The sequence below is a fragment of the Eschscholzia californica genome, unplaced genomic scaffold, assembly GCF_041429995.1.
Source record: "Eschscholzia californica isolate CP2 unplaced genomic scaffold, dmEscCali1.0.p SCAF_3, whole genome shotgun sequence".
NCBI lineage: Eukaryota > Viridiplantae > Streptophyta > Magnoliopsida > Ranunculales > Papaveraceae > Eschscholzia > Eschscholzia californica.
In genome coordinates, this window is record NW_028238420.1 from 26,013,001 (window position 1) to 26,073,948 (window position 60,948).

At 35.7% G+C, this 60,948-nt stretch overlaps 5 protein-coding genes across 6 annotated transcripts; 3 read left to right on the plus strand and 2 right to left on the minus strand.

The window, feature by feature from the left end:
* Positions 1 to 2,121: 2,121 nt before the first annotated feature.
* Positions 2,122 to 3,538, plus strand: LOC147549212 (uncharacterized). The gene is made up of 3 exons (XM_086668260.1): positions 2,122 to 2,521; positions 2,746 to 2,876; positions 2,981 to 3,538. The coding sequence occupies exons 1-3, from the start codon at positions 2,122 to 2,124 to the stop codon at positions 3,536 to 3,538; spliced, it is 1,089 nt and encodes a 362-aa protein (XP_086524386.1).
* Positions 3,539 to 29,645: 26,107 nt separating this feature from the next.
* LOC147549213 (enoyl-CoA delta isomerase 2, peroxisomal-like) lies at positions 29,646 to 30,541 on the plus strand. Its single transcript, XM_086672447.1, has one exon. The coding sequence runs from the start codon at positions 29,750 to 29,752 to the stop codon at positions 30,473 to 30,475; it is 726 nt and encodes a 241-aa protein (XP_086528573.1). The 5' UTR covers positions 29,646 to 29,749; the 3' UTR covers positions 30,476 to 30,541.
* A 3,033-nt stretch (positions 30,542 to 33,574) lies between these two features.
* On the minus strand, positions 33,575 to 34,326 carry LOC147549214 (uncharacterized). The gene is made up of 2 exons (XM_086668262.1): positions 33,876 to 34,326; positions 33,575 to 33,822 (listed from the first exon to the last, which is right to left on the minus strand). Exons 1-2 carry the CDS (start codon positions 34,324 to 34,326, stop codon positions 33,575 to 33,577), a joined length of 699 nt encoding a protein of 232 aa, XP_086524388.1.
* Positions 34,327 to 44,955: 10,629 nt separating this feature from the next.
* ASP1 (aspartate aminotransferase 1) lies at positions 44,956 to 48,912 on the plus strand. The gene is made up of 10 exons (XM_086665990.1): positions 44,956 to 45,330; positions 45,434 to 45,519; positions 46,272 to 46,478; positions 46,608 to 46,713; positions 46,813 to 46,917; positions 47,019 to 47,191; positions 47,843 to 48,002; positions 48,195 to 48,290; positions 48,430 to 48,524; positions 48,597 to 48,912. The coding sequence occupies exons 1-10, from the start codon at positions 45,148 to 45,150 to the stop codon at positions 48,667 to 48,669; spliced, it is 1,284 nt and encodes a 427-aa protein (XP_086522116.1). The 5' UTR covers positions 44,956 to 45,147; the 3' UTR covers positions 48,670 to 48,912.
* Positions 48,913 to 49,263: 351 nt separating this feature from the next.
* LOC147549216 (pentatricopeptide repeat-containing protein At5g16860-like) lies at positions 49,264 to 52,411 on the minus strand. Of its 2 annotated transcripts, none has more exons than XM_086665989.1 (2): positions 49,788 to 52,411; positions 49,264 to 49,666 (listed from the first exon to the last, which is right to left on the minus strand). In XM_086665989.1, exon 1 carries the CDS (start codon positions 52,082 to 52,084, stop codon positions 49,922 to 49,924), a length of 2,163 nt encoding a protein of 720 aa, XP_086522115.1. In that variant the 5' UTR covers positions 52,085 to 52,411; the 3' UTR covers positions 49,264 to 49,666; positions 49,788 to 49,921. The 2 variants fall into 2 exon arrangements, with proteins under 2 accessions (XP_086522115.1, XP_086522114.1); XM_086665988.1 differs by having other exon boundaries at positions 49,264 to 49,674.
* Positions 52,412 to 60,948: the final 8,537 nt, after the last annotated feature.

The following is a 60,948-nucleotide window of genomic DNA, read 5'->3' on the forward strand; positions in this document are numbered from 1 at the left end:
AAGAAATTTCAAATTCGTCAAAAAGTCGTCGGCATCGAAACTCTTCCCAACCTGAGAAGGACCTTACAAAATAGTCAAGGTAGTATGACCGAGAACATTCATGTTAGAAAATACATCGGGCTAAATCCTCACACACCCCTGGAACACGGAGCACCTCAAGTCAGCCTTTTCGGAAAAAGGACGAAGCCACCTCCGATATTCCGTAGAATTCCCCAAATTAAAAAGGGGGGAAGTGGGGGTTCATATGCATGATACCACCGGAAGAAAAATCTTTGAAATTTGAATGAATTCTAAGAAGTTATTTTTAAGGCGAAATCCTAGTCTAAACTAGTTGTGCTCAAGCCGACGAAAACAACCCTGGTAACCCAAGCCACGACTAGAGGCCCTAGGAGAAGTCCTAGTCTAAACTACTCGTACTCAAGCCGACGAAAACAATCATGACACCCCAAGCCACGACCAGGGGTCGGGGGAGAAGTCCTAGTCTAAACTAGTTGTGCTCAAGCCCAAGGGCAGAACTATTAGGAGGCTGAATCGGGCAACTGCCCGGTGGCAATTTTGTAATATTCGAACAAAAGAGGGCTAATTTAGTATTTTCGACTGATGGTCTAATTTTTAGGGGTTGGAGTTTTAGAGAGTTACGGGATTTGATGAACTATTAGAAAAACTGTCGGATAGAGAAGAAGAAACTCCACCAAATCTTCATTGTTAATGCTATAAATTTCAGGACCAATCTTTGCTATTCATCTGCAATTGAAGGTTAGTATTTGGGTTGAAAATTCTTACCCATCCAAACAGTATTTTGAAGGTTTTCATGAATTTTGTTTTATGTTTAGTGTTTGGTCAAGTTCAAATTCAATAAATTTGGGGTTTCAACTTCAACTTCAAAATCAAATACTAGTAAGTTACCACTCCATTCTATCATTCTATATATTTTTTAAGGCTTGATTTATGAATATAGTTTGCTGATTTTATGTTCAAATTTGAAGAGTTCTTAGGAATTTCAATTTCAATTCAGAATCAAATTACTAACTAATCTGCAAGTTATTTGTATATAATTTTGAATGTGGTTTATGTGTTATACTTTTTTGTATAAAGAATTGAGTTTAGACATTCAAACTCGTACAATAATTTGGTCAATTTACTTCTGCACATGAAGTGTTTGATAGTATGCCTAATAGGCATCAATCAAACATAGCCAATTTTGTTTATTTGATTGTTTATAGTTTTGTCTATGTTTGTAATATTTAGAGTTTTTTTATGAACTTGTAATATTTAGACTTCATTAATTGTTTTTGATATGTCATATGTAAGTAGATATGTCTTCGATTGTTATTTATACATATATCTTGATTTATTTTTTGTTTATATGTTGATATGTGAGTAGATATGTCTTAGATTGTTATATATGCATATATCTTGATTTATTTTATGTTTATATGTTGATATGCAAGTAGATATGTCATAGATTGTTATATATACATATATCTTGATTTATTTTATGTTTATATACACGTGTTTATTTAATAGTTTGATCCAATTTAACTGTAAATTTCTAATATTTTAGCATTCTAATAAGATGTTATAAGTTTCTCAAGTAACTAAGCGAAGGAAGACTGTAGATTCGTATTTCAAACCTCAAGAACACAAGAAGACGCCGCATCTAAAGCTGACATTTCATTACCTGGTGAGCAACCTCTTAGCTTTCCATTATTTGATAATCAAAGGGTCGAAGGAAGGGGAACTAGTACACAACCAGTTGAACCTTTAGGAAATGTTGAAGCTTCTTCTTTTCAACGTGATCCAGGATTTTGTCTTCAAGTATGACAACATCCGGTTAATAAACAAGACGGGGTTCGAAGGGCATATCTTAATGTCGGACCGTACCAACCTGTCCTTCAAGAGTATCCACAAACTGAATGTGGGAAACAACTCCGCAGATTCCAAGCTTCGTAGTTTATTCGGTTTCTTTGGCTCGAGTATTCTCCTGCAAAAGATGCTACATTTTGTCTTCCATGCTTCAGTTTTGAATCAACTCCACCAAAGTGTTTAGTATTTACGGTTGAAGGGTTTAGGAAATGGAAACGAGTTAATGACGGAAAGAAATGTGCATTTCTAACACATATGGGGGAACATGATTTTGTGCACATGAAGACTGTAAGAGCTTGCAAAGATTTAGGAGACACATCTCGTCACATCGACAAATTAAAATATTGCATTCAGAAAGAAATATTGTCCATTCTTGCTAACAAAGTGAGGAAAAAGATTCGTAAAGAAGTTGAAAATTCAAAATATTGCATTCTTGTTGATGAAGCACAAGATGAGTCATTTAAAGAGCAAATGACCACTGTTTTGCAATTTGTTGATGATGACGGTGGTATCAAAGAGCGATTTTTTGATGTGTTGAATGTTAAAAACACTACTGCGTTGATCTTAAACAAGTTATATCTGATGTCCTTGCTCATAACAATCTTCACATTGACAACATGCGAGGCCAAGGGTATGATGGCTAGCAATATGCGAGGTGCATTTAATGGACTGCAAGCGTTATTTCTTAAATATTGTCCAACAACATGTGCACTGTTTTGCGTACAGACTACAACTAGCATTAATTGGAGCTTCTAAAGAAGTAGCTGATATTTGGCGATTTTATTTTAAGTTAAATGCAATTGTTAATTTTTTTTGTGCCTCCTCTACGTCAAGATGTGTTACAATCTTCTCGTTTAGATGAAATATAAAAAATGTTAGCTATCGGTGAACTCGAGACAGGTAAAGGAGCCAACCGAATGAGTAACTTGCATCATCCCGGAGCTACCTGTTGGAGTTCTCATTTTGGTTCTGTTAGGAGTTTGATTATTATGTTTGGTGCAACATGTGCAGTTATTAGAGAATTTATAGAAACCACAACAAATATTGTTTACTTGGGGAATCTCAGGGTCTTTATCTTGAAATGACATCATTTTAATTCGTCTTTATATTACAGTTGATGAGTAAAGTTATGGAAGTCACAGATATGCTTTGTCAAGCTCTCCAACTAAAGTTTCAAGATATTATCAATGCAATGAACTTAGTTATAAATACAAAAACACTTCTTCAGAAGTTGAGAGAAGATGGTTGGGATGATTTCATTAAACATGTTGAATCATTTTGTAACAAGCACGACATTGTAATTCCAGATATGAACTTTCGTTATCTCGTAGGCATACTTCGTTCTTCTCAACAACCTGACTTTATTACTGTGTTGCATCATTATTGCGTGGACTTATTTAATGCCGCAATAGATTTTCAGTTAGTAGAGTTGAGCACAAGGTTTAACGAGAGCACGATGGAACTTCTTATTCTTAGTTCGGCTTTGGACCCGAGAGGCGCTTATAAGTCGTTTAAGGTCGATGATATTTGCAGACTTGCTGAAAAGTATTATCCACAAGATTTCAACAGTCAAGAGATAATTATTTTGAGGTGTCAGTTGTTACATTATGAGCTTGATGTTACCAAAACATCTTCAATTTCAGAATATGTCAAATATTTTGGAGTTGAGTAAAAAGTTGGTTGAAACAAGAAAGTAAGAGGATTATTATCTAATTCATAGATTGATTTGTCTAGTATTAACTTTACTAGTTTCTACAGCAACTACTGAACGAGCATTTTCTGCCATGAAACTCGTCAAGAAAAAACTTCGCACCAAAATGGAAAATGATTTTCTGAGAGATTGTATGATTATTCATATTGAGAGAGAGCTTGCTGAAAAGATTGATTCTGATTCGATAATTGATGACTTTTGTTTTCTGAAAGATCGTAGGGCACAACTCGAGTAACATATAGGTTATATTCTTCAAATGATCGTGAGGAACAAATGATTCTTATGATTGTCCGTAGTAATTTTTATATATTTCAGCTTTTTCATATCTTTGAGTAATTCTTATATCTTTTGTTCAAATAGTGACTCTTTTTATTGTTTGTCGATATTCAAGTCGACTTTGTTGAATACATAATGAATTTGGTTTACATAAAGACAATAGTGAGTGCAAATGTTAGTTCGATTTTGCTTATTCTTATACGATGATCTCAATTTAGTCAGTTATCTTCCTTTCCAATTTTACTTTTTCAAATCTAGCTTTAATTGATTCATATCTTACGAAATATATTATTATGACAGGTACTGAATTGGACAAAAACCATAATTTAGTACATGAGGATATAAGACAAAGGAGAAAACTATTGTGCATCTCACCAGGTATTAATTTCTTTTTATTTTCTGAAAGAATTGAAAATTTAAGCAGAAAACTATTAACAATGCCTTCAAATTTTCATTTTGCAAGTAGTTGATGCATATTTAGTTGAAGCTAAATACATAATAATTTTTTTACGCAAAAAATCTGCTTACTTCAATTCAGAGGTCAGCCCCCCCCCCCCCCCCCCCCCGGGATTAAAATCCTGGTTCCGCCCTTGCTCAAGCCAACAAACAAGGAAGTCCTAGTCCAAACTAGTCGTGCTCAAGCCGACGAAACCAACCCTGATAGCGAGAGCTACGACTAGGGGTCAAGGGAAAGGCCTAGTCAAAACTAAACAAATCATCCCTGATAGCGAAACCTACGACCAGGGGTCAAGGGGAAGCTATAGTTAAAACTAACTTTACTCAAGCAAACAAATCAGCCTAAATAGCGAAAGCTGTGTCTAGGGGTCAAGGGGAAGCCCTAGATAAAGTTCGTACGAAACATCAAAGGAACACAATTGTACAGGATTAACTTGGGTTCTATTTTGTAGGTTGAATTAGTAAGTTAGGTCATGCATAATTAGAATAGGGCTAACCTTGAATCTTATATGCAGGAGGAGACATTCGAAGAAAAGTGTAGTAAGTTACGAAAATCGCATTAGTAAACCTAGGATTATCTAACAAATAACTCGTTCTTTCGATTAGTGTTTTCATATAATTGCATTAAAAAAAAAGTAGAAACAAACATTCACTTAAGGTCGTGACCGTTACGACGATAACTACATATTAGAAGAAGATTAGAAGAAGAAGAAGAAGGAGACTGAGAAGAAAGAGAAACCACGTCAGGAGGAACTAACTCTACAAAAGCTCCCACGACCACGACTACGAGCCGACCATTCTCGCGACGAACCAAATACCCCATCACCTCAAAAATCATTGGCCAACCATCGCTCGAAACCCCTCTTTGAGAAAAGTTTGACGGACAGAAGGAATCAGTAGAAAGGACCATTTTCAAATTCTCAAACACGGTTAAACCCATCTAGCGAAGAACCCTAACAAAAACCTTCGCCTTCGAACTCAATACTAAAATGGCGAATGAAGAGGTCATCGATAATGTGAGTCAAATAAGAACCTACTCTAAGGTTATTGATGGGCCTAAAAGGTTACCCTAAATAGGTCACAACCGCAAGTATACGGGCGTCAAGTGATATTTCCGGTAAGACCGGTTCGTTCCTCAGAGACTAAGTGAAACCTATTCTAAGACTTAGAAGTAACACGAGTTTTGTTTGGAAATTGGTTTGGGTGATACAAATAAAGTACTCAAAGAAAATAACGAAAACAAATAATCACACTAAAAGGATCAATGGGAGAGAAATCTAGGATTTTAGAATCCATCTTAACATATATCAAGGATAATCTAATCATGCATATCTTTTTATCACTCAAGTTTTGGTAACCGAATGTACCAAACCCCGGAAAGTATTCTAGTTAAAGCCGAATAAGACTAAATTCTAAGCTCTAAGTTTTGAAATACCAAAGTCGCAACTATTAACTATCAATCTATAAGCATGACTCATTAAAGGACTTAACCTAAACATGAACCATCAAATCAAAAGCATAGCTAATGCAGAAATCTTCCTACACCAAGTCTAAGAATTCAATATTATAACGATTAAAGCATTTAAGATATTAAGCCATGAAAAAATTATCAAAATCATATGTCAAAACTTCATCGAAATTCCTAGATTGGGAGATTAGTTACTCATGATGGAAGAGATAAAACTAATAAGTATGAATAATAAGAGGGAAAAGAAAGAACTAAAATTTTCTTGAAAAATGTTTTTCCTCTGGCCTCCAAACAGTCCCCTAGGGAAAATAATTTTTCTGCAACGTGAGAAAATTATTTTCCAGCAATGGTTTCAACCAAACGCGGTCTTCTTCTTCCTCAGAAAATTTCTCTTTTTTTCTCTCTATTGTTTCTCTCTTCTTATTTCTTTTTTAATCCAGAAACACCAAATAAATAGAAGATAAAATAATGTAAGATGGAGAATTGATTGAAAATCCTGTTTCTCACTACAATAATTTCTCTCTGTTTTTCAAAAAATCACAAAATCAAATTCCTAACAACTCTCTCTCTCTCTCTATCATTCTATTAGAGCATAAGGTCGAGATCCGAAGATATCAAAATCAAAGGCCCAAGATATAGAGGATATTATTTGTATTTATCCTAGATAGATTCATAGGATACTAAGATACCCAAGTGTTCTATAAATAGAAGTGACCTCTATGTATTTTATTATTGAGTTGCATTGAGTCTGAGTCTGTAACCAATCAATCCCACGATTGTGGAGATAATATAAAGCAGCCATTAATGGCTTTCTCCGTGGACGTAGGTCGTGATCATCCGACCGAACCACGTAAACTATTGTGTCATTTATTTTAGTTTATATCTTTTATTCTAACATGAAATCTTCACATGGTATCAAGAGCAGGTTAATCAATCCTGATCAAACTTCCGCATATTCTCTATTTTAGATCGATTAAATTATCTTAAATAGGTTCACCAATCCTATTTTATCAAAACAAAATTATCTTCCGCGATTCAATATCTTTATTAATTAGTTAATAAAGATGTAGAGAGAAATTCTGTTGAAATACTCCTGGTTGGGGGCGTTTTTCTCTCTATCTCTACTTTCTTCCTCTAACTAGAACAACTCTTTCTCTTTCAATTTATTCCTTCTCCCTAGGGACAGAAACTCTAGAGGGTCTGCTCGTTGTTTTTCCGACGAGAGCTACGTTACCAATCGCTTCCTACTGTCGATTTGGATAAATCGATTAAATTCTCTCTCTGTGTTCATGGAGCAAATGAAATAAGGGTAAGAAGTAATTCATCATTATCTCTAAGTTTTACATCAACCAATCTTTTTTTCGGCGCATTTTCCGGTTTTTTTTTTCCGTCACCAATCGACTTCTACCATGGATTTGGACATCATCTACTAACCACCAAATTTTTCCCTTTTCGATCTGGTGAAGAATCAATTTTCTTCTTCTCGGTTTTTAAGTCGACGAACAACTTTCTCTCTCTTGAAACCCTAATTTCGCTTCAATAGTTTCCGATTCATCTCAGCTTCAATAATCAAAATTGCTATGATTCTAGGTCCTGATCCAACTCACTTTAAAACCCTAGTTTCTCATCTAATGGATCCTCATTCAGTATTTAATTATACTAATAAAGAGACTCCATCCCCAATTCATCCCGTCCTGACTAAAGGTAACCCGATTTCTCGTCAACAGGTTATCTTAGTTATTGCCTGGATCATCAAACGTGTTAACTATCATGTTTGTCTTTAGCCTCTGATCTTTCCAACACTTTATCCTAATTAATATGGCTCTTTATATTTATGGATGATCTCCATATTAATATGGCTCTTTATATTTGTGAATGTTCTTAAATTTGTTTGAGTTGCAACGACCCTTTAAGGTTATTTGTTGGTGTTTTTAGTTTCCGCTTTTTTCAACAATTTTTATATTGTTGTGTCAAAATTCCAACTATTTTTTAGTTGTGATTACATTATATCAAATCGCTTTGTCGATTTGTTCAAATATTCCAAGATAATTTTCGCTCGAATTTTCCGGCGTGATTTTCGTACCAATCGATGCTTCCTTCGATTTGGACCAACGACCAATGATTCCTTTTACATTTGGTGAAGAATAGAGTGTGTTCTTATCAGTTTTTATACCATCGTCCGATTTCTGAACTCGCCGGAACCACTGGTTTCATGGCCAGTAACAATCATCCGGTCGGTAAATCAATTTTTTATTTTGCCAAATTCTTTGGATTTTCCAAATTATCTCATGGTAATCTTCATCTCGAGATTGACGAGTTTCTCGAATATCATCTCTAGCATATCAGTTCACAAGTTCTTTGCATTCATTATTTGTGAATGTTCTTCAATTTATTTCCACATTCAATTTGTGAATGTTCTGCAAGTTCTTTGCATTCATCTCTAGCAGCTTACTGGCCTCTACCTTAACTTCTCCAGCAACGAGAACCTCCACTGCCGAAGACTATCAAATATAGACCCTGTCTATGATAGGGGGAGTTTATGCTCTTCATTGTTGGAACCACCATACTATTTGATAGTGTTTATTGAATTTGCCAACATAGGAGTCATTTTCAGAACCATCACTATATTTTTCAATCCCAGTCATCTTCGGGTTCTATAATTTCACATGGTGCACTATTTTCAAATCAAAGGGAACATTTGTGTTTGATTTAAATATCTATATCTTCTTCTCAGTGGACTTCTTACAAACACCTTACTCTCATTCAAAGATCTCTTCTCTTTCTCTGTCATTCATCTTCTTCTTCGTTTCCAGAGATGGGTAAGGAGCATTCTCTAGGCGAAAGGGTTGTCAAAAAAAAAAAAAGACCTTGTTATCTTAGGCATACGTAGGAATATGGATCTTCTTGAATTTTACTTGTGATCGCTTACAACAATTACATACTTGATTAGATGTATAATTGGACATTCCCAATTTCTCTAACAATGATCCATATGTTTTTTTTTTCAGCCCTAGCTTTCGATTTGTTTAGGAATCAATCTTCTTCTTCTCAGTTCTTAAACCGGCAACCAAATCTCACTCTCTATCTAAAATGTTATATCGGCTGGGCCATTCCATCTTTTCGCAAACAATTCTGGACGAATCCTAGAGTGACCAGAACTCCACGTCTCACCGGAACCCTAGTTTAATAATCATGAGATACAACTCACTGTTAACCAAGTCAACTTAGTTGACCCGTGACTCCGTCAAAGGTTTTAACTTGACCACTATTAGACTTGGGGTGCCTTTAGAAATTAGTTTGGCCCGTCTATAACCCGGTTTATTAAGCCCACTTTAGTCGTCTAAAAGTGCTCTTTTAATTTTCCAGTCAATTAGGTTTGACCCTGCGGTTTTCTTTAATCCGTGACTCGACCCGCTCGATTTTTCTAGACCTAATTACTGTTCGACCTAATCTTCTCTGGCGCCACTTTCTCGCCGATCACCCTTCTTGGTTGTTCAACTCTCTGGATGGTTGATACATTCAGACGGCGATAACCTCTATGGTGTGTATATCTACCACTACCATCAGACGACTATTGAAATCGTTCTAGAGCTTTCTCTCTCTAGACATACCACCATTGATGAACCTTAACATTTGTTTAAATCGGTTGGATTTTAATCTATTATAGCAACCCAATATCGATTAGGTATGGGTTTTTTCAATTATCTTCTGATTTGGGAAACCCGATTTTGAGAAATTTCTCAATTTGGGTAAACCCTAATTTAGAATTTTCAATTTTCCCCAAATTCTTTTGTGACAACGACATTATTAAGTCAGTGACAGTTTGCACACTGTCACTGTTTTCCATCTAAAGGAAAGTGACACTATTTGTTGTTGTCACTAATGTTACAGTGTTTTTTTTGCGACGAATTGCTTATTTCTACATTGTTTTTTTTTTGCCACAGTTTTGTGTGTAATTTATTTGCCGCAGTTCATCTGTCGGAAATTTATTTTGTGACAGACTTCTAATGTCACCTACATCCAACTTTTTCTAGTTGTGCCACAATTTTTCTGTCACTTTCTCTTCTTTTTTGTGACACTATGTCTTCATCATCCTCTTATGGATCGTCAAGATAAATCCATTATGTCTACCGATTCCTCTTTTCCATCATTCACTACATGGTCTCGTTTCCTCCTTAGTTTGAAGCTAAATTTGAAGTTGTCCTCCCTCTCACCAAATGTTATTCAAGCTCAAAAAAGAAAGAAAAGAAGAAAATAATGTTATCCGAGCTTACGAAAGAAAAATAAATACTATATCAAGTTTATGTGCTATTACAAGTTCAAGTTGAAGAAAAAGAATTCAACACCATAATTGTTCGACATTAAACAGGAAACAAAAATCAAGTTCAAGTTTTGAATCCAATCGTATGCGAGCTACAATCATCTTTTCCAAGTTCAATCTTCAAGTTGGATACTTCACATGTTCCGCAGTCCAACTTGGGGGGGAGTATTAGAGCATAAGGTCGAGATCCGAAGATATCAAAATCAAAGGCCCAAGATATAGAGGATATTATTTGTATTTATCCCAGATAGATTCATAGGATACTAAGATACCCAAGTGTTCTATAAATAGAAGTGACCTCTATGTATTTTATTATTGAGTTGCATTGAGTCTGAGTCTATAACCAATCAATCCCACGATTGTGGAGATAATATAAAGCAGCCATTAATGGCTTTCTCCGTGGACGTAGGTCGTGATCATCCGACCGAACCACGTAAACTATTATGTCATTTATTTTAGTTTATATCTTTTATTCTAACATGAAATCTTCACACATTCTCGTTAAACAACAAAGTGAAGATAAACTCTCTGGAAAATAAAAATAAAAACAGAGAAGCCTTTGTTCCAGCAGTTTGATATTCTTCTCCTTCTCTCTAAAACTCAAACATTGAAGCCCAGATAAGGAGAAAAAATGAACTTCTGTTGCTCTCTGTTTTACTGCCCAAAAGATGAGATGAGCTTTGCTTCTCTGGCCTTTATGTCTTATATAGCCGAAGAACCACCCTCGATTCTTCTCTGTTTTTGAAATGGTAAGCAAATCCCTCTGTAATATCTTCAATATGATTCTCTCCATCTTATCTCTTTCGAAATCTCTGTTTCAGAGAAAATCCAAATCACAGCTCTTCTTTTCTTTTAGAAAATATATCCAGCTATCTCTTCTAAGAACTATAATGAAGATAAATCTCCAAATCTCCTTCAATCATGTCGCTTTACTGTTAATGAGAAGAACCCATATATCCTCTCGGTCCCATCTCTCTATGTTATTAATCAATCGAATCACACCTACTTTCCTTCTCTTGTAGAGATCAAATCCAACCAACATCTTTGTCTCTCTCTACAATATATTTTTATTTCAATCCGAAGAGAAATCTCTAAATATCTCACTCAACTCAGTTGACCCTCTCTTTCAATCTCAATCTCAATCTTTGTTCTATTTCTTAAAGAGAAGAATCTCTTTAGAATACCTTACTGTAATCTCTCATTCGAATCAACCTCTTCTTCTATGTTTAGAGATATCTTCATGATACTCTCTCTCTAGAAAATTATTCCTTCAATTACTCTTTCTAACTTCAGCCGAGAGAGAGGAAATCTCTGAATTATCTCCTTCATGATTCTAGCAATCTAATCCTTCTTGTTTCCTGGTTTGATGATCTCACGCCACTTCCCTCTTTAAAATATATTCTCTCTCTAAAATAAACCATCTCTATTTTAATATGTTTCCTTCTCTGTTTCCTTTTCAAAAAAAAATATCTCTTTCCTTCTCTTGGAATAACTAACAAGGATGGAATGATAAGGATGGAAATAATTAATAAGGGTCACTAAATATTAAAAGAAAGAGGGATTGAGCCATTGGTCCAAAAAGGGGGCCAAAATGAAAATTTCACCCAAAGTTGCCTAAAAATGAAAGGGAGGTCCAATGTGTCAGTTTTGGGGGTCAAAATTACTTAAAGGGCCCTTAGAAAATAAAGTATTTACCGTTCATGCCATCGAAAATTACAAAATTGCCATCGAAAATTCTCGGGAAACGATTTTTTTTCTGAAAATTATTTTATTTACTGGAAATTTGAAATTTTCGGGAAATTACAAAATTTGAAAATTTGGGCGGGAAATTATTTTATTAACTGGAAATTTTCGGGAAATTATTTTATTTACTGGAAATTTTTTTCTGTACTAGACATTTTTGCTGGGCGGGAATTTGAAATTTCGTAAAAAAATTTGAAAATTTGGGCGGGAATTTGAAATTTCGTTTGAAAATTTCAAAACTTCGAAAAAAAAATTTGTGACCGGGAAATTATTTTATTTACTGGAAATTTTTTTCTGTACTAGACACTTTTGCTGGGCGGGAATTTAAAATTTTCAAAAAAATTTCAAAATTTGCCCGGAAATTTAAAATTTTCAAAAAATTTTGAAATTTTGGGCGGGAATTTGAAATTTCGTTTGAAAATTTCAAAACTTCGAAAAAAAAAATTTGAGACCGGGAAATTATTTTATTTACTGGAAATTTTTTTCTGTACTAGACACTTTTGCTGGGCGGGAATTTAAAATTTTCAAAAAAATTTCAAAATTTGCCCGGGAATTTAAAATTTTCAAAAAAATTTGATATTTTGGCCGGGAATTTGAAATTTCGTTTAAAAATTTGAAAATTTCGAAAAAAAGATTTCGTTTGAAAATTGGAATTTTTTGTGTAAGGGAAATTATTTTATTTACCGGGAAGAGATGGTTTGCTGGGCGGGAATTTGAAATTTCGTTTTCAAATTTTCAAAAAATTTTGAAACTTTGAATTTTTCGTATACTGGTAAATTATTTTATTTACCAGACATTTTTTTTTTTCAGGAAAACGTCAGCATGTCCCGTCCAAGGGCAAGAGGGGAATAAAAAAAAAATCTGACATTTGGACCTGCAACTAATTTTTGGGCAAGAGTGGATATTTTTTGGGTTTACCCCCCACTTTTTGGACCCCTGGCTCAAAAATCCTAAAAAAGGGGTGATAAGGATGGATGGGAACTTCCTGTTTTGATTCTTTGGCTATGAAGAGAATTATAAGGTGTAACATGGGACATTATAAGAGATTACCACGGGACCCCACTGAATCAGCGCCACGTGTCCTATAGCAAAAGGTCAATTAATTTCTTTTTTACCTAAACTTTGACTTGCTCTAGTATTCTTGTCTGGATTCCGATTTCACTTTCGTTTTCACCTACGGACTCGTCATGGACTCTAGTTTTCATTCGAGCACTAAAATTTCCAGAATACCCTAACCTCCAAATGACCAAAATGCCCTCAAGTGTCTCTCTCCAATCTTTATCCATTTTCGCGCTCAATTCCGTAGAAGACATCTGGACACAAGAAACACACAATTCATCAGTGTAACAGCTCGAATTAGACTAACTAGCCTGAGTTAAGAGATCCAGATGAGACATTTTCATGGCTCATCAATTATCTCTGGGGAGAATCCCCCGAATCGATAAAGTGGTCATAAGGAAAACGATGAAGTCACGCTCCCACTCGAGCCATATTTATAGGGGTATGGCAGTAGGAACGAATAAACGTCACCAAAAGGCTTTAATGAAAGCAAAGAACGAGAGAAACAAACCACCCAGTTCTATGCGGGGGAAAACAAAGAGACATAAAATAACTAAAGAAAGTGCCAGAAAGTAATAATCAAATTTCTTATTCATCCCCGAAAAAAATCTATTACGGAAGAAATTACAAATAAGGACATCGGATCTAAGGGTTTTGATCAGGTATGCTACAAAGGAAAGTTACAAAAGGTTAAACAGCAGATCAACAGTTCTCGAAAGCCACCAAGCAGAAGAAAAGGAAGAACAAAACAAGGAGGATAAAATAGAGAAACGTGAACGACTAGAAGACTGCCTACATGATCCGGCCTTGAGAAGACATTTCACAAGCCGAACCCCTTGAAGTAATCCAATGGGGAGAAGAGACATTTGTCGGTAAAGACATCCTTCAATTGGTAACCGATCCCCAATCGGCATCTGGATCACCCCTATCTTGTGGAAGAGACCCGAATTGGCAACCCAGGTCACCATCCCCATTGTCGGAAACTCTACCTTTGCCAATCACTTTTGCCGGAAAAAGTAAGAAAGTAACCTCGGTAACGCACCAAGTCATAATGATTGGCGTCAAATCGCGGTTGAAGACTGACCAAGTCAGATAAGAGAATTAATGATACCCGACAAGACTCATTCGTCCCTCCAATTAGAAGACGCCACGTACCCCAAGCACGAAACAGAGGTACCTTGGGCAGTTACCCAAAAGATCAACGCCGAAAGCGCGTGATCAGAGGATCAAATCTATGACGTCATAGAATCAAACATGAAAGCGGAATTTAATCTATGACGTCATAAAATCAAGAATAGTCACTTAAGTTGTGTGATAACATGGTGGCAGAAACGCATGTAGCGTGTAATGTGCAATGATTGTTTGACACCGGACAATTGTTGGCCCCCTTATTTATATTTCTAGTTATATACTAGCCATGAATTAATGTTAAGGGTTACACTGGGTTCGTGGCCACCTGTTTGGTAACGACTATTCAAGCTTACCCACAATGGGGTCAGAAAGATGAGATTGTGGTATTCTGACCCTTGCAGTGGTTAGGAGATTGACCAATGCCATGTTTGTTTATTTATTCTGCTATGCCACTGGTGTGTGTGGTTTGAATTCTGTTACGACTTGTGGTTGATACTTTCAATGTGTTCACCGAAATGAAATAGGGTGCACCCGAATTTTCTCAACAAGAAATTTCTTAATCCCCGAAAGTGGAAACCCGTAAAAAGTTTGGCATTAAACTGGGTTTACCCTACCTTGAGACACAAACGCATTCTTCTCCTTCGGTGGATGTTACCTGTTATGAGGGTTCTGCTCTTGTAGCTTCGGGAGACATCTAGATTATTTAGTATTATTATATGTTCATGCATATGTTTGGGTATTATTCCAATGGTTAATGAATCACCTTGCGAGGTAGCCTCAAATCTTTAGGGGTGCCCCTCAAGACAAGATAGTTGTATCACCGTGAGTATATGGTTCTAGTACACGACGATACTCGTTGTCAGGGTAATTCATAACATATTCTTAGCGTGACATTGTTTGGGTGGAATTTATAATGGTTACCAATGTATGGACAATCAATTTTTTTATATGGACAACTATTTTCGGTCCCAACTTAAGTCAACTATGCTTAATTTTGGTGACTTTGGGTTTATAAGGGGACAACTCTATAAGGCCTTCAATATTAAAACACTACAACTAAATGACTAGAATTTGAACTTATAGTCTCTTGGGAATTCGAAATTCTGATTTTTCAGCAATTAGCACAGAAGAACCAAATCCTCTCTTCAAGGTTTTCCTCCATTACAACTGAACCTTCTCTGTTTAATATATCGAATTTTCTCATTTCTCCTCCCATTTTCGTAACCTAAACAATGAAAATTCCACCAAAAGCTAATTTTTTTTTTCTTCTATAATCAGTTTACCATGAACAAAAATTACTTTGATTTTGCTTTTCTCTTCGTCTTAAAATTTTCAACAATATCCATAATCACAGCTCAATTGTCTCTTCCATGTATTCATTTTTGTATTGATGGCGCCTCGCCCAAATCTAATCATCTTCTATCAGATACTATGCTATCACAATTAGAATTATCCACTACAACTACATCAAATTCTCCATCACAACCTAAAGATAATTATAATATTAATCAGTCAACTATTAATGGATCCACACCACCTTCTCAGATCCCTCTTTCATGGCCACCCTCCGGAAACTTAACCCTAGATTGGATCAATGACCTAATTTTAGCTTTTAAATGGTTCTAGAATTGTTATTAGGAACTCAATTTCATTTCAAATATTGTGGACGTCTGTACTATTTTTCCTCCACGAATGAAAATGAAAAATCCAATTTCATGACTTTTGATTAAGTGATTCAGAGAAAGACGAAATAGAGTTCTAGAGAGAGAGAGTGTGTGTGATTGTGGCTAGGATTATGGTGTAATTGTGAGTAGGGAAACATGAATTTATACTAGTCGAGAAATAGGTATTTCCTCTTCATCGTTGCATTTTTTTCTCTCTCTCTCTAAACCCTAAAAGAAAATAAGAAATGAGTATTTCATCTACATCATAACCCCCTTCTGTTTCTCAATGGTCCTCAGATTAATTAATTAGTGTTAATACTCAAGTCCTTATTGAGTTGTCCCCTTATTAAATCGAAGGCAATTAAGTCAAACATAGATGACTTGTACCGGACCCAAAAATAGTTGACCACATAAGAAAATTGGTTGCCCACGTATTTGCCACCATCATTATTTGATGTGTATTGAGATCACAAGTTCGTTTGATGGATGATGATGACAAAGGGAGAGTATGAAAGCTCTTATCGGGTATGACGTGGATCCATGCGTACATTGCAGTAGTCAACTATCCGATAAGGCGCTGCCTGCCTACATATTAACAATGGCCCACCGGTTCTTCCTAACCGAATAGTAAGGTAACCCCAACTGAAGGGGGATTCAATCATGATGTTGATTAGCTAGAAGAATTATCATGTTGTATTGTCTTGCTTGGTGTGCATATTGGTATCTCTGTATATATGTAATACTTATAACTATTGATATATTAAACTGTTGATGTAGTGTGGTGCGGTTAGAATGTCTAGGTATCTTACTGAGCTAACTTTTGAGTTATCTCACTCCTTCATTTATTTTTGTTCAGGTACTATAGACTTTGATCAATTTAGTTTTGCTCGTGCGCAACTTGTGATGTAAGATCATTCTACTTTTTGATATTTTGAAATTATGTAAATAATCATAAAACAGACAGTATGTATGTATCACTCTGGTATATAAACTCATGTGATATCTTTTGAGTTTTGATTTTGCTGTGTCTTAATATGAAAATTATGGATATATGTATGTATGTTTGACAGATTTTTCAGGTTTGGTAATTTCAATTTACAGAGGAGACTCTGCCGAAATTTAGTCGCGTCTGTGATTGCTACATTTATATATATTATACACCTTGTCACTTTTATTCCGTATTCAGTATATGGGATTTCTTATTAATTTTTCGCTGCATCATTTATTTGTTTGAAAACAAATATAAGTGTGTTGATTTTGGTTCATTTTAGAAACTTCATTTGAGTGAAACTTAGATATAGATTTTTTTATAAGTTGTCTGACAAACCGTGACTCGAAACACGGAAACATGAAGCGGCATAGTTATGAATGGTCTTTTTAGCCATCATAAGTCCCCAACTAATGAAAATAATGCAACTCCTCCGTCTTTTTCTCTTATGTGGCGGTTTCTTAAGGAGATCCTTGTTGTAAGTATTTATTTATCACGCTTTTTTATGACATGCCCATTATAAATATACTATATGCGACGGCTTTGCAATGGTCGTAACAAACAGTCGTTCTCACTTAGATTTCTCTTTTTTTTTTTGTAATTTGAAGAATTGAGATGTTTTCTTTTAGAGTCTACAATAGCGAAAGAAGTTAAGAAGAAGGGATATTTGCTGTTTGGACCCCCTTTCATATAACCCACTTGCTGTTTGGACTCCTTTTTTCCAGAAGTTGCATTTTGGACTCACTTTTGACAGAATCATGAGGGTATATTCCGTCTAAGAAGTTAGACTTTCGATAATTCCAAAATTAACCTTGTATAATTGATATTGCACTTAGGCCCCCTAGTTTATTTAACTAGACAACCCGATGTTTGCCACGTGTACATAAAATCGACGGTCCAAAATCATTACAAACAAACCCGTCGGGCCAACCCTTCTCTGTTTAATAAGTTGCTCGTCTCTATGAAAGGGAAAGGGTAAAATCTCTGGAACCATCGTGTTCTTCACCATTTTCACGAGGTATACGGATTGGTGAAGAAATCAAGGCTGAAGATGGTAGATCAATGAAGCATCATCAGGTAATTTTCTTTCTAATGCACTCTCTCTCTCTCTAAATTTCGCTTTTCTTCTTTGCCCTAAGAAATCAGTGAAAAATCTTTTTCTCTCTTTCTATATGTAAATTTTGTTTTTTTCTCAAATCAAGTTTTAAATGTTTGTATATCTTAATGTTTGTTAATAGGTGAAGAATCTCTCTCTATCTAATTTTTTTGATATGTTTATTGAAGTGGGTAAGATACAAAGGGGATTTTAATTTCTATAATATAATATAGTACTAACTAGTAAAGATTTCAATTCCTAAGATACCTAGCAAATTATTGATCATTTCGATTAGGTTAGATTTTTGTTTGATCATGAAGATGAGTGAGAAAGTTTATCTGTGATAACTTGAAGGTTTATGATGATTATCAGCCAACATGAAAAGGACCCATATCACCAGCTCTAATAGAATGAGAAATTTCATTTGCTACTATGAGACATGAACTAATCCATCCACATAAACCCATCCATACTATTTTTGCTATCAAAATTGTTCTTCCCCAATTCAATATTGGTATATCTTCTTTTGTAATAATGTAATTTAATCGATCATCAAAACGCTAGAAACACTCTGTAGACTCCAAATTCTACAAGTTGAAAGGGGAATACTGATTGGATTATGGGGGAAGAACAATTTGATTCATTTGTAAGTACTTTATTTTATTCGTTTGACTTGATTTGTTTCTATCGAAGTATGAAAAATTAGGATTCTTTTACTCATCTTTATAATTACTAACTTGATTAATATCATTGTCTGTAAGAGTATTTATAACTTGATTTTGTTCATTTTACAAGGGTAATTGTTTAATATATGATCAATTTGGTCATGAATCATTCCATAGCCCATGGATGTACTCGAGATGCATTAACGGCAATTGCAATGGAATAAGAAAATTGGGGATGTCGGCTAGACCTCATTCATTTGGAAGGAAGTTCTTTTCGTGTCAATGAAGAACAAATAGAAAGTAGAAGTCAATGTTGAAGATATATGCGAGGAAGTCGTTAAAAAATTGAAATTGCGCTCTCAATTTTCTTAGTAATGCCCGTTGTGAACCTTAGTTATGTAAGGATTAATTGTTGATGTTAGTTATGTATGTGTAGACGTTAAGTGTGGATGTTATATGTAAAATTAAAAGTTATGTAATAGATATATTTCTTCTGGCATATCTTCTTTTTATCTTTCATTGTTTTGTTTAGTTTTTTGGTGAGTGGAACTTGATTGCATGCTGCTGTTTTCAGTGAGATGCTTCATTGGTCTTTGCAGTAGAGTCAATGACCTGAAGTTGAAAACATGTCACTAGCGTCGGTTTTCAGTGAGATGCTTCATTGGTCTTTGCAGTACAGAGACCAACAACGGCTTCGAGTTTGGCCAGGCCATTAAGAAGGGTACATTAGGTTCACATAACACCAAAAGTAACAATGCTGCTGTAAACTAATTCATTATGTTCATGAAATTCATGTTCCATGCTGCTGTTAATTCATGAAACTCACAGTGGAACTTGATTCATGTTCCATGCTGCTGTAAACTAATTCATTATATTCATATTCATACTGCTGTTGTTAACACCAAAAGTAACAACAGTAAACTAATTTGTTAGGTTCATATTCACTTGCCAGCTTATCCCGGTATCCCAATAGTAACAAAAGTAAAAAAAGTAACAAAAGTAAACTAATTCATTAGGTTCATTCATGTTCCATTGGGATAACAGTAAACTAATAAAAGTTCATGAATGGATGAAATAACACCAAAAACACCAAAAAAGTATTGGTTCCTGTAACACTAAAAATAATTGAGATCCTCCTGTAACACCAAAAGTATTTGGTTCCTGTAACACCAAAAACACCAAAAGTAACACCAAACACTCTTTTCAATAAAAATACTATCCTCAATCAATTGTTCACGGTGACATTGATTGTTACGTTACTATTACGTTGATTTTTTCCAACTTCTCCTCAAATCGTTTGCGATATGTTGATGTCGCCATTCTTTGACTTTCCTCTTGGCTTACCGGTTGAAGAACCACCTGATTTCTTTCGTTTCTTGGTAGCATTAGCAGCACCTAGAGTAGCATTAGCTGTAATCCTTTCAGTGGCATTAGCAGTCCCTATGTTAGTAGCAGTTGTTGCACTAGTCTCGGTTGTGCTCACATCACCAATACTTGAAGAATTCTTCCATTTCTTTGTTGATTTCTTGTGACAACCAGCAGCAGCATCGTACTTCTGAGGGCATGTCCTCGCATTGTGGTTACAATCTTTGCATATTGAACACCTTCTCATCTTTCTTCGCACGGGGGGTTCAGTATGAGCTCGATGCCTGTTTCTTTTAGGCCTTCCCGGACCTCTCTTTAATGGTGGTGAAGTGACAATTTCAGGAGCCTGCAATAAGAAAGTACAAATATTTAGAAATATGAAACAAGTAATTCCGGGATAAGCTGGCAAGTTAAAGGAGGGTAATTCGGCGTCTCTACCTAGAAAAATATTTAGAAATACGAAACAAGTAATAATTCATCAAACAAATTAAAAAATAACTTACTGCATACTTAACATACTCACATGAACTTTGAATAGACATGTGGTGGTGTACTAGTCTCCATAGTTGGTAGTTGTATAGAACCTTGAGTATACACCATATTTGTAAGTCCCTCTTTTAGTGTCGACATTTTCCTTCGTAGAATAAGAAAGATGATACAATATATATTCTTTTTTTTTTTTTTTTGAAATTGATACAATATATATTCAGTATGAAAAAATCTAATTACCAAGATTATGTAAAACTAGTTTTAAATCCAATAGTGAAAATAACTCAACTTGTAAACCAACCATCATAGGAAGTCGAAATTCAAACTAGAACATGAAAAGACTATCAAGTTATAGTTAAAACCCACTTAGAACTCAAATTTAAGTTAAATTAGGACATGAAAAAGAAACCAAAAATCAAATATCACAGCTAATAACTGAACAAACAATCAAAATCAAGTTCAAATTAAACCTAATAAAAAACCAACCTAGATCTTCTTCCACTCTAGTATAAGAAAGATGAAATCAATATATTATTCTATCATGACATTCTATACAACAAAATAAAACCCCCAAAACCCCCAATTGAAGGTTTCTCCCAATTTTAAGAACCCTAATATTAGAACATACCTAATTCTAAAAAAAAAATTCCAATTTCAGAAAACCTAAATATTTGAACCTAAAATTGTATGAAGATCATAACTTGTAGAAAGGTAAAGCAAAAAAATCTTACAGTTTAGTAGAACTTGTTATACATATATCCCAATCGATTACTGCAAAAAATAACTCAAAATCTGAAGCCCAAATCGATGTCGACAAGAAACACCCTCAAATTTTAGAATGGAAAAGATGAAGGTAGATGGCGAAGATGAAGAACATTGGTAACCACTTACCCGACTGGTTTCCTTCTCCCACTCGTTTTTGTTAACAGCTACAAAGAGAGAATCGAAGAAGATGGAGGAAACTCGGTTTTGGACTCCCTTCACTCCAAATCGATTTTTAGTGTAGATTGGAATCGGGTTCAATCACCTAGGGTTAGACTCGCGGGTCATAATTTAGGGTTAGTTAACATTAAGGTTAAAAATTGGGATGGGTTAGGTTAGTTTGAGGGTAAAATCGTATTTTTCACTTACTTAGGGTAAAATAATATTTTCATTTCAAGATTTTTATTGTGCTGTTATATTTAACTATTTTTTTGAAAAAGGGAGTCCAAAATGCAACTCTGGAAAAAGGGAGTCCAAACAGCAAGTGGATTATATGAAAGGGGGTCCAAACAACAAATCTCCCTAAGAAGAATAAAAAGTCACAGCTAGTTATTAAACGTTTATAGATCCCGATGAGAAAACCTAAATCATATAGGAAACATAACGTCACCTCGATTAAGTTGGTACACAAATATGATTTGTTCTTTGCCTCCACAAGTTCTTTTTTTTTTCATCCTAAATCAATCATAAAAAAGAACAAAGAAGGGCAAAATAATGATAAAGGTGTATAAGGAAAAGAAGGTATTTGGTAAGGCAAGTTGGGTTTTGTTATTGGGGACCTACTGTGGTGGGGAGGGGGGGGACTATGCATATTAGAAAGATAAAACTTTTAGTTTGTTATTTAAAGACTTTAAAAGGATTTTAAATTTGAAACTCAGGATTATTTAAAGAATTGAAAGTGAAATAGGTAAAGACGCGATTTTTTAGGAGAGAGAAGTAACCAGCTGACGTCAGCAAAGGCGATTCTTCACTCTCCTTTTCTCGCGAACCCTAAACCACCTTTTTCCTTAAGCCAGTGTTGATTTATCCTCCATCAATCTACTACCTCTCATATTCTAACGAACTGAAGAGATAAAATCCCCCACAAATCAATAAGCAACCATCATATGTAAAGATCGAGGTTATTTCTTCTGAAGGTACCAAAAACATCATCTAGAGTTTTCATCTCTTTTTTTCCAGTAACTCTAAGAGCAAATCAGCAAAGACCAACCTCAACAACTAGAGAAGATGCTAAGCATGAAAAGATCTAAAGTCGCAGTGAAGAATCCTTAAATCACCTTGCGATCCTCTTTGGATCTACTTATTTCAGCCAGAGGGACGTCTATCTAATCTTAATTCTTTTACTTTTTCATTTTCTCAATAATCTCTATCTTATTCCGTCTAGTCTATACGATCCATAAAAATATTGTTCTTAGATATGGTTAATTGAACATCTTTAGCCAACAGAGACCACACACCACATCTCGCTACCAATTTTAAGTCTTTCTATTACAATCTTTTAACACCTTTATCTCGACTCATAAATACCCATTAAATAAGTCTTGCATGTCTATTTTATTTCATCTCTTGGTTATTAGCATTACATCGTTAGAGGATGATGAGCTTAGAGATCATCAAATGGTTGTTTTTTTCATCCCTCTCATGTTAAACGATGACCTAACCCTAGGTTCACACATCTCGTCAATCTCAACTGAACACAACTTCAACCTTGGATCTCATTCTACCATCTTCCATTACTGCACCAAAAAATCTTTTAACTCCTGGAATCAAATTATTTTTATTTGGATCCATCGATTAACCTTGCGGCTCATGAGTTCATATCGATTATCCTATAAGAGATTTAATATAAGTATTAACTTAGCTTTCGACCCCGGAAGACACTACAATTCGAATAACAATGTTCACCTATGTCGCCCACCTTTTGTTGTGCATTCCCCAGCCCAATCTTTGTCAATTACTTTTGTGTTTGATTTTCGAATAGATTTGACTCTTTATCCAAGTTCTTTAACATTTTCACTTCCACCCCTTTTCGCAAGTCATTTGCGAGCATTTGTCGGATTAGCTGGGTATTTATACTCGGGCTGTGATGGTGATCCCATTTACCAGGTGTCTGATTAGATTCTACTTTGTGCGAACTCAAGCGGATATGGTCTTTGTACATGGAGAATACTGACGGGATAACTCGGAATCTTCATTTAGTTCCACCTCACAGACATCCTCGTTTCGTTCTAGAACGCTGGGGTGTCTGTTTAATCCATCTTCAATGTTACAGGAAGATAGTTACTAGTTTCATCTTTCAATCAACCGGAAGGACTCTCAAGACCAAATTTCAGATCATCCTCTTGAAGATCTGTCAGGCTTATAAGCTACAGAATGAAGGAAGCTACACTAATCGAAGTTATATTGTGTAATTCCTCAATTCTGTAATTTTGTTGCTTTACTTTGTTTACTGTTATTTTGTTTTTATAATTTGGATATTGTAATCGACTCTTAAGTTTAATGTATTTGCTTTCAACAAAAAAAAAAGTGAAATAGGTCAAATTAATTAGAAATGGGAAAAGAAACTTGCCTTCATTTGAGTTCCACTTTTTCCCTCCGACTTCTTCCCTTCCACTCCCTCCGCTTCACCAACCAGCTCATTCCTGGAGGCGATTTCTACTGAGCATTTTCTTCAATGAAGAAGACATCAAAGAAAGTCTTATGAGTTTTTTTTTTCCTTCTAATTTCTAGAGTTTTAACAACATTTGACTTTATATCTATGTACTTTGGCTTTGAATTTTATTTAGGTAATTTATGCAAAATATGTGAAATTTGTTAAAGAAATAACACTAGTATGTAGTTCCGTGAAGAAAACATACGATTTGCTCATTTTCTAGCATGTTTTCCTTAACTGCGCGAAAATTTACTGGTGAAAATAACATAAAATATAAAGTTCCCTAGACAAAACATATTGTTTTCACTTTCTATTATAATATTTCCCTTGTTTGGGGGGGGGGGGGGAATTTGTTTAAGAAAATCACACAAATATGTCGTATCCTAGAGGAAACACATTGTTTTCGTTTTATCACCATATTTCGCTTCACTTGGGGAAATTTGTTGAAGAAAATTTCTAACAAATTTGAAGACAAATAAATTAAGCGAACCAAAATTTAGAAAATAAAACTTTTATTGCAATTCATATAATGTTTAAAATCCAAGGCCATAACATTTATAAAATAAAGCATCTTTGTTTTTCTTGAGAATTCCTTAAAAAAAAAACTATGTTTAAGTATCACTCGAACGAAGTTTCTAAAATAAATCACAAGACTTTCTTTGATGTCTTTTTCATTGAAGAAAATGCACATGGCGTCAATTAGAATATTATTGTTTTTCTTGGGAATTCCTTGTGAAAGAAAGAGGAAGGTCGAAATGTCGAAGTCGGAGAACAAATCAATTCATCAGAAGAATATGTGCATCGGTTATATAAGGCTTACTCGGCGAGATATTGTTTTCCTTTTCCTGGGAGAGCTCTGAAGATAGCTCTAGACAATGACGAGCGTAAAAAATCTACATTGTGGGGGTACTTTTTAAATAACAAAAAAATAAATAAATATTGGAACTATTGATGGATTGCGAGAGTAATACACAATTAAACAATGTTAATCCTCTATAAATATATTAAGAAACTTGTTTATCTTGAAAAGAATCAACACCATTGATGTTCGTTAAAAAAGTTAATGAAAGACAGAGTTTGGAAGGGAATAACATGATTTTCTGAAAATATGTGAGTCAAAAAAGACTAACAAAAGGGGGGAGAAGTCAAAAATAAAGATGAGGGTTAAAAATTAGGTTTATAAGAAATTAAGAGGCAAAAACCAAACTACAATCCAAAAATATAAAAAAAAATACTATGATGCCAAGGGGAGTGGAGACCCAAACTCCCTGGATGGACATACAAGTGTGGAACCAACACAATACAGAGTGAATCCTGATTATATCTTGCACTTCCATCTATATAGTTTAACCAGACTTGCCCGATAATCTTCTTCAGACTTGGGTCTGTGGGGGCACGTGGCTCTGCAAGTCCCAAAGTATGCCCGCCCCTGTTTCTAGATAATGATATTGGCACACCCGCAATTCTCTCACTTAATAAACTCAAATTGTTACATGTAAAGTGTCAAATGAGATTTTCTTTCTTAGATGCCATTATTGATATCTCAATTCAAAAGACATCTACATATTAACATTCTAAAACCTTAAAAATTACTTGGTTGTCATTTCGTAGATGGGTGGTTTTGTCTTTAATCTTGAGCGGTCAGATCCTCAATAAATATTTAGTTTCTTCTTGAGACATCTTAAAATTAAATGATGACACATCGTTTTAGAATTTTTCAATTCGTCTTGCATTGAAGATGCTCCTAAATAACAAATTATCTATCTAGGAAATGACACCTAATTCATTTTTAAGTTTTAGAGTGTCGCATTAGAGATGTCTTTTGAATTAAATATTTGAACAGTGACATCTAAAAAATAAAATCTTATATTAGACTTTACACATATGACATTTTGAATTCTTTTTGTTTTACATCAGAGATGTTTTCTTTTTGTTGAAACCATTTGAGATGCTCTTACTCGACGACCATTCATTTGTTCTTCATCTTTCTTTCTTTAAGTGTGTTAAACAGTTGACTTAGTGATGATCAATTGACTAAATCAATTATGATTAATACCAGCACTACAAAAATCAATTCTCAAACAATTGGAAAGAGGGGAGCGGCAAAAAACATTTGTTAAAAATGTCGTTAGCCCCCGGTGCTGGAGATTGACCAAGGTCGATCTCTTTTGATCACAAACATTTGTCGGCAGCCGCTAACAACACTTTTAGCTTGTGGTATTAGTCGCTCCCAGAGTGAAAAATCCGGCCTCGTTTGGGGTTGCTTAAAATAAGCTAAAAGTTAGCTTTTAGCTTGTTTTAAGCGCTTATTAGAAATAGTGTGCGTTTGGTTATAAAAAAGCTACTGCTTTTTTTAAGCTCAAAAAGCTCATTATCACCAAAAAGCAGAAGCCAGATTTTCCTGGCTTCTGCTTATAGCTTTCTCGGGAAGCCAATTTAATTTGACGCACTGTTTTTCGGGAGGAAAGATAATAGAGTTTCTATCTCCTTCTCTTCTAAACCAAGAGGGTGTTTGATTTTTTAGCACTTCTAAGTGCTACCACTTACTAAGTGATAATCACTTAGTAAGTGATATCACTTGTAAGTGATATGGCGTTTGTTTTCTATCACTTCTAAGTGCTTGATTTTTATTTTTATATTAATTCTAAATGTCATAAAATTGATAAATTGTCTATTTTGACCTTAAAGTATTTACATATTAGCATTTCATACTAATTCATTATGCTCACGAGTTTGGATACGAGAATTACGATTTATGAGTGCTTTATGTCGAAAATATTAACCTCAAGTAATTAAAAATTATGAAGGAGAAAGAACTTAGGTTACATCATGGAGTTTGGGTGGTTCCGTGATTAATGAAGGAAGAGATGTGAAAAAAATTTAAGAGAAAAACTTAGGTGAAGGATGAGTGAAGAAGGAAAAGGGTCATTGATAAAGTAATAACAAGATTTTTTTTTACTTATCAATTGTTTAAGATTTTCTTTTTAGTTATAATTACATTGGTAATTATTATATTCGGTAGGGATAGAAATGTCTTTTTTAGCACTTAGAAAGTAAGTGCAAAAAAATAAGCTCCAAGTTGGAGCTTACTTTTTTGCACTTACTTTGACCCCACTTACAAGTGATATTCACTTATTAAGTGAAAAAACAAACGACCTAAAATTGCCGACCCGCACTTATTAAGTGAAAGTCACTTAATAAGTGCAAAAATCAAACACCCTCCAAGTCTAGGGTTTAGAGAGAAGGGTATAATCAAAATTAAAACTTCTCGAATCTATCTTCACTTTCAATGTAATTACAGATCCATCCATCTTATGCACACAAAAAAATATCTCTGTTTCTAATTTAATATATTAGTTTCGTTACTTTTTGGTTTGAACATTAGGTCTGTTAATCCATTTTGTGATTCATTGCCCTCCATTTAGAAGATTCTGTTTAGATATATATTGTCTTTGTAATTCATTAGTGTGTATATGCTGTGATAAGTTTTTGTTCAAGAACTAGAGAAGTTTCTCTCTAAGACCTAGGGCACTTTCTCTCTCTAAACCGCAAGTTCAACAACTTTGAAGTTTAGTTTGTTTTGGAGAAAAACCAAATTGATCCTTTTACAGCTCACTATGCTCAAGACCCAACTTTTTTTTTTTAATGAGAACAAGACCCAACTTGGTGCCAAAAAACCTAGTGATCTTTGCACTTCACCACTTCTTTCTAAACCCACTCGGCAGTATCCCTCTGTACCCTATTAAACAAAACAAAAAATGAGGGAATGGTCCAAATTTTGCCACATCAATACGCGTTCAGCCCAAACTCGGACCGAAATGCGTTTTAGGTCCAAATGTCAGGGACAGCTAAGAGTTTTCTGTTTTTTTGTTTTTTTATTCCTCTTTTACCCCTCCGTGTTTTTGACGTTAAACACTCATTTCATCTCTCTAAATCCCGCAAAATCTCACTTGAATATCTCTAAACTCTCTTAACTGACTCTTTCTCTCTCTAGATTATCGCAAAACAACATCTTTCTCTCTAAATATATCTAAATCCCGATAAATACTCTGTTTTTTCTTTGTTTCTCTCTCTAAAACCTTCTCAAAAACGCTGATTCTTTCTTATTTCGTTCAAATTTTGAAAATTTTGGATTAAGTTTTGGCGAAAATTAAAACTCCCGCCCAGATTTTTGAAAGATTCCATCTAAAGTAATTAAGCCCCCCGCCCAGATTTTGGAAAGATTTTTGAAATCTGGAATATTTATTTTCTTTCTCTCTCTAAATTTTTTAGAGAAACAGAAGAAGAAGTTATGTAAATTTTCTATCTATATATAAATATTTCGAAATCGATTATATTCTTGCCATCATCTCTATCTTTTTGAGAAAAGGAAAGTAGTAAGATTGGAGAGAGAAAACATGTTTAAACAGAAATAAAAAGAATAAAAATAGGAAATATGGGAAGAGAAAAATCTGGACAGAAAATATAAAAAAGGAATAAAATTTAGAGAGAAAGAAAATAGGAAAAATCTAGAGAGAAATCCCCAGTAAATTAAACCGTTTCCGGTAAACCAGAAAATTTCCCAACACTAAAGCGTCTAGTACACAAGAAATCCCCAGTAAATTAAACAGTTTCCGGTAAACCAGAAAATTTCCCAACACTAAAGCGTCTAGTACACAAGAAATCTCCAGTAAATTAAACAGTTTCCGGTAAACCAGAAAATTTCCCAACACTAAAGTGTCTAGTACACAAGAAATCCCCAGTAAATTAAACAGTTTCTGGTAAACCAGAAAATTTCCCAACACTAAAGTGTCTAGTACACAAGAAATCCCAAGTAAATTAAACAGTTTCTGATAAACCAGAAAATTTCCCAACACAAAAGTGTCTAGTATACAAGAAATCCTCAGTAAATTAAACAATTTCCGTAAACAAGAACCAATCTGAAAAAAAAATTTGAGAGAAATTAGTTAGAAATAAATTCGAAATTAGTTAGAAATTGGTTAAAATTTGAGAGAAATTAGGAATTGGTTAAATTAATAAATCTGGAAAGTTAGAGAGAAAAATTCGAAATTTGAACCAATCTTGAAAAATTCGAAATTTGAGATAAGAAACAAATCTAGAAAAAAAAAAAAAAAAGAATTTTGAACCAATCTGGAAATATTTGTTTAGATTGAAGAGAAAATTTTGAAAAGAAAGGAATTTGTTGAGATTGGAGAGATGATAGGAATTAGAGAGAGAGAAAAAATCTAAATTAGTTAGAAATTGGTTAAATTAGGAGAGAATTTAGGATTTGGTTAAATAAATAAAGAGAAATAAATCTGGAAAGAGAATTAGAGAGAGAAAGTACAACAGTAGAGAGAGGAAGTAAAATTCGGAGTGGAGAATCCCATGTTTTTCAGAGTGGCAATTCCGTAATTTTCTGGATGGCATTCTTCGTAAATTCGATAAAGAAAACGGATCCTTCCGTAATTTTCCATCCCCTCTGACGCGTTGGACTGGGAACGCATTTTTGTGTACGAATGGATTGGGCCCTCTTTTTCGGCCCAATTTTGGACGTCCCGCCCATTCCCTCTAAACAAAAATCAATTCATGGCTTGATTTGGTTTCTAAACGAAAATTAATTAAAATTTTTGTAGCTTATTTTTGCCAAACGTCACATCGTAATAATTGAAGATAAAAAAGCGCTTTTATTATGCCGAACCAAACAATCTAATTAGTTTATTATAAAGTACTTTTGTTTAAGCACGGAAAAAGAAGTTACCTTAATAAGCTATATGCGTATCCAAATGAGGCTACCCACTAAGACAGGTTGCTTATCCAACCTCGTCTGTCTCTCAACTATTTTTTGTTGAAAATCTATTGTCTTTAAACTATTTTTTTGTTCTTTCAACAAAAAAAAAAAACTATTTTTTTGTTGAAAATCTCTTGTCTCTCAACTAGAAACTAGAAAGAAATCAGTTTGTGGATCACTATATCAACCCCAAAGAGATAAAAGAGGAGGGTGTGCATAATTCCAATACGGAGGAGTATTATTTTCTTTCTTCTCGTCCCTCAACCATGTGCACGCTAGAGAAACGCGGTAACATTTTCTTCCTAACCCTAACCGGCGACGATGAACAACACCGTCTCAGTCCAACTCTCATCTCTACAATCAGAACCGCTCTCGGCCAAATCCACGCAGAAGCTAAACCTGGATCAGCTCTAATCACAACCGCCGACGGAAAATTCTTCTCTAATGGATTCGATCTCTCTTACGCTCAAGCCGCCGGACCAACCAATTTCTATGATCGTTTACTTGAGATGGTAGAAGCTTTCAGGCCGGTGGTTTCCGATCTAATTTCACTTCCTCTTCCAACAATCGCCGCCGTAACCGGCCACGCCGCCGCTGCTGGTTTCATGCTTGCTTTGAGCCACGATTACGTGTTGATGAGGAAAGATAAAGGAGTTTTGTATATGAGTGAGATCGATCTTGGAATGAATTTTCCTGATTATTTCATGGCGTTGATGAAATCGAAGATCTCGTCGCCATTAGCGAGGAGAGATGTTGTTCTTCAGGGTTTGAAGATTAAAGCGGATAAAGCGGTGGAATTGGGGATTATTGATTCAGCGTATGATAGCATGGAAGAGACTATGGAAGCTGGTTTGCGCTTGGGGGAGAAATTAGGAGGTAGGAAATGGAAAGGAGAAATTTATGCTGATATTAGGAAGAATTGTTTTCCTGAGATTTCTCAACTCCTTGGTTTAGTTGAGAATTACAAATCCGTTGTACCTGCTCGACTTTGAAATTTATACTGTATAAGAATACAAATTATTGGGTTTTGGAAATAGAATATCTAATCTTTTTTACAAGTGCTAACTACTACTATTTTTTTTGTTCATGCATCATTGTTGGCCACTCTTTAAAAAATGTAACTTTTTTTTCTTCCTTGTATCCACTATCATCACATATCGTTCATTCTCTCGCCTTTTACCTCTTATTTGTCCAAGACTCATCCTCTTTCTTTGGAGCTTCCAGGCAAGCTTCAAATGAAGCTTTAGCGAGAGAGATAGGGACATAAAGAATTCGGAGAGACCGAGAGAGAAATAAGATAAATGAGAAGCTTGAGAGATAGGGAAAGATAAGGACATAGAGAGTTTTTGAGAGCAAGATGAGATGCTAGATGGAGGAGAGGACGCAGAAGAAAAATTAATTATTTTGAGGGGTGACAGGAATGGTAGTTTGCCGGCCATGCGTGCCCGTAGGGCATGAGGAAACAACTCTTTGTCACCCAAGTATTTGTATTATGCAAGATTTCTTTGTTTTTCTTAAGAGGCAATAAACGAAAATATTTAAGTTCTCATGCTTGTGGACCTTTAAGCCTATGTTTGGCGTACGAGAAAGGATATGAGTATTATGAATAACAATCTTGTAATATGATTTCTCGTAACGACAATACCTTACTCTATATTGTTTGGCCAAGAATAGATTTGTAATTCCCGCCACATGCTTAAGTTGTTTCAGGGGCCTGGGAGAGGGGGTACAACCGGTGTCGTCGCACCGGGCCCCTCTCCAAACGAGGCCCCCATTTTGCTAAGGGTGGTCAACTCAATATAAGGCTCATGTTCTGTTTTTTAGCATGGGCCCATGCTTTTACGTTATAGATATTATAAGGGTTAATTACATTTTGGCCCCCTAAAGATGACTAGTTCGCCAAAATTCCCCCTAAAGATGACAAACTTCCGATATGACCCCCTTTTGAATGTTCCGTTAGTCAACTTTAACAGTTGACTAATTACTTCCTTTTTTACCCCTCTTTTAAAAAAATCTTACCCAATTTATCTTTTCTTTCAATACCGTCGGAGAAAGGTCGCCGGCTACAACCGACTAACACTTTGCCCGCGACAATCACCAGATATGAAAAAACAAAAGATTTTCCTTTTCGCTCTCTCTTTTCAAAAATTTTCAGGGATCCTTCTCCTCTATTCCTCTCATCCTCAGATCTCATCCTATAAACAACCCAACTTCATACACTATAAGATCAAAGACATGGACTTGTTTCTTAAAAATAGAGAGAGACGGACTTGTTTCTTAAAAATTTCAAACGTGGTCTTGCCTACAAATAATAAAAAGAAAAACATAAGAAAACCACAAATAAAGGCTGGAATCATAACTCTATAACAAAAATGCATGGAAGCAAAGTAATTCACTGCTATAATATATAGGCAGAACCATAACATAACTCTAGTACATAACAACATATACGGAGAATAAACCCCTCTTCATCTACATTGAGTAAACCCATTGCTACAATATATAGGTATACTAGCCTGACAAGTAAATTCTAATGTGCAGAATTTAAGCTTGCCCAAACTCATTTTCAGTTCTATGATATAACCTATATTGCTGAGGTGCGGCTAGCTCAAGGAACATGGTTGGTGGAATTAGCATGGCTGGTGGTAGAGAAGCAACATTCAAGATAGCAAATATTAAAGCTCAAGGAACAGTTTTAGGAACAGTTTATACCATTGTTACTCAATTTTACCTTGATTTGGTTCCTCCTGCAATTGATTTGGTTATTATGAAGGTTAAAAACTATGAAATTATGATCAGTTATCAATATGATATCTCATAGTGATTGTTGTCTCCCTGAATATTTTTGCCCCTTTTCATCCTTGCATATTCTTCTAATGTTCTATTGCACAAATATTCATGATATGTACTTCCTAACCTTAATCATGAAAACTAACCCAATTCAAGAAAACTCATAGACAGAATGATTTCAAATTTGATATTCTATGTTTGACAAATTCATGATATCTATGTTCGATAAATTCATGATAGTGATAAATTAGCTAGTATTAGAACTTGAAAGCATTCTCATAACCAACAAGTTGGGTTTATGTAAGATAGTCATTGAAGGTATTGAAATTAAGGTAAATTTACTTTCTTGTAGAAGTTCATCCCATACTAGATCCTCAGCAATAAACATATTCCTACTAGAGCTCCAACGGAAGTCGCTAAGTTTCAGAAGTTCTTCCACCCCTTTTTTTGACTTCTTCATTGTTTTTATTCGATTTTGAATGTTAGCTTTGCTGATTTTTTGTTGACACAAGGGTTGAACAACATTTGAAATAGCAACAAAAACAGGTCCTTTCCAACCGGCATTACCACCTTTACTTTTGTTGCCAAGAAGAGTTTGTTCTCTTAAAAGTGTCAAGCATCGCTCTGTCCATTGGAACAATCCATGTCACATTCTCCTTTTTTTGCGAATCAGCTTCATTCATCTCTAATAGTTTAACAAAATAAGCATGTAAATAAAACAAGTACACAAATTCATAATTCATATCATTCTAAAAATCAAATACATATCATTCTAAAAATCAAATACATATCACTATAAAAATCAAATACATGTCAACGTTGATACTCATTCCACATCCTAAGCGCAAGAACATCTCTAACTCTTGTCCAATTTGGATTTGGCTCGAGTCCTACTACATCATCCCTTTGATCAGTTACTTCATCATGTTCTTCCTCGACGGCATCTTCTTATTCATCACCATTATCATCTGGATCTATATCTCTTATTATATTATGCATAACACAACAAGATAGAATTATTTTTATTTGTGAATCCACGGAATAAAATGGAGATGCTCGTAAATATGCGAATCTTTTCTTCAGGACTCCAAACACTCGTTCTATCACATTACGTAAAGATGAGTCTAGATAGTTGAAAAGCTCCCTTGGGTTCGCTGGTTTACGTCCTTTATAATCAGACAAATGATATCTAGTCCCACGATAAGGCGTCAGGAAGCCCGGTGCAAGTGGAAAACCGGCATCACCAAGGTAGTACTTGTCTATCAAACAAAAAGTGTGCATTAGTACATTGTACAATGATGTCAACCATCAACAAAGTTTAGAGGTGGCATAGCTATACCAGAAGGAACTATTAGCTTGTCTTCACATGTTGTGACTGCAGATCTCAGCAACCTATTATCATGCACATACCCTTCCCATCCAGCTAGAACATATGTTATCTTCATATCAAATGAGCAAGCTAATAGAATATTATGTCTAATATCTCCTTTGCGGTTATGGTATCGTGGTTGGTCTTCTATAGGTACAGTTGCAGGTGTGTATGTACCATCTATTCACCAACACAATCCTTAAAATATGTTAATGGCCAACCACGTCTATTACCCATTTGTGGGGAAAAAGTTTCACATTCCGGCTTCACCACCTCAGGACCAAGTCTTAAGACAAATCGCAACTCATTATGAAAATGTCGATGAACTGTTTTAGAGGACCTAATCAAATCGAACCCGTTATGCCTCACACGCGAGTCGTGACCAATAGTGAGGAGGAATATAGCTACTTGTTCTTTCACACTAACCCACCTACCAGGTCTTAGCCCTTTGCCTACTAACATATTACACAACTTATTAAATGTGTTCATATTCATCCGAAGCATTGCGTGACAAGTTGAATCACTTTCTGAGTATAGTCGCTCAAGAATATGGTGCCTCTCAAATTCACGACTCCTAGGTGGTTCTCTATCTACATACAACTCCGCCAAACATCTGTGATAGGAAATCCAGGCAACAAGAATAGATAACCATGCAACAATCTCAAAGTCATGCGAGAAAGGCATCTTCCTACATTTCAAAACATACAAATTATTGGTTTAAAAGTGTTTCATGGGCTGCATAAGACAGACAGATTTTATTCCACATAGTTATACAACTAGACCAATCTCGTTCGAAGCTAAGTAGGCAACAAGCGTAGCTTAATTCCACATAGTTTTACAACCAGATCAATCTTGTTCGAGCTATAAGTAGGCACCAAGCATAGCTTGATTCCAACCACTAGTTGTGGCTTGTGGGTGCAGCCCTCTTATTGGATATGAATCATGAACTCCCAATTTAGATGGTCTAAAACAAGTCAGTAGCAGTAGGAAGTAAGCAAAAAAAAAAAGTTCAACTACTTGCAGATTCTTCTTTAGCACAAATTTCAGTCTTTATGCCAAATGCAACATAGAATTTATTAGAGCATATAATAGTTACAACTAAGAGCATCTTTTTCTGTTTTTCATTTACTATTTGAATTCATACTTCAAAGTATTTTAGAATACAAGAACAAGATACTCTCAACATGCAAAATCCATCAACGCTATCATCTTGGTATATGAGAAACTATCAGACTCTGAGTGGGAATATGATTTACAAGAACATGATACTAACAACAACCACATGAAAGAATAATCAACAAGGATTTCGATCTTCATATAAGTCGTCCCCAAGATTGTAGAGAAATTCGACAGAAATGGCAGTTAAGTTATGTGAATTGAAGACAACTTTCAAGAGGTTTAAGCCACATTTCCTTATGATATAGGGCTGCATAAGACAGGTGGTTCTGCAGAAGGCTTAGAAGCATGTCAAATCTTTAATATCCGACAACGTCGCAATCAACTTAAGATTTGACCCCTAGGGTTTTAGGTTTCCTACTTGAACACAAGACTATTTCTCTTTTAAGAGTGACTTGTGATGGGCCTATAAGGTTACCCTAAATAGGTCTACACCCGCAAGTGCACGGGTGTCAAGTTGTAATAATTTCCGGTAAGACCGGTTCGTTCCTCAGAGACTAAGTGAAACCTATTCTAAAACTTGAAAGTAACTCGGTTTTGAAATTGATTTTGGTTTTGGTTTTGAAAATAAATAAATAAATAAAATATTAAAACGATTAAAAAGGTGAAACTCAAATGGGGAAAAGTCAAATGGGAGAGAGTCTAGGTTTTCTGAATTCATCCATATAATCAGTTCTAACGATAATTTAATTTGGTCTAATTCGATTGTTCTTTGTATAACTCAGATTTTCAGTCCATGGATGGTCTAAAAACCCGGAAGATATTATCGTTAAAATAATAAAAACTGTAATAAATTAATCATTAGAATAATTATTGAAACTTCCTCTAAAACCCTAGATAGAGAATTAATTACTCATGGACATTAAATAAAAGAAATTGGAAAATAAAGTAAAGAGAGGAAGAAGAAAACTAAACTTTTTCTCGCTGGAAATTGTTTCCTGTTGCAGCCAAACGTGCCTTAAGGGAAGATGATTTTCTCATCTTCTCGGAAATATTTTCCCTGTGGGAAAAGTATTTTCCAATCTCTTTTCTCGTCTTCTTCACTGTTTTCTCTCTCTCTCTCTCTACTGTTTTTCACTTCTGATTTCTTTTTCAATCCGAAACACTAACTAAATGGAAGAGAAATTGATATGAGATGATGAAACTTTGAATAACAATCACTATTTATCTCTTGATTTTTCAGTTTTACACTTTCTCTCACTACAAATACATATCTCTCTCTCTCTTTGAATCTCTCTCTATACTGTTTTTCTATCTCTCACAAAAAGAATAACAAAGAAAAGAGAACAAAAGAAGAAGATGAAGATGATAATGGTTTCTCTGTTTCTCTTTGTTCGGTTATATTCCAAGCTCACTCCCTCTCTAATATTTCTGTTTTCTTGAGCTTTTTGACCCCAAAGATGAGATGATTTCTCTGTATTCCCAAAATCTTCTTTTATATCCCCAGAGAACCAAACTCTTCCTTTTCGGTTTCTATCTCCTTTCTATATAATGAAATCATCTCTGTCAAAGAAATAAAGGAAGAAAATCTTCTCTCTCTACTGTATATATCTTCAACCGAATCTTCATTTCATCTCTTTCCTTTTTCTCTTTTTCTCCTATCTCCTATTCATGGCAAGATATCCCTCTCTCCAGCTCGTATCTTTCTTTCCCTTCTCAGTCGGTTGGAAAGATCGAGTCTTGGTGGAATCGGTCTCGGTTTTAAAAAGAAGAAACAGCTCTCGGTTATAACAGGAAGAAGAAGATGATGATGACGTCAGCTGACGTCATCAAACTCGGTTTAAAGCTCGGTGTACCTCTGATGAAACCGAAAGTAGCCCACTTTGTGTCTTGTCCCTCTGATTACTTTGCTCGATGCGCACCACGTGTCCTTCTTGACTCTTGGTCCACCAAATTTGACCCGAACTTTGACTAGCTCTATCTTACTCATCCGGACTCCGATTTGACTTCCGTTTTCGCCTACGGGTTCGTCTTGGACTCTACTTTCCATCCGAGCACTAATACTGATCATGAAATCAGAATCACAAAATTACCAAAAATACCCTCAGTCTGCATTTCTCCGACTTTTATCCGTTTTGCACACATAACTCTGAAAAAGGTACCTGAGTAAGGAAACACAAGCAAAACATCAGAGTAACAGCTCGAATTAGACTAACTAGTCTAAATTAAGATATTCAGATGAGGCATTTTCATGACTCATCAAACATCCCCAAACTTAGATTTTGCTAGTCCTCGAGCAAAAATAGAAAAATAAAACTAAACCCACCTTCACCACTTTCGTAGGGAATCACGGTTGCACTTAGCACGTGCAACAAGCCGTTAAACCTCTAGGTTACCCAAGAGGACGAGTTTTGTCTCGTGAGGGTTTGCAGTGAATATACCCACAAAATTCAAAGATCAAAAATGCAAAAGGGTCTAAATATGATGTGGACCAAAAATGTTCATCCGGTAGATTTTCGAAAGTTAATAAAAATGAAATCTAAGTCGACCAAACCATACAAATGCTAAAAATCCCTTCACTAGTAATCAAGACTCGAAGTGCACGTGACCAGCCAATATGAGTATCATTTCGGTTCCAAACAGACAAGACCTCGATTACCTTCTCAATACATTTCGCCTCGACTGCTGCCTCGCGGTCATACACTCAAAAATTAAAGTCACTCAAGAATGGTTCACTCTATGTGTTAGTATGAATATGAAGGAAAACTCAACACATGAAAAAGACGGACTAAAATTTTGTGGACGACTGATCTCAAAGAAAGGAAACAACCACTAATACGGAATGGGGAAACTAACCAACTCTTCTCATCTAATCAACTATCTAACAATGCTCCCTAGAGGTTAATAGACTATAATGATGATGTAACTAGAACCCTTGAGAACTCGACGTCTTCAAATCTTCAAAAACTACTTCAAGGGATAAACACTTAAACAAAACCACATAAACACATTTTTTCTTTTTTTCTATTTCTTTTCTCTTTTTTTTTTTTTTTTTTTTTTTTTTTTTTTTTTTTTTTTTTTTTTTTTTACCTCTGGTAATACAACTCAAAATACACATCTTACTTTCTCAACAATTTCCTTGGGTATAATTTTCTCCTCTTTGCTTCATGTCTTATTCTCAGGGTTCTAAATGATGGACGATATCTATTTTCCTCTAGTTGACATTGCTTTCAAGTTTCTCAGACTACAAGAGAAGGGTTTACTTCCTGATGACATCCCTAGTGGTTGTAAAATTTGAACTCAAGAGATCAACTGAGCTCTAATGAATATTGCGAGGTTGAGTAGCTCTTCATTCTACTCGGAATTAGCTCAGAAGAGATCACTCAAAGCAACCAGAAAGGCTCAGAATCTCACACAGGTTAAGTCTCCACTAATGATTAATCAGGTTCTCTCAGAAAAATCCACTCTTCACCTATCTAACACTCACATGGCTAGTGCACAGACAACTTCAAGACTCGAAATTCATGGAAAAACCTTTAGCAAACAGATAGTCTGACGAACTAGACTCTATAACTATTAACAAAAAACAACTAGACTCACATTTTCAATCCAAAAATTAAAAATTTTGAAAAATTTTAAACCCTTTTGAATTTTTGAAATAAGGACTAAAAATTCAATCCCCTATCCCCAAACTTAAACCGAACATTGTCCTCAATGTTCTGAAGACTATGCAGAAATAATAGGATGTAAGGAAAGATGTTACCAGATTCGGAAGTCCTATGCATGGGTTGCCTCCCAGAAAGCGCTAAGTTTAACGTCTTCAGCCAGACGAAACAGATGATTCGAAAAAAATAAAAAGAATTAACCTACTGGATTACAAATATGTGATTAACTGTAAACCAATATTCGATACATCTGTGGGTCCACCCAAAACACAAAGTTTTCAGTGAACGATAGTCTCACATCTTTGTGAATTGCAGAGAGTGCATGTGAGACTATCAAAGAAGAGGGGCAATCCCCAAACTTAGTGGATGCACAGTCCACTAAGTAACTATAAATACTGGGACCAACGTCTAGAAAGTCATCAAAAGGATCGACATAACAATGAAGGGCCAATATATCCGTCGAAGGCAGAAAGTCATCTGCAAGTTTAGTAGATAGAATATCCACTATTTCCATAGACGTTCTCGAGGAGACATCTGAAGTGTCCCAAAAGGGATCAACAACCGAGTCTGAGACCATGTGAAAAGTCAAACTAGAATCTAAGGGTAAGGCAATATGCTCGGGGACCACGTCAAGGTCTATGGTTTCCTTAGGTAAACAGTCTGACAAACTATCCAACATGTCTCTAGCGTCATCAATGTCCTCAAAGACATCTGCAGCCTCGCAGTTATTCCTAATATCATGCCTTCTTATCTTTTCACCTAAGACTGACTCCTTACAAATCTCAAATGTCGGAAAGTTCAGAAGTGTGTCATCCCCAAACTTGCTCATTGAGCCATCATCCTGGATATCAACGTCTAATGCAGTCCTATCATGGTGAGATGACATAGGTGGAGGAAGCAAGACAACATCAGACCTTTCAGGCTCTAGGATATTATCAGTAAATTCGTCGACATTTAACTTAGTACTAGGGTTAGACGTATTACCCTCGTCATCGTACCTAGTACCCTCTTGAGTTTGGGGTGGTGAAACCCCTTCCTCATCGACGAATGACTGTGACTCAAGCATCTCTATCTTTTGAGTTAAGGACTCAATCCTCTGCTTCGTTTGGGTCGCAAATCGTGACATAATATCTTCAAGAGTCTCCTCATAATAAGGCTCACTAGTGTAATTAACTGAAGACTCTTGATAATAACTTCCTCCGTACATATTAGGATCATACCTGTCTCTAAAGTCATTAGTCTCAGAATAGTGTGGACAATAAGGTCTCTCATATATATTTGGCGTCGGACCATATCCATCGCTAATCGGACCATCTCTACACATTTGTTGATAATCTCCTAATGTCATATGAGATTGATCAGGCTCATATGGTCTACTCCACTCACTAATAGACTCGTTTCTAGACGTTCGTTGATAATCCCCAAATGTCATACCCGGTCGGTTAGGCCCGTCTCTACACATCTGTTGGTACTCTCCTAGGGTCATACCAGTCCGGTTAGGCTCAACTAGCCTATTCCCCTCGTTAAGTTGCTGACAATCTCTTAGAGTCGTACCACGTTGGTTAAGCAACTGTTGGTATTCTCTTAAGGTTATATCAAGGTCATCATCATCAACAGGGTACGTCCAACCATTAGAAAAATGCGCCATGATGATCAGGCACGATCACAAGATGGGAATTGACACTTGCAAAAACTACACTCGATTCCTTTTTATTGGTCCATTTTTTTTTTTTTTTTTTTTTTTTTTTTAAACACGAAAACCGAGGAAGCACTACTAAGATCTTATAAAAAGTACCCACTAACAGGGGATTCGTGGGTGATTAGAAAAATTACCTCCCGTTCAAGACGGGCGACGACCTTTGTAGACGACCCGGGCCACTCTTCCCTCAAGTGTTCGAACCCGAGGCTTCCTTGGATTTTCGGTTACAATTTTTAAAAGCCCTCCAATTTAGGGTCAAAACAAAAGAAAGTACTAAAAAGTCTAAGTCTCTCCTCACCAAAATAAATAAAAAAAATAAAAACAGTAAATTTCTTCTTTTGAGGTCCTCCTCCTTGTTGCGCCTTCTCTTCAGCTCCTTAGTGTTCTGCACACCAAAAACAGAGAAGCAAGTCAAAGTATCCAAAATTCAAAACTTACCAAAAATAAAAACTTTCCAAAATTAGAATAAATTTAAAACATAGTCCCCGGCAGCGGCGCCAAAAACTTGATGGGCCTATAAGGTTACCCTAAATAGGTCTACACCCGCAAGTGCACGGGTGTCAAGTTGTAATAATTTCCGGTAAGACCGGTTCGTTCCTCAGAGACTAAGTGAAACCTATTCTAAAACTTGAAAGTAACTCGGTTTTGAAATTGATTTTGGTTTTGGTTTTGAAAATAAATAAATAAATAAAATATTAAAACGATTAAAAAGGTGAAACTCAAATGGGGAAAAGTCAAATGGGAGAGAGTCTAGGTTTTCTGAATTCATCCATATAATCAGTTCTAACGATAATTTAATTTGGTCTAATTCGATTGTTCTTTGTATAACTCAGATTTTCAGTCCATGGATGGTCTAAAAACCCGGAAGATATTATCGTTAAAATAATAAAAACTGTAATAAATTAATCATTAGAATAATTATTGAAACTTCCTCTAAAACCCTAGATAGAGAATTAATTACTCATGGACATTAAATAAAAGAAATTGGAAAATAAAGTAAAGAGAGGAAGAAGAAAACTAAACTTTTTCTCGCTGGAAATTGTTTCCTGTTGCAGCCAAACGTGCCTTAAGGGAAGATGATTTTCTCATCTTCTCGGAAATATTTTCCCTGTGGGAAAAGTATTTTCCAATCTCTTTTCTCGTCTTCTTCACTGTTTTCTCTCTCTCTCTCTCTACTGTTTTTCACTTCTGATTTCTTTTTCAATCCGAAACACTAACTAAATGGAAGAGAAATTGATATGAGATGATGAAACTTTGAATAACAATCACTATTTATCTCTTGATTTTTCAGTTTTACACTTTCTCTCACTACAAATACATATCTCTCTCTCTCTTTGAATCTCTCTCTATACTGTTTTTCTATCTCTCACAAAAAGAATAACAAAGAAAAGAGAACAAAAGAAGAAGATGAAGATGATAATGGTTTCTCTGTTTCTCTTTGTTCGGTTATATTCCAAGCTCACTCCCTCTCTAATATTTCTGTTTTCTTGAGCTTTTTGACCCCAAAGATGAGATGATTTCTCTGTATTCCCAAAATCTTCTTTTATATCCCCAGAGAACCAAACTCTTCCTTTTCGGTTTCTATCTCCTTTCTATATAATGAAATCATCTCTGTCAAAGAAATAAAGGAAGAAAATCTTCTCTCTCTACTGTATATATCTTCAACCGAATCTTCATTTCATCTCTTTCCTTTTTCTCTTTTTCTCCTATCTCCTATTCATGGCAAGATATCCCTCTCTCCAGCTCGTATCTTTCTTTCCCTTCTCAGTCGGTTGGAAAGATCGAGTCTTGGTGGAATCGGTCTCGGTTTTAAAAAGAAGAAACAGCTCTCGGTTATAACAGGAAGAAGAAGATGATGATGACGTCAGCTGACGTCATCAAACTCGGTTTAAAGCTCGGTGTACCTCTGATGAAACCGAAAGTAGCCCACTTTGTGTCTTGTCCCTCTGATTACTTTGCTCGATGCGCACCACGTGTCCTTCTTGACTCTTGGTCCACCAAATTTGACCCGAACTTTGACTAGCTCTATCTTACTCATCCGGACTCCGATTTGACTTCCGTTTTCGCCTACGGGTTCGTCTTGGACTCTACTTTCCATCCGAGCACTAATACTGATCATGAAATCAGAATCACAAAATTACCAAAAATACCCTCAGTCTGCATTTCTCCGACTTTTATCCGTTTTGCACACATAACTCTGAAAAAGGTACCTGAGTAAGGAAACACAAGCAAAACATCAGAGTAACAGCTCGAATTAGACTAACTAGTCTAAATTAAGATATTCAGATGAGGCATTTTCATGACTCATCAACTTGAGGGGTCTAAAAATGCATCAAGAGCATGATATATTCAAGTTTACATCCTTTGACGACCATTAATGGTGGAAGAGAGCTTGTAGAGTAATAGCTGATTAAGGTTTCTGGGTTTGTATTTTTGCCCAACTAGATCGTAATTACACATAACTCTTATCAATTACACATAATGCAAAAGAACAAAAGAAATCATGCAAACAATCCTAATATAGAGCACAATGTTCATTAGGCAACTATTATATGCCTAGGTAGTGGTTCATTAACACAAACTGATAGAGTAAACAATAAAGATTTTGAAAACCTGAGTAGTAAATCAATACTAGGTATACTAAATTGGTCAATTATCATATATACCCAAGTTGATCAGAACAAAAATCGAAGAACCCTAGAATTTAAAATACCAGTTCGACTGAAAACTAGATATCAACCATTAAATGTTGTAAAGATATAATCAAACCCTAGAGAGAGAGATACGAGTTAGAATTCATGAAAATACCTCACCCGAGCTTTGATCTTCAAGCTTCACAAAGAAATCTGAAAGTCGCAAAAGGTTAGAGTGAGAAAGTTAGGGTTCTGAATTTACGAGTGATATGAGTTAAAGAGAGCTTGAGTCGAGTTAGAGAGGGAAAGAGAAAGAAAGAGAGAGTGGGAGAGAGAGGGAGACAATACCTAAGCCAAACTTCGTCTTCAAGCTTTTCTCTGAGAATCGCAAAAAGTTGGAGAAGAAGACGACTGGAATTGATTTTCAGATTATGGGAGGATTTGGGTTGATTTGAGGATTGGATTTGGGGCGTAAAAATCTAAAATCCTAGTAAATCTTAGGGGGTAGGGTGGACTTCTTGGCCAATACAAATTATGGAATTAGAAATCCTTGGGATTCAAGAGTCCTAGGATTCTTGGTAGCCAAACAGACCAAGGATTCATGATTCCTACCAAATCCCACTTTTGATAGGAATCCCACTTAGGAATCCTGCAACCAAACACACCATTAACATTTTTTTTAAGTAATCGATTCTAGTCTATTGGTCCTGTAAAAGAAATATCTAAATTTTCAAAAACAATAAATGATAATAAGTTGAGAAAGTATAAATAACCAAATATATAAATAGTATTTTTTATTTAATATAAATTATTTATTTTGTATACTACATTACGGGTTACAAAAAAAGTGGTGTTGCTTCATGCATGAAACAACTCATTTTAGGGCGTCTTAAAAGAACTATATGAGGTATGGAGCATGGCGCATCTAGCTCAAGTCTGCCGCATAAATCGCCCACATGTCTGTGAAATATCTCAAGGAATCAATGGAAGTGCAATCGGTTGCAATTTAAAGTAGTCGAAGTGTCCGTCCCACTTGCCCACTTCCCCACTTCCCATGCTTTAGTTTCACGCGCCCCTTTTCTCTTACTTCTTTTGCTCTTCCATGTTGTACCACCACCACAATGGATGCCTGAAATTGCCCTAACTAGCCTCAATTTTATATCTTCATTGGGAAGTTCTATTGGGTCTTCCTTTCCCCAAATCTCATGGGATTTCACGAGGAAGAAGGATGGCTATAACAAAAAGGCAGCTTAAGCAATACAAATCTAAGTGAGAAGTTACATAGATGAAAAACTAGAATAAGTAACCTGAAAATGACAAAGTCAAAGCATGAAGCATCGTATAAAAGATCTCAACGTCTTATTAGAAACCGGTTCTCAACGTCTTATTAGAAACCGGTTCTCATAAGCCTACCATTTTTTTTATGATTCAGTGTTTAAAATGTTTTTAAAGTGGTTAAATCTTTAAAAATTATTTATCATCGGGTTTAGGTTGATTTCGAGTCGTTATAGAGTGATTTGTAAGTAGTAATCGATCTCATCAGATCTGAAAAATTCGAGTAGTAACAGACTCAAGCCAACACGACGCCTAATCGTGGCTCTCAGACGAGAAAGTTCTAGACATTGCTTAAGGTCTCGAATTAGACAGTCCGGGAACCAAATCTAAGTCTCGGAATGCTCAATTTGAGACCTTTCGGACTGGTTTGAGTCTGAGAGTATGGTTACCATCTTAGGTTGTCTAGTCTAAAAAGATGTGCCAATACACTCTTGGGGAGGGCCAAAAGAAGAAAAGGACACCTATGGTGGCACCTTATTGATGAATCTTCTTTTATCGAGTATTTTAAAGGCGCTTCTTGTGAGTGTTATAGGCGCTTTTTGTGAGTGTTATAGGCGCTTCCATGAAAAACACATTTGAGAGGGAGTTTGTGAAGGAAAGGGGCGCCTACAACACTTACGCGAGGCTCCTATAAAACTTCCACACACTTGGTGGTGTCCGTCCAATGGACCAGTAAAAAGGTCTACTCCATAGACATCTAGAAGGAAATCGAAAATCCCAAACTAATTAATAAAGACTAACGGATGACGCCGTCACACTTCCCAAGTCCAACTGAACAAAGATATTTACTACAGTAACCTTATCACCACTTAATATTTACTTAACTGCCACCGTAAAAACAAAAAGCATCAATTTTTCCGTAAATAAAGACATTTACTTAAATAAATATCACTAAAACCAAAATCTTGTTACTTATTAATTAATCTATACACTTTGGGATTATCAATTCCTTTTCTGGCTTTCTCAGTTTCTCTTTATTTACTCACTTCTCAAAACAGAGACCAGATAGAGAAGAAGAAGAAGAAGAGTTTAGAGAGAGAAAGTAGAGAGAGAAAAAATGGCGTTGAGAAAATCAGTTTTCGTAGGACTTGTAGAAGGAAGAAATAGGGGATTATTAATCGGAGCTCGATCCATGTCTTCATGGTGGAGTCATATAGAACCTGCTCCTAAAGATCCAATTCTTGGTGTTACTGAAGCTTTTTTAGCCGATCAAAGTCCAGATAAAGTTAATGTTGGAGTTGTAAGTTTTGATTTCTATAATCAAACCATTCAAACTCTTCTTTTTTACTGTTAGATTAGATCTGCTTAAATCTTGTGCTGATTCTTTTTTTTTTTGTTTATAGGGAGCTTATCGTGATGATAATGGGAAACCAGTGGTTCTTGAATGTGTTAGGGAAGCTGAGAAAATTATTGCTGGAAATAAGAACATGTAATATTTGAATCTGAATCAGATTAAATCTTCATTTTTTTTTATTTATTTTATGATTATTTTCCATTTCACTGTTTTATTCTTGGTTTTTAGCATTTTGGGATTTTTGAAGACAAAATTCTCAAAGTTGTTGAAATTGAACAAGTTGTTGGTATATGGGTAGTTGTACATAGCTAAACAAGGTCAAGCTGTGTTGAATCAGTTAAACCCTAGGGGAAAAGGATTCTCATACTCCTGTTGTATGGATGAATAATTTCACAAAGTGACGGATAAACTTCCATTTAGATTGATATTCGGGATTTGCTCATAATCTTGATGGATTTGTCCTGAGGGTTTTCCCAAGTAAAATCTTCAACTCTAGTAACTGATTGCATTGGTTTCAAATTTCTTGGTTAAAGGCAGAAATTATGATTTGCCATGTTCCTTCATGCAGATGTTAGGAAACCCATTTTAGTGAAGATAAATATGAACCCAGATTACCCACAAATCAGAAGCTCATCATCATGATAGAGGGGGCATGGGAGAATTTTATAGTTTTCTAGAATTGGGTGGTTATTATATAAGTGGATGGGTAGATGGTTTATGCAATTCTTAAAATTGATCTAAATATACGCTTGTTGGCAGACGTTAGCTAAGTTTTGTCGGTTCCTTTTGTAGTTTCTTTGTAAGATTTCTTGTGTACACCCAACTAAACTGCGCAATGAGTTTTGAATTTGTATCTTACTCTAAGATTCTATATCTATCTATAATAGGGAATACCTTCCCATGGGAGGAAGCATGCACATGGTGGAGGAAACACTGAAGCTAGCATATGGAGAGAATTCTGATTTGATCAAAGATAAAAGGATTGCTGCTATTCAAGCACTTTCAGGGACAGGTGCTTGCCGAGTTTTTGCTGACTTCCAGAAGCGTTTTAAGCCAGATTCCCATATTTACATACCTGTCCCAACATGGTCTAAGTGAGTAGCTTACTTTTTGGGGTGCGAGCATTAATGTAGAATTGTGCTTATTATTTGATGATAACCATATTGTGATACAACAATCTACTACTGTATTTCTACAAAACTGATCTGAGCTTTATTCGACAGCCATCATAACATATGGAGAGATGCCCAGGTACCGCAGAGGACTTTCCACTACTACCATCCCGAAACGAAGGGATTGGACTTCGCAGCACTGATGGATGACATTAAGGTATACTGAACTTGTTGCGTTTATCATCAATTTATTCGGACTCCAAATTTCCAATTTAAACTAATTGATGTCTGCTCTTATATATCGATGTTGTTGCAGAATGCTCCAAATGGATCATTCTTTTTGCTTCATGCTTGTGCCCATAACCCAACCGGAGTAGATCCAACAGAGGAGCAGTGGAAAGAGATATCATATCAGCTTAAGGTATACTATTTCCTGGGACATGCCTTTCGTCTCTCTCATCTATTTCCACGTTAAAAGCCAACCATGTTTATTTCTTTTAAACCTTATGGTGTTGATTCCAGGTGAAAGGCCATTTCCCCTTCTTCGACATGGCATATCAAGGTTTTGCAAGTGGCGATCCTGAGAAGGATGCTAAGGCAATAAGGATTTTCCTCGAGGATGGTCACTTGATTGGATGTGCCCAATCATATGCCAAAAATATGGGGCTATATGGACAGAGAGTAGGATGTCTGAGGTATTTTTGATAATTTATCTACGTTACTACGGCTTCGAGACCATTCAAATGAATTCCTTGACTTAAAACTAAGGATCAGTTGGCACAGAAGCTTCCTATATGCCCGACTTAGTATGAACCAAAACTTGTGTAAGTCAGTAGAAATTCAGGACACGTAGGTCCAACCGAACTTTCTACTCCCTTAAAAGCAATAACAACAACATCAAAATTCTCAAGTACTTTCAATAAGTTACCTACGTCTTCTAGACCTTCGAAATGAATTCCTTGACTTCTTGTAGCTAAGGATCAGTTTGGCACCGGTGCATCTTGGCAATACTTTCTGTAACTTCAAAGAATCAATTTTAGGCTGATGTTTTAGAATGAAGTGAAACATATTCTGGAATTTCAAAGAGTGATAACTATGTAACAAAATCAACCGAGATAAACTCTTGTACTAGCTCCATGACATATAAATCTATTTTTGTTTCTAGTATTGTTCTAACTGGACGTTCCACTGGCTTTAAGTTGTATGGCATGCTGATAAATTTCCTAGTTTTCTCTTTCTCGAGTTCGGTGTCTAATCAAATAAAAGAATTTTAGGTGCCCTTTACTGACTCTTTCTTAGGACAAACCTTTTTTCTTATCATGCTTTATTTACTTTTTCCTTGACAGTTTGGTATGTGATGACGAGAAACAAGCAGTAGCTGTGAAGAGTCAATTGCAGCAGATAGCCAGACCCATGTACAGCAACCCACCTGTTCATGGTGCTCTTGTTGTTTCTACAATCCTCAGCGATTCAGATTTAAAGAACTTGTGGCTGAAGGAAGTCAAGGTAACTAATTTTTTTATTTAAACGTATTACATTTAATTTGACTGTTCATTTTATCCCTCACTATTGATTAAGGTTAATTTAGATTATGGGGTGTCTTTGTTTCGTGGAAACACTGTATCACTGAGGAAATCCTTTTTATGAATCAATCAACTTCCAAAACCAACCAGTTCACTCAGATGTTCATCATTTCAGGGTATGGCTGAACGAATCATAGGAATGCGAACTGCACTGAGGGAAAACCTAGAAAAGTTGGGCTCCCCACTTAACTGGGAGCATATAACTAATCAGGTATATTAGTTAGTACTTTGTAACTCAACATAAATTTCTGGTTAACTTATATAGACATTAATGATCTTGAGAAGGATATCAAAATATTTTAGGCATTGATCTCGTCAAAACTTGAGATGATTTATGGTTTTATGAACAGATTGGGATGTTTTGCTATAGTGGGATGACACCTGAACAAGTAGACCGTTTGACGAAAGAATACCATATCTACATGACTCGCAATGGCCGGATTAGGTATCATTCTATCTCACAGTTTCTCTTTACCTGTATTTTCATTGACTGACGGGTATTGATTTCCTTTCGCAGTATGGCTGGTGTTACAACAGGCAATGTTGGATACTTGGCTAACGCCATCCATGAAGTTACAAAATCTGCTTAGAGAAGCTCAAACTAAATTATTAGCATCAAAATTAACTCTGAGTGAGGTATTTATATGTAGATGCTACAGAGAAACTGAATTATGATATAATAGTCATCTTAGTCAGTAGAGGGGATGTTTCAATAATAACTTGAATTTCATCCAAAATCTCTTCATTATTGAAGAGGGGTCTGGGGGAGTTGTTTGGTTTAATAATAATACTGAATGAGAAGTTTAAATCATCCCATTTTGCTGTGGGTGAAATATTTTTGTCTCAATTTGGATTGAAGAAAGTAATTGTTTGTTTTATGAGCGCCGAAAATATAATGGAATCTTATTGACAGAATTAAGTAGTGGCTTTCTCAATATCATTTGCTTAAGATATAGAATGCTTGCTAATTTCCTAAACATGTTTAATGTAAGTAAGTTTCTCAAGTATATAGAAATAAATCGAAAATTTATAAGCTCGAAAATTTGGCAGAACTCCATTTAGAATTTAGACTTTACATCTCATTCTCTTATTATAACACTCTGCCATAATTTCATTGCTTGCATCAGAAGGAAATTTGGCTTCATAGTACTCATATAACAGGAGATTGGGTGGAGAAGAGTACAAAAAGAACATCCACTTTTGATTCATATAACTATGAGTACATCATAAAACAAAACAACTCATAAAATAATCGTTACAACATGTAGAGATAACAACAGCGGAGATCGCCCCAAGTGTCCATGAAACTTTGCATACAAAATGTAGTCATATAGAATTACATGGTTGGAGCCTTGGAGGTTTCGAACCTCTAGTTTTGGTTATGATGTGCATTTTAGGGATAAGCAACCGCCACCTTGAGGACAGAAAACCAGTTCTTTACAGACAGAGACGAGCGAGTTGCACAAAAAGAACGATCCAGAATTAATATGAAAAAATAGTAGTACTCTGTACTCCATACCATAATGTTTTGGAGCTTCACATCCTGTTTCTAGATCATCCAGGCACTGCGTGAATACAGACTACTCCCTGAAAATCTGAAGTATCCCAATCAGTAATCATACAGAAAATGGATAGCTAGCGAATTTGTAAATGGATAGCAAAGAAGACAGAGAAAAGAGAGAATATGGGCTATTTGAGGATTCTATACCTCCAAAAGTTAGATGACAAGTGTATCCTGACGAATCCGATTCCCCAATCAGCCCATCTCTATCAAATGCTCCTTTTAGAGCTTCTTTCACCTTCATGTTCACTTCTCTCATTGGCAACAAAGGAATGGAACCTTTATTCACCTTCTACCCAGCTGCATCCAGCTCCTTTTCTCACTCCTCTCTCCTTCATCTTCTCCCTCATCACTTCCACCTCTCCCCACCTCCCGAAATCCGCCAATATATTCGATAGCAGTACATAGTAACCCGCATTCTCAGAACCCAATTTTATAATCTGGGCACCTGTATACTCACCAATCTCCAAATTGGAGTAAGTTTTACAGGCACTAAGTAATGCACCCCAAATATCGGCGTTAGCTTCGATCGGCATTGTTTTGATCAAATTTAGAGCTTCACTTAACCGTCCTGATCTTCCCAACATGTCAACTATACATGCATAATGACTTTCTCTTGGATTCAGTCCAAAATCCTTCATTTTGTTGAAAATTTTGATTCCTTCTTCAACCAATCCTCCATGGTTACAAGCTGACAAAACTGCCATGAAACTAACATGATCTGGCTTTTCCACCAACTCGAAAGTTTCAAGAGCTTCTGTCACAAGTCCATGGACAGCGAATCCACTAATCATTGAATTCCAAGTAACCAAATTCTTCTCTGTTATAAGATCAAACACTCTTTTTGAGTATTGAATCCTTCCACATTTTGCATACATGTCAATTAGAGCACTACCAACGAATGTCTGAGCTTCGAAATCGTTCTTCAGTGCCCATAGGTGTATCTCTTGTCCTCTTCGAAAGCAAGCTTTTTCAGAGCAAGCTGAAAGCATACTTGTAACAGCTATTGGGTTCGGCTCAATTTGATTAATGATCATCTCTCTGAATGTGGTTTGAGCTTCACTGAGGTATCCATTATGTACGTAACCCACAATCATCGAGCTCCATGAAATCACATCTGGGTCCCTAATATCTGTAAAGACCTGAGTTGCATGTTTCATGGACCCACATTTGCTGTAAACAGATATAAGAGCGTTCTGAACTCTTCTATCCGGATCAAATCTGTTTCTAAAACAGTAACCATGGATTTCTTTACAGTAATCAAAGTACATTAGATCAGATACTGCTGGTAATAAACTGGCTATGGTTATAACGTCAGGTTTTAGTCGTAAACCCAACATCTCAATAAAGAACTTGATTGCTTCACTAGGCCGATCGTTCTGAGCGAGAGAAGAAATAATACCACTGTAAGTAACTATATCTGCATCAAATCCACTACTTTTCATGTCCTGAAGCAGTTTTATGCTTTCTTCAAAATAACCATGAAGAGCATAGCTAGAAATCAGAGCATTCCAAGTAATTTTATCAGGACTAACAGTGTATTTGAAGACACTATAAGCTTCTTCAATGTTACCAAATTTCCCATACATCGATATAAGCGAATTACATATGATTGAATTTGATTCATACCCACTTTTCGAAACAAACCCATGTAATTCTCTTACGATTGCATTCGATAAACAAATAGATAAAACACTTACAATGGTCACTTGATCTGGTTTCAACCCACTTCTTACCAATTCGCGGAAACTTTCCAAGACTTCCAAATCATACCCATTTTCTATATATGCAGATATGATTGAATTCCATGAAATAATATCCCTTCGACTCATCTTTTCGAACACATTAATAGCATCTATTAAATCCCCACATTTCCCAAACATTGCAATAAGCGAATTCGAGACAAATAAATCTGATTCAAACCCATATTCATCAGCTAAAATTTTAAGTTTCTTGCCTTGCTGAAGATCTGATGATAAAGCACAGACCTTTATAAGACAAGAAAATGTGTAAGAATCTGGTTTAATTGATTGTTTCTTCTCATAGAAGAGATTTAAAGCTTGTTTATACAGTCCATTTGAGGAATACCCTCTGATCATAGCATTCAAAGAATATATATTATGAACAGAAACCAGGCTGAAAACAGATTCAGCATCAGAGACATTTCTACAAACAGAGTAAAGGCAGATGAGTTTAGAAGTAAAGAATGAATCTTTTTCCAACCCATGGATCACTATTTTTGAATGTATAAGTTTTCCCAAATCAAGATTCTTGTTAAGTATACAATCTTCTAGTAATCTGACAAAACCAATTGGATTTGATGAAACGTGATTAATAAAGGTTTTGGTGTTGAAATTTTTCTTAGAGATTCCCCAAAGCCCTAATCTCAAGCTTACCAACCTGAAACTCAGGAATTGGGAACTGGCAACTGAATTCAAGAGCATTGCCTACTAAAAGTGCGCCTTTACACATTAGATGGGTCGTCTCGTCTTCGTGGACCTAACGAGGACTTGAAGAGCAGATAAGCAAATTCTTTGAAATTGACTCCCTAGTTTAACTTTATTTGGCCTCCCTACTTTGTGACCAGCTTCCTTTATGGCATATTTTTTTCCGTAAATTCAAATATAGCCCCCTTTTGTTAACACCTTCAGTTAACTTTAGTGGTTAACTCTTTTGTTTCCATTATTGCATTTGTTATAAAAGAGATTTGGAAATTCAATTTTGGCCCCCTTTAGATATGGGTCAATTCCAAAAAAAAATCAATCATTTTGGACAAAGTTAAGGGGCCAAAATGAAATTCAATCTAAAAACACTTAAGATACCTCATCTTTCCCTCTCTCTCATCCACATCATCAAAACCAGACACCTCATCATCTTCTCCGTTGAAGGTCGTCGACCGGCCAAATTTTTCGGCGACCTTCAAATTTAAAAAAAAAAAAAATTAACTCTCTCTCTTGTTCTTCCATCTATCTCTCTCCTTCATCTTTCTCTCTCTCTCTCTTCTTCTTTCCCCCCCTCTCTCTCTTTCCCTCCATTCTCCCAGTTCTCTCTCTCTAGACCTCCGACGAAGTAGTCTTCGTCGGAGGTCTGGTTCGTCGCCAGATCTGGCGATTCTAAGGTCACCAGATCTGGCGACGAACCAGACCATCGAAGGTCTGTTAGGTCGCTAGATCTAATGAGCGAACCAGACCTTCAATGGTCTGGTGAACCAGACCTCCGGCGAAGATTACTTCGCCATAGGTTTAGAGAAAGAGAACTGGGAGAATGGAGGGAAAGAGAGAGAGAGTGAGGGAAAGAAGAAGAGAGATAGATGGAAGAACAAGAGAGAAAAAGTTAAATTTTTTTTTTTAAGTTTGAAGGTCGCCGGAAAATTTGGCCGCCCGGTGACCTTCAACGGAGAAGATGATGAGGTGTCTCGTTTTGATGAGGTGGATGAGAGGGAGGGAAAGATGAGGTATCTTAAATGTTCTTAGATTGAATTTCATTTTGACCCCTTAACTTTGTCCAAAATGATTGATTTTTCTTTGAATTGACCCATACCAAAAGGGGGTCAAATTTGAATTTCCAAATATCTTTTATAACAAGGACAATAATGGAAACAAAAGAGTTAACCAATAAAGTTAACTGACGGTGTTAACAAAAGGGGGCCATATTTGAATTTACGGGAAAAAATAGGTCATAAAGGAAGCTGGTCACAAAGTAGGGGCCCAATAGGAATTAACCCTATTTATTTTGATTTCTTCTTACTCTTCTTCAGTATCAACAGATAGGCATTTTACAATGAAAGTCTTATTTACATTACAAAATCGAGAAGAAAAGGAAAACAAAGACACAATATGGGATTGTTAACGGGTTAAAATGATCATTTTACGCACATGTAGCACTTGTGGCATATGTATGACCACATGTAGCACTTGTACCATATGTTGGAGGGGGATACGTTGAATTATCAATAAAAAAATGGGCGTTCAGACAAAAAGTCCAAAAAGATAGGTTCAATAAGAGAGAAGTTCAGGTTAGATAATAAGGGGTGTGTTGATAAAAAATTACACTAGGGCCATCAATCATGAAGTGTTTATTGAGACGCCAAACCCAACTTGGCGTATGGTTCTCGTTTGACCCAACCCAAAAGTCTCTTGGTGGGCTCTTTTCAACCGAACCCCTAAAGCTCATGTCAAGGTCCAAACGCGTACAAAGAGTTTCCACGTGTACGAAGCCCCACGTGTCTGAATCTCTACGCGTCCAAATCTCTACTCATCTAGATCTCCACGTAACACGTGGAATAAACACTAAAAGTAGAGATCCCGCACGCATCAAACACCCCACGATGATGAGGATCGTTGTAATAGTCCCGCATTGCTCGCAAGAGTGTCCAAAGACTGGGCTATAGGTGGCTCAAGCTTAGTAAGTACCGAGGCCTTTTGGGTGGGCTTGTGGTGCCTTCGTCAAGAATAAAACCTCGTACCTGTGTGAGGTGGTTAAAGCAGAGACAATATTGGCAACTGCTAAGGCTTGGGGTATTACAAAGTGGTATCAGAGCCGAGGACGGCTCTTCGCTGAGGGTGGGGGACTGTAATAGTCCCACATTGCTCACAAGAGTGTCCAGAGACTAGGCTATAGGTGTACGCTCAAGCTTAGTAAGTACCGATGTCTTTTGGGTGGGCTTGTGGTGCCTCTTTCAAGAACAAAACCCCGTACCTATGGGCTTGGCTTGGGTGGTCAAAGCGGGGACAATACCGGCAACTGCTAAGGCTTGGGGCGTTACAAAGTGGTCTTTGTAACGCCCCAAGTCTTAACAGTTGTCGGTATTGTCCCCGCTTTGACCACCCAGACCAAGCCTCACAGGTACGGGGTTTTGTTTCCCACAGGAGGCCTCAGTATGGGTGATCAAAGTAGGGACAATATCAGTAACTGCTAAGGCTTGAGGTGTTACAAAGTGGTATCAAAGCCGAGGACTACTCTTCGTTGAGGGTTGGGGATTGTTATAGTCCCACATTGCTCGCAAGAATGTCCAAAGACTGAGCTATAGGTGTACGCTCAAGCTTAGTAAGTACCGAGGCCTTTTTGGTGGGCTTGTGGTGACTTCGCCACCTGTGTGAGGTGGTTAAAGCGGGGACAATATCGACAACTTCTAAGGCTTGGGGCATTACAATCGTGGACTTGGTCAACACGTCTCCTAAGGCCAACTTCCCCTCATTAATGAACCACACAACATGACAACATCTTACCCGTCGACGAGATCGGTAAGCGTACACGAGGAGCAGTTACTAGATAACACACACAACTAGGGGTGTACTCGAGTAGCTCTAATTTTCTGAAATAGGAATGGTTGATTATGTTGAGTTAATTTTAGTTATATGGTAATTTACTTATTTTTTCGTCTATAATAAAAAGTTTTAAGTGATGTCTTTATGTTTCATTTGCACATGAAGGGTATAGTGAAACACAACAAGAGTTTGGAAATTGTTGGCACAAAATTTCAAGTGAACTACAATCCAGTTGTAGAGTATAAAGAAGTCACACCAGAGAATCACGAGCAAGGTCCTTTTATAGAGGATATCAATACAACAACAATAATCGAATATATTTACATGTATCTGACATCCACAAGAATCGTATCTCAAAATTGTGAATTTTTTTGAACCAACTTGAGGGTGTTTTATATGGATTTCTTCAAATTCTTCCGCAGGTGAAAACTAACTTCCTGAATCCACACGAATATTACTTAGATAATATTTTAAATTGGTTTTGTTTAATATTTTCACAAATATAATGTTTTGATTTTCACGTGAGTCATTACTTGGTTCATCAATTGTTAATTAAATTTTCTAAAACATTTTACATTAGATTCTGTTGGCTTACTTCTTCACGTCGTGTAAAGGGCATTTTCTCAAACATTTTACATTGGATTCTGTAGGCTTACTTTTCCTCTCACAGTTTTTCTTCGATCGTTCTTCTCTCTCCACCATTCTCTACCTTTTAATAAAATTTTAATTATATTTTCAGTCAGTGATCTTTTGTTTTTATTATTATTATTATTATTATTATTATTATTATTATTATTATTATTATTATTATTATTATTTTGACTCTTTCCTCACCTTCATTTTATTATCGCGGTATGCTTCTTCTTCAAGGTATGCTTTGTTTCTTTGATTCTTTTATTGACAGAATAATGAAACTCTCTTAACTGTTTTTTGTATCTTCTCTAATTTTTATATCTTCAAGCTATGGTCTAGAATTTTTTTTATCTTCTCTGATTTAGTAACGAGACTCTCTAACTCTTTGTTTTATTGACAGACTTCACCTCCACCTCTACCTCCGGCTCGGTCTACTCAATGATTTCATGTGATTTAGTTAATCTCATGGTTGAATTGCAGGTGGGCAATGAGCTCCTTAACACATAACACATAACACATACATCATAAACTCTTAATAGTTTAGTTTTCTTAAGTGTTTGTTGTTTAAACTATAAATTTCCACGTAAATCTTATTTCTTCTAATGTAAAGTTTTAGAATCATTTGTTTTGGATCGTAGAGTATATATATATATATATATTAACAGAGTAATGAGACTCTCTTAACTGTTTTTTGTATCTTCTCTGATTTTTGTATCTTCAAGCTATGTTCTGGAATTTTTATATCTTCTCTGATTTAGCAATGAGACTCTCCAACTTTTTCTTTTATTAACAGACTTCACCTCCACCTCTACCTCCGGCTCGGTCTACTCAACGCAAATAAATACCCCCCGAACCCCATCACAGGATTTTACTCCTGCCATGGTGGGGCTGGGGGTTGAGTGTGGTGTTTTTTGTGTGGGCTTGGTTTTCTATTTACTTTGGAGAAGAAGTCGAAAACCAGCCACTCAGACTCAATACTTGAAAATGGGGCAGAAAGACATGATGTGTCGAGGTTGTCTGTCCCCCGACAATTTAATTGAAATATTAAGTATAATACTTGAATTTATAAGTAGTTGCGGATAAGCTTTTTTTAATTATAATTAAAATAATAAGAAAATTTAATAAAATTTTAATTATATTTTCTTGCAGTGATTTTTTGTTTTATTATTATTATTATTATTTTGACTCTTTCCTCACCTTCATTTTATTATCACGGTATGCTTCTTCTTTAAGGTATGTTTTGTTTCTTTGATTCTTTTATTGACAGAATAATGAAACTCTCTTAACTGTTTTTTGTATCTTCTCTGATTTTTATATCTTCAAGCTATGTTATAGAATTTTTTTTATCTTCTGTGATTTAGTAACGAGACTCTCTAACTCTTTGTTTTATTGACAGACTTCACCTCCAGCTCTACCTCCGGCTCGGTCAACTCAATAATTTCATGTGATTTAGTTAATCTCATGGTTGAATTGCAGGTGGGCAATGAGTTCCTTAACAAATAACACATACATTATAACACATAACACATGCATTATAACACATACATTATAAACTCTTAATAGTTTAGTTTTCTTAAGTGTTTGTTGTTTAAACTATTAACTAAATTTTCACGTAAATCTTTTTTCTTCTAATGTGAAGTTTTAGAATAATTTGTTTTGGATCGTAAAGTTATATATATTTATATATGGTGGCCAATACGTGGACAACTAATTTTTTTATATGGACAACTATTGTAAGTGGACAACTAGAAAAATTCAACTTTTTATATGGACAACAGTTTTTAAGGGGACAACACTTTATAATTTTTCACTTAAGTCTTCCAAGAATTAGAGCTTTGTTTTAACTCCTCTCTCTTTTTATCCATAAATCCTAGACTTTAGTTTTCTTCTTCTACTACTTCTTCATCCCCAACAAATTTCTAGAGAGAGAATAACTTTCGAGTTACACATTTTAATGCATGTTCAAACTTCCTCCCATCTTAGTTCAAAGCAATGAGTGAGAAACTATAAACAAAAGTTTGTAAATATGTCTATTGTTTTAAATTTGTAGTACTAATGAAATTTATCTGACTGAAACCTAAAAAATTGTTTGTCCTTCCTAATAACATTTGGCAGAAACATTAGGGTAGTTTTTCCCCTAATTTAAGAATCTTACTGTACCAGTGTGGGAGATTTCCAATGGAGGTCACCCTGACATTATTAGGGTTTATTAATGATAGGGTTGTAGTCCATTAAAAGAAAGATCGGTTGGGTAGACGATAGGTTGAATATAATTAATTAATTAATAGTTGATAGGGGAAGAAGAGGGTATCTAAGTGCACGACCTCACCCATAACCAAGGCCTCGTGTTTACTGGGGAGAAGAAAACCAACAGAAATGCCATTAATCCACCACCATGGCACCATTAGAACAATATCCCTGAATCCCTTTGTTGGCCCTATCAGGGAAACTCTAGCCTTTGGCTAAAGTTTCAATCCAAAAAGAAAATATCTGAAACAATGGTTTGAGTAAGAAGAAGATGATGAAGATGATGAACATAGAGGCTTTCTATATTTCCATTGTATTTGTTAGTGGTCCTCTAATTTAAGTAGTGGTAATATTCAAGTTCTTAATAAAGTTGTCCCCTTATTAAATTAAAGTCAACTAAGTCAAACATAATTTATTCGCACCGGCCCGAAAAATAGTTGTCCATATAAGAAAACTGGTTGTCCATGTATTGGCCACCTTATATATTTATTGACAAAGTAATGAGACTCTCTTAACTGTTTTGTATCTTCTCTGATTTTTGTATCTTCAAGGTATGTTCTGGAATTTTTATATCTTCTCGGATTTAGTAACAAGACTCTCTAACTCTTTCTTTTATTGATAGACTTCCACCTTTTTTTGTTTGCGTATTGGGCTTGGTTTTCTATTTACTTTGGAGAAGATGTCAAAAACCAGCCACTCAAACTCAAGACTTGAAAATGGGGCAGAAAGACAGGATGTGTCGAGGTTGTCTGTCCCCCGACAATTTAATTGAAATATTAAATATAATACTTGAATTTATAAGTAGTTGTAGATAAGCTTTGTTTTATTTATAATTTAAATAATAAAAAAAAGTTAATAAAAATTTAATTATATTTTTTGTCAGTGATTTTTTGTTTTATTATAATAATAATAATAATAATAATAATTATTATTATTATTATTATTATTTTGACTCTTTCCTCACCTTCATTTTATTATCACGGTATGCTTCTTCTTCAAGGTATGCTTTGTTTCTTTGATTCTTTTATTGACAGAATAATGAGACTCTCTTAATTGTTTTTTGTATCTTCTCTGATTTTTATATCTTCAAGCTATGTTCTAGAATTTTTTTTATCTTCTCTGATTTAGTAACGAGACTCTCTAACTCTTTCTTTTATTGACAGACTTTACTTCCACGTTACCTCCGACTCCGTCTACTCAATGATTTCATGTGATTTAGTTAATATCATGGTTGAATTGCAGGTGGGCAATGAGCTCCTTAACACATAACACATACATTATAACACATAATGTTGGGGTCCCTCCTTAAAATAAAAGAACTCCTAGTTGGAATAGGATTTCCCTTATTCCTTGTTTGGAGAAAAAATAAAAACTTCTATTATTTCAAGCCTAAAAAGGAATTCCTATTTCTATTGCTAAATGATGAGACATGGAAATGTCCCATCTGAGTCTCTTAATTTAGAAGAGTTAGTCTCTCTAGAGCAGTTACTCTCAAGAATTACTCTCTTTTATGTTCAGGTACTTTTGTACAGAGTTACGCGTGCAAAACGGATAAAGTCGGAAAGAATACAGACTAGGGGCATTTTGGTCATTTGTTGATTCTGACTTCTTGATCAAGATTAGTGTTCGGATGGAAAGTAGAGTCCAAGACGAGCCCGTAGGCGAAAACGGAAGTCAAATCGGAGTCCGGATCAATAAAATAGAGAAGGTCAAAGTTCGGGTCAAACTTGGTGGACTAAATGACAAGACGGACACATGGCATGCATCCAGGAAACAATCGCACGAACCAGAAGAGATGCGGGCTACATTCGGGTACGGAAGGACGGCATTCGGGGTTTTCTGTGAAACATGATACGGTACTCTGCGCATCCAAGCTTCTGTAGTCCATTGCATATCCGACGAAGGTTGCGGTTTCCGTGAAGATCGGACGGTGCTCTATGGATTTCTCGGTAGCCCGCGAACCACTGGATCATTTTGATCCCTCCTCATCAGTACATGAAATTTGAAGCTGCTATTATCTTCTCCGTTCTTTCTTGCCAAATCGAAGATACTCTTGAGAAGAGATAAAACCCGAGAGAGAAGGATTGAAGAATAAGGTTAGTTAAGATTGTAGAGAGAGAGAAAGCTCGTGGTTAAAATAGAAAGTCGAATTAGAGAGGGAAACCGAGAGAGAATAATGTGAAGATCTTAGAAAAAAATCAAAACCGAATGGAGGAAGGGATAAGACCGAGAAAGATTTGGGAGATTGATTCGAATCAAAGAGAGAGAAAGACTCGGTTGGTGATTATAAAAGAAAGGAAACAGAGCACAAAGGGATTATCACGGTTTTGGGACGGATTTTAGAGAGAGAGAGAGAGACAGAACCGAAGCTTACATTTTCGATTTTCTTGATTTTTGATTTTCCTTTTGTTTCCTCTGCTTCTTAGTGAGAGAGAGAGAGAGATTACAGAGGAAGAGAGAGAATTAGAGAGAGATAGAGAGATTAATAAGAGAGTTATTGGAGAGAGAGAGAGAAACAGAAACTCGGTTTTAAGAAATTAATTTGATTTTTCTTGATTTTTGATTTCTCTTGTCATTTTCTACTTCTTAGTGAGAGAGAGGGAGATTACAGAGAAAGAGAGAGAGCGAGATTACAGAAAGAGTGAGAAAGAAACAGAAAGTTTGGAAAGAGAAAGAAAGTTAAGGAAGGTGAGAAAATAATTTTCTCAGAGAGGAAAATATTTCCGGGAAGACGAGAAAATCGTTTTCCCTAGGGGTGCGTTTGGCAGAATTCTCTGAAAATCAGAAGGAAATCACTTCCTTAGGCTCTGTTTGGTGGGAAAATCGCAGAAAAGTTAAGTTTCTTTCTTCTTTTTCTTATACTAATTCAAATATTTATCGTTTCTAGCATGAGTAGCTAAATCTTTTCTATCTAGGGTTTTAGATGAAGTCATAATAATTATTTTCTCGATAAATTTATTAAAGTTTTTACTATTTTAACGATAAAATCTTCCGGGTTTTTAGACCGTTCATGGACTAGGACCTGAGTTATATAAAGAACTCTCTAATTAGATCAAAATTAAATTGTCGTTAGAATTGTTAGGAAGACGGATTCGAAAACCCTAAGCTCCCTTTTTCTGAATACTGACTTATTTCTTTATTTATTTTTGAGTTATATATTT

Coding starts and splice junctions, on each gene's coding strand:
- LOC147549213 (XM_086672447.1), top strand. CDS start 29,750: ATGTGCACGCTAGAGAAACGCGGTAACATTTTCTTCCTAACCCTAACC.
- LOC147549214 (XM_086668262.1), bottom strand. CDS start 34,326: ATGCCTTTCTCGCATGACTTTGAGATTGTTGCATGGTTATCTATTCTT. Junction 33,823..33,875: donor AACTTTTTCCCCACAAATGG/GTAATAGACGTG, acceptor GTTGGTGAATAG/ATGGTACATACACACCTGCA.
- ASP1 (XM_086665990.1), top strand. CDS start 45,148: ATGGCGTTGAGAAAATCAGTTTTCGTAGGACTTGTAGAAGGAAGAAAT. Junction 46,714..46,812: donor CACTGATGGATGACATTAAG/GTATACTGAACT, acceptor ATGTTGTTGCAG/AATGCTCCAAATGGATCATT. Junction 48,003..48,194: donor TGTGGCTGAAGGAAGTCAAG/GTAACTAATTTT, acceptor TCATCATTTCAG/GGTATGGCTGAACGAATCAT.
- LOC147549216 (XM_086665989.1), bottom strand. CDS start 52,084: ATGCTCTTGAATTCAGTTGCCAGTTCCCAATTCCTGAGTTTCAGGTTG.
- LOC147549212 (XM_086668260.1), top strand. CDS start 2,122: ATGGGGGAACATGATTTTGTGCACATGAAGACTGTAAGAGCTTGCAAA. Junction 2,522..2,745: donor GATGGCTAGCAATATGCGAG/GTGCATTTAATG, acceptor AAAAAATGTTAG/CTATCGGTGAACTCGAGACA. Junction 2,877..2,980: donor TGTTTGGTGCAACATGTGCA/GTTATTAGAGAA, acceptor TTTATATTACAG/TTGATGAGTAAAGTTATGGA.